The sequence below is a fragment of the Pagrus major genome, chromosome 3 (assembly GCF_040436345.1).
Source record: "Pagrus major chromosome 3, Pma_NU_1.0".
Classification (NCBI taxonomy): Eukaryota; Metazoa; Chordata; class Actinopteri; order Spariformes; family Sparidae; genus Pagrus; species Pagrus major.
In genome coordinates this window covers 2,997,731-3,055,507 of record NC_133217.1, presented here as the reverse complement: position 1 = coordinate 3,055,507, position 57,777 = coordinate 2,997,731, and the positions used below count along the sequence as shown (strand labels likewise).

The following is a 57,777-nucleotide window of genomic DNA, read 5'->3' as shown; positions in this document are numbered from 1 at the left end:
AGGTATGCACTCTACTGGGTGCCACTACAGTTTTATAGGCTGTAGGTTATTTTATGACATTATGAACGTGTGATGTGGAAACCAGGAGTGAAAGAGCATCTTTACACTGATACAAAGTCGACAAACCAACCAATCAACCAATCAGGAGACTTTGAGGAAACTCAAAACCTCGTATAATGACCCTTGTATTATAATATGTGGCGGACCCTGCCACCTTGCTAGCTTCAAATAGTCTTCAGTCTTCTATTTTACCTCATTAATATATTAAATATGAAAAATCTGAGTTTGAACGTCCTCTCCAAAACTACACCGCACCCCTTTAAGCCCGATGTTTATTTTATTTACTGTTTTCATGCAAAATATCAACACAAAAACAACAACAACAACAACAACACATGTTTATAGACGTTCATGTGCAAAACACTCCTGGAAGTGAAGCCAACTTGCAAAATCTCAGCTTTTCACTACTCTTTATCTCAACCACACACACACACACACACACACACGCACACACACACACACACACTGTAATGTTATGCAGCACGCGCCGTAATGATATCTTTAATTGACTCATTAACATTTCACACACTTAGTGTGAAAACACACACACACACACACACACTGTCATTAAGCCCCTCAGAGAGAGTGTGTGTGTGTGTGTGTGTAATAGTGTGCAAACATGCATGCCCGCGCGCGCACGTACACACACGCGCACACACAGGGAGCACACACACACACACACGCGCGCTGTTTATTCATTCATGAGCAGCATGCCGGACAGAAAGCATATTTCGCGGGCGCGGGGGCCGAGGCGGCTGTGAGCGGAGCGGCGGCGGCCGGACGGACCGACCTGTGCCGGGCTCTACCCGGAACCATTATGCAGACAGGAAACTACCATTTTAACGCGAGCAGCAGCAGCAGCGTCGACTACTACAGCGGGGGGACACCTGAAACCGACGAGGGCGGAAAACGGCCAGCAGCCGCGGAGAGCAAAGAGGGAAAAACACGACGGAGATAAAAAAAAAAAAAAACAACAAAAAAAAAAACAAAAGGCGCCGTGCGGGCAGGAGACGAGCCTGCGGGGCCGCTCGAGCCTGCGGGACGGAGGCGGCAGACAATGGACGCGGCGGAGCAGCAGGCCAGCGGAAATAGTTTTTGTTAGCGAGTGAAAGGCAGCAGCAGCCCTCCCGGGCCGATGGACAGCCAGGCCTCTCGCAGTGTTTTTCCACGGATGAAGAAAAAAGGCCCCGCCGACGGGCAGTAGGGACCCCGCTCTCCCGGCGCTCTCCCAGCTCCATGTTTTCTCCCTCGTACTTCCACGCGTGTGAGCCGGTCGTCGCGTGCTACAAGGTAAAAAACAAACAAAAAAAACAAACAAAAACAAAAACAAAAGCCGCTCACAGGCAGGTAGCGTGTCGGCTAATTGTGCTAGCTGCCAATGCTAAGCGAAGCTAACGGCGCAGCTAAGCTGCTAGCAGCGCTGGGATACCCCCCCCCCCCCCCTTTATATATCTTTTCACTTGTTGTTATCAGGATTATAAACGATGTGAAACACGTTTTAACTTAATTTAAAACACCTTTCCCTCTGCGAGTGTTTACATTCAGCACTAATTATGCGAGTTCACGACCGTTATGTGCAACATTTTGTTAGCTAGCTGAGCGATGAGGGATGCTAGCAGCGAGTGGTATCAGTCATCTCTACCCGGCTAACACGCTCCCTCATCGGTACATCTTGTTTCAGGCTGCCGACCTGAGGTCACCGGTTGTCGGCGGAGAAAGCGAGCAGTGTCCCCCCCCCCCCCCCCCCCGCAGCTGCGGTCCAGCCGGGGGCTCCGTACCTGTGGATGAGCCGGTAAGATGGAGACAACATGCGATCACACACACCTCCAGATTGTCAAACTCGGCTTGATTAGCTTCAGTTCGTCGCTTGTGCTCCACTCGCAAGCTGTGTGATGTTATCGGCATTAACAGGGAGGTTAATCCAGGTGCACATTACTGTATGTGAGCTGTCATCGCATGCTGCTTGTGTCAGTGTGGACAAAGTTATCTTCAAGTAGGATGAACAGTGTGTCAGCAGGTTACTGACACACCTGGTCACTTCTGCAGGAGCATCAGCTGATCCGAGTACTTACAGGTCACTCGTGTAACTGTCAGCAGCCATGTAAGGATGTTATTAAACTTTAATTACCTGCTTCTCTTGGCTGATGCACAGGATGTGATGAAAACACAGGTGTTACCGACCACGCCAGGCTTGTTAAGTTAGAAAATCTCCAAATTTAAAGCATTTAAGTGGTGAAACATGAGTTCAGCACCGCTATCATCCATCAAAAATGCATCTACAGAGCAAAACAAGTCATTTTTGACGGCGCTTGAGTATGAAATATGTCAGGGAGTAGTTTTTAAACAGTCTGTTGGATTACTGGAACAAGAAGAAACTGTTAGAAGAAGCGTTGATAGGTTATCTTTAAGTATTTATTTAAATCTAACATCCAAAACAAATCCTCCGCCATCATCTTGTCGGTCAGCTCTCCTCGAGGCCTGAACACGCCGGGGACGTGACACAAATACTCGCCTCCCAATATGTCGCATTAAAACTACACGCGCCGAATTTGTGACAGTGTGCCCCACATGTAAACGTGCGACGCAGGTAAATTATCACATCAAAATGATGCTCGCTGAGCTCCAAGAGAGCCCCGAGGGTCTCTGACCGGCTCGCTGACAGGTGTAGAGAGGTCGATTTGATGTGTTAAATCACTGACGTTACAAACAAACTGATAACGAAGGCGGCGGTAGAGCAGCAATTCACACGTTCTACAATTACTGTTATTATCAATGTAGTCTGGTGGATTTGAAGAGAGCACTGATGGATGTAACAGCTTCGGTTCACCGTCAGTATATCCAACATATAGCAGCAATCGAGGTTACTCATCCCAAGCCACCGTTGTCGTATTAAATTTTGTGTCCTGTGTCATCTAACGCGGGGGGATGACGGACGATAACAATCAACAGGGCCGCCATTTTCATGAGTTGTGACGTAATGTTAGTTTCTAAGACCTTTACTGTCATCGCTGTGTAAGACAGGTAACACTGACCACTGTGGCGAGTCGAGCTGATACCAGTAACACAACCGGTAATTTTGTGTTTTTAAAAAGAAGTTCCTGACCTGTAGTTTCTGCACACCTGAGGTTAACAAAGGCTCAAATGTAGCGAGCAAAGATTTAATAATCCACGGCTCTAATAAGATATGTTGTGTGAATGCTCGTGGATCCATCCTCCCTCCTCCTGGATATATTGGCTTTAATTTCACTGACACAGATAATTAGCCGGTAATGCAATTTATTGGCCGATATATCATCAGCATCAGTTAAACCTACTTACAGCAGAGTATCTTTTAAAAACCACCTCCGCTCCAGATCTTCTCTGAAGTGCCGTCAGGGTCACAGGACGTTTTCTGAAACCACAACATTGAAACACATAAAAAAGTAAATGTATAATATCACATCCAGTTTGCGCTCCCTGTGCTCATGAAGATAGAAAACAGCAGCATGTCATACTTCATTTCACATGACAGCTTGACAGCTCTGTAATTGCTTTGGTCGTGAGATTCCCGCGACCTGAAAATGGGAGTCAAGGGCGAGGATAGAAACCCTGCTGCGTTCAGGAGCGCTGCACGCCGACGAGTTGTGCATTTTTTCACATGTTGGAGAAGAGCGACACTTAAACTCTCAGGGAAAGATGTCTCACGGTTGATTTACTGATGAAGACGTACAGTAGTTGTTGATACGAAGCAGTCAAGGTGGTTTCACCTTCTGTGTTTCCGCCGTAATGTTTAAAACGCAAGAAAAAACCTTCGTCGTCCGGCTGAAAGTGCCTCGGTAAGTAGGGCTTTAAAAGATCAAACACAACAGAATTATTTTGTTTGTGGAACAATTTAACAATCGACCGTTCAAACACAACAGAGAAGCTCGTTCAGGCGCCGACGCTCCAGACATTTGGCGTCTTATTACTCAGGAACAGACTCTTACAGTTTTTGGTCCTCGCTGTACTCGACCTGCTCCTTATCGTTGCCGTGTGTGATGTATGACCTCGTTACATCAATATATCGGAATATTACCGTTATTACAATACGATTAGTGCAACGCAGGGGTCGATCGATAAGGATTTTAACGGCTGATACCGAAAAACCACCTATACAAATAATCAAAAATGCTGAATATCGGCCCCGATAATCTGTCTACACGTTGTGCAGTTCGCTTATTGTTTTCCCTTCTTTGGTAAAAAAGGCTGCTGATCATTTAGCTGCTGATTCCTTGGAAATAAACCAACAAGCAGGGACTTTTTTTTGAAGGTTAAAATAGTGTCACGTGAACTCATGACTCATTAACCTACCAGCTAGTTTCTTGCATTCACCTGGATGTAACAGGTGTGAATAGTTACCTCAGCAGCCTCACGTCACCCTGCTACTAACTAAAGAATAATTAACACATCTGTGGAGCTGCAGTTTGTGTCTTCAGGGTGAAGCTTGTGTTTTTCTTTATTACATATTTATTATAAAGTTAAGAAAAGTCTGTGTTGTTTTTAAGTTGTTGTTGTTCATCCCAGTGAGGCAAACTGGTAACTGAGCAGAATTTAGATTGATTTGCTTTTGTGCCGAGTAGTTTGTTTTGTGGTTTGTGTTTGGGGAGCGTGATTGTTGTAAATGTTACGGTTGACAAATGTTTGTTTTTGTCAATTTCAATTTGAAGCTGGCTGCAGCTTCTGGACCGCACGCCCGACCAGAACGCTCAGAGAATCTGATGTCCGGGATTATCTCAGGAAACGGCGTCTATACGTAGCGACGGCGCTTATAGGAGCCAGAGGACGGTTTCACCACTTGTTTAAGTGTTGTGGTTTATCGGCTTTCCAGCTGTTATCTCCTTGTAGCATTCAGGAGTTTTCCACAGACACAAACCAGCTTTAAGTAACAGCAGATTTCAGTATGTTTCAGGAGGAAATCAGCATTTAGTTTGGGTTTTATCAGTCTTATTTCTGCTGTATTTTGAGGACTTCTTAGATGCAGGGTGAGCCTACGTCGTCCCTGATGTCGCTCTGCTGAGCTTCAGACTGTACGCAGATGTGACAGCACACATGAGGATGTTTGGCTTCTCTGGTTTCTGTCTCAGGGGAGAGCCGCTCATGTCGAGCGCTCTGTGGAAGGAAGCCACAGGAAGGTCAGAGTGAAGAGCAGAATTAACCCCGGTTTATTAAAAAGATGTGTCACCCAGGCGAGTCAGACGAACGGGAACATATGTCTGATTTCTGTTTTCGGGGCTTTTATGCTAATGTTCTGGACAGGAAGAAAAGGGCAGGTTATTTCCTACAGTGAAGGAGATACGCGTCTTTTCTTATCGTAACAAAAGGCGTCATTGTAATCAGATTAACGTCATATTTGCTGTCAAGATAGGTGCGTTTTGTCGAAGACCAGTCGCAACCGCTCTGCGTGTCCAGTGCTTCACGACTGAGTTACATCAGACACTAGAAATGACACTACACACATCACTTTCTATATTAATAGCAAAGTGCTGCATTCCTCGATGGCCTAACGGTATCGAGCTACTGCTCCGTGTGGTGACCCACATTTGTATGAATACATTTCCTCCCTAATTGTTTATAAAAAAACCTTGGAGATGGAGACACGGAGCAGGAACATAATCAGGAAAGTTAATGAAAAATGCCAATCAGATTGAATGTTTGACAGAAGGGGATTAACTGAGCTTGAATGTCGAGTCTCAGCAGCACGTTTTCCCTCTCACACACACAAAGACACTGTCCACCAGACCACCTTTTTTTATCTGGCATTTAGCTGTGTGTGTGTGAGTGTGTGTTTGTGCGAGTGTGTGTGTGTGTGTGTGTGTTTGAGCCGACGGGCAGCCATGTTATCCAGCAGGAGCTGGACAGGAGTCGTGTGGCATTTTGAGCCACCGCTCTCTTTTCTTTTCCCTCTCCAGGCTCTGCTTGTCACACTCACTACTGTTGAAATGTATCAGCTGAACGGTATCTCCACAATATAAAGTAATAAAAAAAACAACTATTTTAATAACTGGTTGTTTTGTATATTGCACAAACATTTCAGTTTCATAAATGGAAACCAGTAAATGAAAGTTTGTATGTAGAATTTGCAAATCTTATTTTTGTTGTTAGTGTTTATTTTTCTTGATTACAACAAAACATTTATGTGATTAACACATTTAAAGTTCATTCATCCAGTCTATGTATAATACCACGTTTACACCAAAATTAGCGTGTTTATGCAGGTTTTTTAACCTTGGTGTTTGACTTTTTCATGTTGCTGGAAGACGAGTTTGCCTTCCTGTTTTTATTTCCGCGGGGACGGTAGAGAGAAACAGATCATACAGCTCATCAGACGACATCCAGAAGACGTTAAAACTTGTTTAAAAAGTCGTAATCAATAACAATCTGAGTTAGACGCATCCATCGTCTGTCAGTCTTCATTTTCCCCGAGAGATTTCAGACCCAGTGACGGACAAAACTGCATCGTGAAAGTGATGTTTATAGGGAGCCAGTCACTGTGCAAATGTAATAATACGTTAAAGCAAAAATAACCTTGTGTATTGCCATGTTTTAATATGCAACATTAAAATACAGCCGGGCACAGTTTGCCCATAAAGAAGATTAAAAACTTAAGATAACACTTTTCAAAAGTCAAGTTATACGCTTACAGGCAGCTGTTGTTTTTTTTTAATCTGGTTAAACAAACAATCAAATGTAGAGTTTGTAAAAGAAAATACAAAACAATAGCTGTAACAAGGGGTATTCAGTGTATATAGGGAAAACAGTGACACATTTTGTCTTACCTATAGTCGGACATTGTCAACATGCATGTGCTCTCAGCCAAACCTGAACTGTTTATATTCAGCTGAATCACTGATGTTGTTTATTCAGGAGGCTTCTCCTTTGAGACGTTAAGCATCCTGCATTTTGAGGCACCGAGGGCAAGAAAAGCAGTTCAGTGTTGTTGAACTCTCTGTGCCAAAACTGTTTAGTTTATCTTCTCCGTATCAAGTCACTGAATCACTAAACACTGTTGTCTTTTTTTTTCTTCTTCTCATTTTTCAGGCTGTCCGAAGAACTCCATGAAGGGACAGACGGGCAGTGACGCAGTGGTTCACCCTCCACTGAAGTAACGGACACACTCCACTTCATGGGACTTGCTGACCTTATTTCCAAAATCAGCACACGGTTATGGAACACTTGAAAGAAACACTACAGACTGTTTTTTTTAGTATAGTTTAGCTTATTGCCTATTTATGACCTTTTTTTGTAACGTCCCACAGAAGCACTTGAATGCTTCACTCTTGAATGAAGAGTAAACGCATTAGTGAATCATTTATGTGACAAAAACAAGCATCGGCTTTTGGTGGATTAAAAGTGGCTTGTTGGAAGTTTGAGGGAGTCACACCTGGACTACCTCTGAAAATCACACCTTGTCACGTTGACAAGGGTCGACTGCTGTTTTCAGCAGTTAAAGACTTTGTGTACGTGGCTTTGCGGCACCTTGCTAGATCTGAAGATGTTTCAGTTCAGCAAGTACCCGATGGACATTCTAGAGATGCTAAGTGGACACCAAGCCCACCAGTTCAAAGGGCTTGGATTAGAACGACAACTGAGCCACCAGCAGCAGGTCCAGCTGCAGCATCAGCAGCAGCTCCAACAGCAGCACCAGCCCTCCGCTGACACCTCTGGAAGCCTCCTGTCCGGCCTCGGACTGGGATCCCTCCAGAGTTCTCGGAGTAATGCCTTCGCTGACTCCTCGTCGTTATTCGCCAAAATGAGCGCCCCTCCCCCGCCCATCTCCCACCAGAGCCAGTCGTCCTCTTCGTCCCACAGCTCCAGAAAGTCCAGTAAGATGAGCAGCAGTAGCAGCGGGAGTGGGAGCTCCTCGTCGGGGTACCCCCAGTTCCTGCGGCCTTTTCACCCGGCCGAGGCGGCGCTGGCACAGGAGCAGCTCCACTCCGGGATGGGACGTTTTGACTTTGGTGGGAGCAGCAGCGGGGGAAGCGCAGGGGTCATCGGAGGGGTCGTCACACCTGCGCCTCCGCCTCCCCCACTGCATCCAGGTCTCTCTGTCCCCCAGCCTTCCCCTGGTCCCCCCTCTTCCTCACCCTCTCCTTCCACGTCTTCAGCCTCCAACAACCCCTCTGGCAGCACTGCAGTCCCCTTAGTCGGCCAGTCTGACCCCCGCAGCCTCCACCAGCAGTTCAGCTGCATGCTTGCGGCTAACCAGTACTTCCTGTCCGGCGTCCCCACCAACAGCAGCCTGGAGCAGTTCCTCGTCCAGCAAGGCACTCACAACCACTTGGGTCTGGGTCTGAGCCAAGGGGCCACGGATTCAAACTCGGCCCTGGCCCCTCCTCCAGCCCTCCACTCCTCCCACAGCCACAGCCACACAGCTCCACAGCCTCAGCAGCAACAACAACAGCTGACCCCTCATGCCTTATCTCATCCACACAGCCACACTCACCACCCGCACCCTCTCCACCCGGCCCCCCAGCCTGCCCCACTGGGTGGCTTTGATTTCCAAGGCATTCCAGTCCTTTCCTCTAACCAAATAGCATCACTAATGCAGCAAGAGGCCGGTCTTCCCCTCCCCCTGCCCCTGCACCTGTCGCTCTCTAAAGACGATGCAGGAAAGGCGGGAGACAGCTCGTCTACATCCACGTCAAGTGGAGGGAGCAGGAGGAAAAAAGCGATGGCGGGCTACCTGCCGCAGAGGAAAGCGGAAAGTAGTAGCCACAGTCACAGCCATAGCAGCAGCAGTGTTAGTAACTGCCACAACAGCAGCTCGAGTGGGCACAGTCAAAGCTCCTCGTCAGGCCTCGTGGGGGGAGGATCTGGGATAAGTGGCATCGGAAGCGAGCCACAGCATTCTTCTCTCCTCTCATCCTCATCGCAGTCATCCTCCACTGTCTCCTCCTCTTCGTCTGCCCCTCCTTCCTCTAACTCCACCTCTGTGCTTGTAGCCAACGGTAGCCAACAGTTGTCCAAATCCCGAGAAAGCCACAGTAATAGTTCATCTGGCCAGCCCGAACCAGAACCTCTTTACCACTGTGGTGAATGTGGTAAAACCTTCACTCACCTCTCCAGCCTTCGAAGGCATCTCCGCAGCCACGGCCTGACACCAGAAAGCCAAAGCAGGAAGTCGGACTGTAACTCCCCCAGCCCAGAGAGGATATTCTGCTGTGGTGAGTGTGGGAAAAGATTTAAAAAGAGGGGTCATCTTATCCAACATAGTGTCACCCACTCAGAAAACCGGCCTTTTGTCTGCAACATCTGCCAAAAGTCCTTCAACCGTCGAGAGTCGCTTACAAGACACGAGAAGATTCACGACGAGAAGCCTTTTCGATGCCCGGCCTGCGGGCGTTGCTTCCGTGAGAGCACCTCTCTCCTCAATCATGCTGCTTCGGGTGCCTGTGGAAAACCTCCTCGGAGTTCAAAAAACCGGACTGGCACTGGAAGGAGTGCCTCATCCAACCCCAGCAGCAGTAAGATGGGAAGCAGTGGAGACAGGGTAGGAATTTCAAATGATGCAGCACCAATGGCAAATGACAAGTATGCAACAGATTATTCTAGAAATCGCTACCAGAACCAGTCATCCTACAACAGCGTGGTTGACGACTACAGACGATCACAATCACAATCGTCTCTGTACCCCTCAGACAGTACGCTAGCCAGTGACATGAACAACCAAACTTTACGGAAGGCCCCTTTAGCCCCAACTCTTCATCCCCATCCTCAGAGCCAGCAACATCACCACCACCACCCACCGCAGCAGCAACAACAACAGCCCCACCTCCCCCTCTCCTCCCTATTGGATGATTCGGAGGATGAGGTCACCAGCAGTGCGATGTCGGCCATCGCTGCTGCAGCCGCAGCCTCCTGTGATATAAACACAGAAAGCCGGGAAGGAGAGAGGAGGGATATCATCGGAGGCCTGCTGGGGGGGTTGGGGTTTAACATGGGTGGACCTTCATCAACATCCAGCCTCAACGGTTCCACCATGCCTTTAACCCACCCCAGCCAGCCCCACACGAAGCCCAGGAGGCCGAGGAAGCCCAGAGAGAAAAGGGACCCAAGCAGCATCGTCAGGAGAAGAAGGAGCCCGGCTCCTCCGGGGGACGGCTCAGAACGGCCGTATTGCTGTCAGATCTGTGGCAAACGCTTCCGGAGGGCAGAGACCCTGCGGCGCCACAACCGCGTCCACACAGGGGAGAAGCCCCACGCCTGTGACGTCTGTGGTAAAATGTTCCGTGAGCCTTTCCACCTCACCAAGCACCTCACCGTGCACTCTGGTCAAAAAAACTACAAATGCAACCTGTGTGGGAAGATGTTTGCCTATGCACAGAGTCTGGTGAGACACGGGAAGCTGCATAGAAGAGGAGAGATCGACAACCAGGGGAGGAGAGTCAAAGGTGCTGCTGCTGCTGCCATCAGTCAAGTCGCCAGCTCAGGGACCTCTGACTACTTCTCATCCTGCTCCCAAGGAGAGAAGTCTCCAACACATGGCACCCCCTCTCAGAGGCTTTATACCTGCACCGTGTGCTGGAAATCCTTCCGCCACTACTTCCATTTGACGGCACATCAACAGACTGTCCATGGCGGCGGAGTCGGGCTGGAAAAGTCCTTTCGTTGTGAAGTCTGCGGCAAAGCCTTCGCCTACTCCAACAGCCTAGTACGCCACAAGTTGTCTCAGCATGGCCTCGACCGAAACGGCCAGCGTGTCAACCAGTCCCAACCCACCGGATACTCGCCGCTCTTCTATGATTCTGGATCAGGTCCCAACTATGCTGGGTCATCGCACATGCATCAAGGGGCCTCTGGGCAGCAACAACAACCACAACAACCGCAACAACAACAGCAACCGCAGCAGCAGCAGCAACAACAGCAGCAGCAGCTGCAACACCCTTTTCAGTACCGCTCAAAAAACTTCCAAAAAAGGCATGGGCAAACAAGAAAGCACCGAAAAAAAAAAAGGCGAGTGGTTATCCACAGCATCATGAGAGACGGAAAGCTGGTGGGCGTCCCCCTGAGTAAAGACACCCGCAGGAAGCTGCTGATGCTGAGGAAGAGGAGAGGCAAACTGCAAGCACAGCTCAACAAAAAAAAGATGCTGGCCCAGCTGAGGGTAAAGGGCGGCGTGATGAAGGTGAAGTCGTGGTCTGGAGGTGCGGTCAGAGTCACCGGGCTCACTTCAATGGACATCCCCATCAAGCGATTCCCCTGCCCCATCTGCCCCAGCACCACATACGCCAAGCAGGGTTCTCTGCTGGTCCACTACGCCACCAGGCACCCGCCAAGAAACTCAGGCCGCCACGCCCGTCTGCGGTGCCAGGTGTGTGGGAGACGCACCAGCTCATTACACAAAGCCTTGAAACACAGGGGCCGGCATCTAAAACAAGCTGCATTCCAGTGCCGCAAATGCCGACACCGCTTCTGGAACCCGGTGCTTCTGGCCCGCCACAAGTTCTGCTGTCGGGGGCCAACCACCAGCAGCGGGGGTGGCGCCTGGGGACTGGTGAAGCCGTCACACGACCAGTCAGATAGTGACCATTCACCGGTTCAGCTAACGGTCCCAGTTCTGGTCCAGCCTGAGAGATCAACAGTTCTGACTGAGTACAGTCAGTAAAAAAACAGTTTTCTAGACTAGAATGTTTTTATGTTTATTTTTTTTAAATAATCCAAGAAGCAAGCAAGAGCTAGCAAGTTTTTAACAGAAAAGACGGGAGGATGGGGAGGGTTAGTGTAACTACTGTAATATCCCCACACCCCTCCCGGTCCTAACGTACTACAGCAGAGGTGGTTGATAAATTAACGTGGACTTCAAAAGGCCCAAAATCAGAACCACCCTCAATATCTGCCCGCCCCCCTTCGCCTCAGGTGGAGGAAGTTTAGACCACGTGACGATTTTAGTAGCACCTGTTTGACAAATGCATTAATCCAGCGTCCTTTCCATCATCCTTTTTTTATTTTTAATCTTCCCTTTAGCAGTGTTTGCGCATAAACATGGATTGGATGCCTATTGTAGAAGTGAGGTACCTTTTAGTACCGATTTATTTTTTCAAATTGTTTTCACATTATTCACAGTTAAACAGTATAGTCCGTGTCTCTTGCTCTGTATGTGTTTATTTGTTACCCCAGTGGAGAATCTCTCACCTTTTTTATAAAGAGATCTGCCCTCAAGATAAATTAATCTTTAAAGAAAAAGAAAAATCCTGACCCGACGGTCTAAGAGTGCTTATTAAATCGGTAAAGGGTCTCTCTGTCACAAAAAAGGCAATACCTAGTCGATGTGCTAAAGTGACCGAAGGAGGAGAAAAAAGGAGTTGGGACAAAACAGAAAAGTGTTCGTGAACTTGTTTTTAATGTACACTACTTTTGTCATTGTTTAAAGAGGCGTGGACGGAGAGAAAACACGACTCAAACTGTTAATGTGTTCAGGATTTGAAAAGGACAACAGAAATAACCGGAGTGTACTGTACAATTGGTATTATATTTTATTATATATTGATTATTTGCTGTTTTTTACTCCAAGTATCATTTCTTTTATCATTGTTGGTATTGTACGGGTGGGAGGGATTGAGTCGGGGACTATCTTTGTAAAACAGCGGGGTGAGTATATGTATCGATGTGATATTTTTTTCCCCTTCCTGTACCTCTTTTACCCAACTCCCTAAAAGCCACAGTTATGCCCAATTTTTGTAACAAAAGCGTGTACACATAGTTCATTACTTAGGTTCTGTCCAGACGTGTTTTTTCTTTTTTTTTTTTTCCTGTAAAACTAAAACATGTAATATTATTACTAAATTACTATCCTTTTCTTTGCCTAAAAGTGAGTTGTTGAAAACCCTCAAATCAATAAAAAAAAAAATCTGAAACGTTACGTCCACTGTTGGTTTATGTGAAAAATCTGGAAATTCCACACTAAGAAATAATAATCATGTTTGTACTTCCAAGTATTAAATAGAGGTAATGAAAACGCTGCAAGGTTTTTATTTTATGTCCTTAATTTTCTTGGTTTCCAGGAAAAAAAAAAAATATCTACAACTCCAATTCCTAAAATGTTGAATGTTGTAAATAAAAACAGAAAGCAAACATTTGCAAATTCTTTTTTGACCTATATTTAATGTTCAAACTGATAAACTTTATTGTTTTTGTAAATATACACTCTATGAATTGTATTTCTGCAACACGCAAAGTGATTGAGGGTGTAATTCTCACACCCTTGTACAGTTTCGGTTGTAGCTGGTGTGTTTTTCTTTTTTAATTTGCTCTGCAGCCACTAAAACGGGGATTATTGGGGAGAACACGACGCTGCGAGGTCACTTTTATCTTCTAAAAGTCTGTAAATGGTATATTTTCTCCATCCTAGGGAGAAATTTTATCCAACATCTGTCAGACTTGCTGATGCTGAAATCAAAAGGGCTGTACAGATATTATCAGAGTTTCATTTTTGAACTGAACTTGTTGAACTTGTTTTAATCTGGAGGTTAACCAACAGCGGTGAGTTCAAAGGCGGTCGGTTTAACCAAACCACATGAAAAAACATGCCAACTTCCCCTTTAGTGGTTTGTAAGACAGCTGCGGTTTTATTCATGATATCCGCTTCTCATGTTTCTGCCTAACCACACCAAAACAATGAAGGTGAATGTGATTGAATTTATAATGCTTTAACGCTTCGGAAAACTACAATCTGATTAAACTCGACAGCTTTTTCCTCCCAGAAACATTTTATAGATGTTCAGGATCACTCGCTGACAACTGTTCTCATTATTACTTCATTTTAGAAGAAATAGTCCCTGTTGATAGCATGTATTTCACTTGAGTAGAAGTATTAGAAAATGGAATAACTAAAAATACAAGTAAATATCCTGAGTTACTTTCTACTGTGATCAGTATTAGATCAGAGACGGTTCGTAACGGTATAAAGTTAGAAATGGTCAGTGCTGTAAAAAGTACCTGGAGTCATACTTGAGTAAAAGTAAAGATATCATGTTAAAATATTACTTCGGTAAAAGTGAAAGTCACCCATATGAATAGTACTCGAGTAAAAGTATCTGATATTACATGTAGCTTATATGAAATGAAGTACAAGAACCCTCAAAACGTAACTTCACAATTTTACTTGAGTACTGTGCTTGAGTAGATTTACTAAGTTACATTCCATCACTGCTTTTACTGAAGGAAAAATAAGAATATTACACTGTGGAAATATGAGTAAAACTCTGCATTTAAAACCTGACTGAAGTAAAAGTATGTAAGTAGAAGTATAATGTAGTATGAAATGGAATACCTCAAAATTGTACTTACTTTACTGAAGTAAAAGTAACAATACTACACTGTAAAAATACTCCACTACAAAGTCCTGCATTCAAAAACCTTACTGAAGTAAAATAACAAATAAATGTAATGGAGTAAAAAGTACAATATTTTCTTTATAAAATGTGGTGAGGTGGAAGTATAAAGTAACATAACATGGAAATATCCTTAAAAATAGAATACCTCAAAATTGTGCTTAAGTGTAGTACTTGAGTAGATTTACTTAGTTACATTCCATCTCTGGAAAACTGCTCGTCCGTGTCCGTCGGCCTCGTCAGAAACACGCGACCGTCGTCTCTCCTGCTGTGAAACTCTCGTCTGAGCGCTCGAACACAGTGGAAGCAACAACTTCATCCCCTCGGAGCTCCTTTATCATAATTAATCCACCGAGTATATTTTCCTCCACCCTCTCCTCCTACAGGGACCGTGAAGTGGTTCCTCTCTCTGCCCCCACACACAACACAAAGAGACACAACACAACACAAAGAGACACAACACAACACAACACAAAGAGCCTCTGACAGCGCTGCAGCTCCACACACATGAATGGCGGGAGGTCAGGTGTGGTGCACCTGGAGCTCGAGGGTCAGGTGAGCTGTGAAAGGCTTCAGCACTCAGCAGCTGCCCCCCCGACTCAACTCCAGAGCCTCCTGCACCGACACGTGCTCCACAAATCATACAGGAGAAGAGAAGAAGAGGGCTGATGGAAAGTAACTAAGTACATTTTTATGAGTATTTCCATGTTATGTTACTTTATACTTCTACTCACATACTTTTACTACAGTAAGGTTTTTAATGCAGGACTTTTACTCATATTTCCACAGAATAATATTGTAACTTTTTCTTCAGTAAAAGCAATGATGGAATGTAACTAAGTACATTTACTCAAGTCACAGTACTCAAGTCACAGTACTCAAGTCTTCACTTCAGTATTTCCATTTTCTGCTACTTTATACTTCCACCTCACTACATTTTGAAAGCGAATATTGTACTTTTGACTCCACTACATTTACTTGATAAGTGTAGTAACTAGTTACTTTTCAGATTACATGCGCCAGCAGAGCCAAAAAGCACATTTTTAGGTAATTTGATCTATTGGATAAAAAAAAAAAAATGTTCTGTATTATTATACAGTACATAAATACATTTAGATATATGTATAGATACTTTTACTTCTATTGCGAGAAAATTACTTATGATATCAAATACTTTAAGTATTTTTTTTACTTACTACTTATTTATTTACTACTTACTTTTTTTGTAACATCATATCTTTACTTTTTTATTTTATACAACACTATTCCTTTCTAACTTTACTCCAGTACCCAACCGTCTTACAAGTACAATTTTGAGTATTTCTATTTTCATTTTTCTACTTTGCACTTTGAATCCACTAGAATTTAAAGGCAAATATCAGAAACATACAGCGATGGAATGTAACTAAGTACATTTACACAAGTACTGTACTTAAGTACAATTTTGAGATACTTGTACTTGAGTATCTCAGTATTATACTTCCACTCCACTACATTTTGGAGGCAAATATTGTACTTTTTACTCCACTACATTTACTTGATAACTTTAGTTACTAGTTACTTTTCAGATTACATGGTGCATCAGAGTTGTGCATTTTTTCAGTTATTTATTTGATCAACAATCAGATTTAAAAACACAGATTGCAACAATCAGACTGACCTGATAATCAGTCGATCCAGAGTATACGTGTATAAATACATGTAAATATATGTTTAATTTTACTTTTACTTGTAATTTAAGTTAAAGTTAACACATTTATTGCCAAAAATACACATACATGTATGACTTTTGGGTATTTTTACAACACGGAGTCAAAGATCTGAACACTTCTTCCACCACTTCTCGTGCACGTCCACCTTAAACCAGACTGAACAAGTGTTTTACTTTGGTACCATCTGACTGTGGCGCTCTGCTGCTTTACCCGCATGCGTCCACTAGATGGAGCCATTTTAAAACACTTGGCACTGTGGCTGCCTCCCAAGTCTGCAGCAGAGGAAACAGGGGAAAATGGTTTGAATTGGAAACAGCTCGTGAAACTCGAATCACACATTAGTGGCGTCAAGCTGTTTTTCCTCACTTTCCCTGATGCATGCCAGCGTACACACACTCCTGCCCATGTGTGTGTGTGTGTGTGTGTGTGTGACAGGGTTATTTTGGCCTCTTACTACGAGCACATTCCTGTCATGTGTGTGTGACAGCACTCTGTCACCAGATAGGACCTGCAGGCTTTTTTCCAGGACCTTCCAGGAACTGTTGTTCCCACAGTGCAGCTGCTGCCTCTGATTTATGAATCAGTCCAATCAGGATCAACAGGATGTGGCTTGTTTATGATTTTACTCCATTGTAAGCTGCTATTATTATTAAAAGATATAGAGTTGATATTTCAGCTTCTACTGGGATGATCAAGCACGATGCACAAAAACAGGGTGAAGAAAAATATAAGCGTATGAGAAAATCAGGCAACTCTGAGATGTTTGTTTATTTATTTGGACATTTTTAAGTGCAATATTATTATTTTTTTTATTAATATTATTACCAAAAGGACATTTTTCATCTGTGCTTCCTGGACAAGTAAAAGTAAAGAGATCATGTTAAAATATATTTGGTACAAGTGGAAGTCACTCATGTGATTAGTACTTAAGTCCATTTAATATCAGACACTGTAAGACTTTTACTCAAGTATGAAAAGAACAAGTAAAAGTAAATTACACATATTTACATGTATTTACACACTGTGTTGTGGGTCAACCGATTATCAGATCAGATAATCGATGAGTTAATGTTTAAATGAATCTAAAAATGTGTTACTTTGACTTTGATGTAATCTGAAAAGTAACTAAAGCAATCAAATAAATGTAGTGGAGTACTCTTTCCCTTTCATGCATGGTGTCCACTACAGAGGGCAGAAACTTGGCAGCCATTTTGAACCATTAAAGCTGCAGAACTACGTCCCGGTCACCAGCTGGTGGACCCCAAATCCTCGTCCACAGTTCCAGTTGATTGTTTTGTTTGTGTCGTGTTTGTATGTCTTCCTCATGTTGAGACACACTTTATTGATCCCGGTGGGATATACAGACATCCAGAAGCTTCTTCAGACCGACTCTCCCATCATCCCGAGGCTGCTCCCTGTGATTATGATCTCTGTATGATTTGTGTACATTATAATAGTATATAATAAAAACTGATAAATCCTCTTGTACTCTTGTAGAAAACCAGATGGCAGGTAAAAAAAAAAAAAAATGTATTATTAATACTCAGATTTTATGAAAATGTTTCTTTTAGGCAACATTTGTATCTGACTGTAAACACATGCGTCCACTCCATGAACGTTATGCATCAACGGACATATTCTGCCTTATTTTGCATGTTTTATTGAATAGTTTAATTAAACAGCCTTTAGATTTTATCTACATGAAGCCATGGACAGACGTACCCTCAGTCACAAGACAAAAAAAAATGTACAAGAAAAATATTATTAGGATTTAGATAAAAAGTGGACATTTTATTTAACATTTTTTATTATAATGTTTAATAATTTTTTAATTTTTATAAATTATTTTTTTAAAATAATTTTCTATAAATTAAAATTTTAATTTAATTTGTTATTAAAATGTTTGTTAAATGTAAAATGTATTATTATTATTATTATTATTATTATTATTATTATTTACCTTTATGGCTTCCTGAAGAATACATTTAAAAAAACTTTTTTTTTAAGTTATTGGCAGATTTATTCTGACTTAAAAATAAAAACAAACATTAGGATTGATTTCATAATCGATGCATTCTCGTGTTATTCTGCATTAAGTGTTGGATATTTTTTTATTTTTTTTTTTTCTAATTTTGTCATTTTTGTCTCCTGTTTTGTTTTTTATTTGGCTTCTTTTATCGTCATTCGTGAAAATTTTCCTGCAAAAATGTTCATAAATTTATTGTAAATATTTTGTATTTTGTTTTTTATCGGCTGTCGTTTAAAATAAAGAAATAAATGATGTTTTGTTTCCTCCATCAGAAGTGAAGCACTAATCCTCACATCACCCTCCCTCCCCCCCTCCCTCCTCCTCCCCCCTCCCTCCCTCTGTGCCCCCCCCCCCCTCCTCCTCCCTCCAGCCGGGCTGTCACGCGGCACTGGCATGGGGAAACCTGTGGGCGGAGACTGTGACCTATTTTTGCCCAATGGGAGGCCGAGAGAGGCAGCGAGTGACCTAGATTCAGCCAATCAGGGCGCGGCAGAGTCGCCGGTAGGCAACAGTCGGCGCGTGCCGGAGCCATGTGCTTCTGTGGTGCTGAGAGCGCGAGAGGCAGAACCGGGACACGGAGCAGGGAGACAAACAGACGAGTTACCGACCATTTTACGGGATTAATCACAGTTTAACCTCTTTGAATGTGACGATTTATAACATCCATGACACATAATTGTTGTGTAAATAAAAAATATAATCGACTTAATTAAAAATAAACACGTGTAGGTTCAGTTTCTCTGCTCGTTCTGCTGATAAGACACAAAATGGAGGCTGTGTTTCACATGTTGGCGGCTCCAGCGTTGCCGTCGCTCTGCGGGACACGTTAAGTGTGACCGTCTGCTCCTCACATGTGAGCAGCTGATGTCTGTGTTTGCTTTCTGTCACGTTGTCGGGACAAAGACTCACATTTCACCCACATTTGTCAGGTGAGACCGAGAAGAGCGAAGACGTCCTCGCGTCTCGCATCGCCACGGGTCGTTTTTTAAGGCTTTTTGCTCTGTTGTTTTTGTGTCTTCGTTGTTTGTTTCGGCCTCGGTGTTTTTAAATGACAGCGTGAGAGAAGAAGAGAGGGGCGGGGTGCGTTCACGGACCATCCAGGAAGGAGCTGGGAACGTGTGGGCGTGGCCTGAGCGCGCAACAGTCCCCGGCTGCTGCGCGCCCATTGGAGGAAACCATCGGGAGGCGTTGCGTTATTGGCAAATGTGTGCTGCGTTCACGTTCCAGGAGGCAAAGGAAACGGGGAGAAGCTGTATGTGAAAAATGTGCCTGTTTTGAAAACACAAGAGATATGAAACATTATTATAAAGTCTGTAGTGAAATTAAAGCGCGCTGTGATTAAAGTGTCTTGTTTTGTCCGACCAACCACCCAAATTAAAGAGGTATTGCTTTAAAGGCCTCAAATCCTCATATTTGAGGAACAGGAATCAGTAAAGTTTAATTATTTATTTATTTTTTAATTAAAAAATGACCAAAATCTTTACCTTCTGTCCGGTAAAGATTAGGGAACTTTCCCGTCTTTATTTCCTCTTACATCAGGTCAGTCGGCCCTGTCACGGCCTGCAGCTGGTTCAAAAAGCAGCAGCGAGACTCCTCACTGGAGAAGAGAGCATACCTCACCTGTTGTGGCCTTTCTTTACTTCATTTTAAGATTATTTTATTTGTTCTTGAAACACTGCATGGACCGGCTTCACTTCAGAACTGCTCCTGTGCTTCATCTCCTGACCTCTCAGATCTGCTGACCAATTGCTTCTCTCCACTCAGCACTAAAAACCAAAGGAGCATTTTCAGTTGTTAAACTGTTGAACAGTTTGCCACAAACTATTTAATAATCCCTCCTCCAATGATACATTCAAAACACGTCGGAAAACCCACCTCCAGAACTATCATCATGAGGACTGCCTCATCATTTATTGTCTTTATTATGTTATTTGATGTAATGCTGTTTGTGATATGTTTTTGTGGAGTCTTCCTATTTAAAAAAAAAATTCAACCCAGAAAAAAATCTGTTGGTTTCACAAATGATTTTTTTTCCCCTCAAAATTTTCCATTTGGTTTCCTGAAAAAAAAATATAAAATCTTTCTCACACATGACATTTTTTTTTCCTGTATTTTTTCCCCCTCGAACACATCAAAACTAAAATTCAGTCGGTTTCAGAGATTCATTTTTTCTTTCCATTAAATTTTTTCTTCTTCACTTGGTTTCCAAAAAAAAAGAAAACAGATGGTTTCACATATAAAGAAATGTTTTTCCTGGGAAAATTTGTTTCACACATGAAAAAAAAAATTCTCACAGAAAAAAAACCCCAAAAAAACAACTGTTGGTTTCACAAAAAAAAATCTCTCACACATGAAATTTTTTTTTTCCTGAAAATGTTCTTTTTCCCCTCAAACATGTCAAAACAAAACTTTGGTCGGTTTCACAGATTAATTTTTGATTTTTTTTTCTTATGAAATTTTTTTTCTGTCACTCCCCCCCCCCCCCCCCCAAAAAAAAATCAGTTGGTTTCCCAAAAACAAATCTGTCTCACATGTGAACATTTTTTTCCCTCGAACACGTCAAAAAAAAATTTTTTTTCCTTAATTTGTTTTTCCTTCACTTGGTTTCCCAATAAAAAAAATAAAAAAATGCCGGTTTCACACACAAAAATGCCTCCCCCAAAAAATCAGTTGGTTTCATACGTGAAAAAAAAAAAAAAAATCTGTCCCACACATGAAATTTTTTTTTTCCTGAAAATGTTTTTTACCCCCTCGAAAACATCAAACCAAAAATTCAGTCGGTTTTCACAGATACATTTTTTCTGTTCCTGAAATTTTTTTTCCTTCACTTGGTTTCCCCCCAAAAAAGAACAAATGGTTTCACATATAAAAAAAGTTTTTCCTGGGAAAATATGTTTCATCCGGTTTCACACATGAAAAAAAAAATGTCTGCCCCCCCAAAAATATGTTGGTTTCACACATGAAAAAGATTTTTTGAAAGTTTTTTATTCCTGAACATGTTATTTTTTCCACTTAAACACCTAAAAGAAAAAAAATCTGTCTCTCACATGAATTTTTTTTAACCTAAAAATGTTTTTTACTCTCGAACACATCAATACAAAAATTCAGTCGTTTTTCACAGATTAATTTTTTCTTTTCCTGAAACTTTTTTTCTTCACTTGGTTTCCCGAAAACAAACAAACAAAAAAAATTAGCCGGTTTCACATATAAATTTGTTTATATTCTCCTGAAAAAATCTGTCTCACATATGAAAGTTTTTTTTTTCCCCCTCGAACACTTAAACACAAAAAACACACACATGGGAAAAAAAATTCTCCCAAAAAAACAAAAATTTCAGTCAGTTTCACACATGAATTTTTTTTCCCTGAAAATTTTTTTTATCACTCGGTTTCCTCCCCCCAAAAATCAGCCAGTTTCACGTGAGAATTTTTGTCTTCCTCGGAAAATTTTGTTTTCCGCCCAGTTTCAAAGATGGAAAAAAAAAATCTTCACTTGCCCCTCAGGGCTTCCGTACATCGGTCTATCGGATGACTACACATCTGCATCAATCTTGTTGTCTTTTGTCTGTTACAATATTTGTGGCTCTGAGCAGCCCAGTCACCAGAAAGAAATGCATTATACAGTTTTGCAAACCACGATACATTGAATGTCTGCGTTTATAATCAACATTTCTACAACACAGGTAAAGTGACATTAATATGAGCCTTTTTATTTGGAGGTGTTGGGGGTGGACGATGGTAAATATTGTGTTGTTTTTACCATTCTTGTGTCTGTTTTACAGTGTGTTATTGCGATTGTATGTGAATTGCTACTATGAGAGTGAAATTCCCCTTGTGGATGAATAAACTTATCTTTTGTCCTCCCTCTTTTCTCTTCCCGTGTGTTGTTATTATTATTGTAATTTTTGGGAGTTGTATTTTCCCACGTGGAAGCTCATATTTCCCAGCTTTCCCATGGGCCGTGAACGCACTCCGGTGGAATCAAGCGAAGCGAGGGGGGGGGGGCGTCGCCGAGGGGGCGTGGCCTGTGTATGCAAACGATCCACGCCCCCAAGCGCCTTTCCCCCGTGAGCGGTGACGTCACGCGAGCGGCCCGTGTTGGTTCCAGCTGACTGGCAGAGAGAGAGAGAGAGAGAGAGAGAGAGAGAGAGAGAGAGAGGGGGAGAGAGAAAGGGAGGGAGAGAGAGGAAAGCAGGAGCCATCAGTCCCATCTATCTGACTCTCATACTACTGGATATTATTATTTTTTGGGGGGCTTCTTCTTTATTTCCTTCATCTTTCATATTTTTCGCTCTGATTTCAGCTCGACTCGTCTTCGGCCTCATTTTCTCCGCCGGAGACGCGACTCGACTCTTTTTGTGCTCCTCTCTCATTGCACGGGACGACACAACATCCGCATCTCTCTCTGCTTTTTATTTTTCATTTTTCCTCACAAGATCTCCGGTGGGTCGACCGACGGACCGGGACCGGACCGGGACCGTGTAATCCCAAACTCAAAGGAGGACTTCACTCGTTTCGTCTTCCTGTGTCGCTCGTTACTGCGGAGTTAGTTTGAAAGGTTTGACAGCAGCAGCAGCAGCTCAGCCAGTCTGAGAGGATGAGCTACACCAACATGCTGCCATCTCGGAGATAAACCCTCTTTTTGTTTGTTTTTTTCCTCCACTTCGTTTTCTTTTGCACGTTTGTCTTCATGGGACGGGCGGAAAAGCGGGACATCAGGTGGAGATCTTGAGCGCACCTCACCTGTCCGTCCGCGCCACCTTTTGACGGCGCGCCTGTCAATCAATCAGCACCCCTAATTGGATTATTTCGATCTTGAACTTAAACGGTCTGCGGGTCCAGCTTCTCCTCCCCCGCACCACCTCCCCCCTCCACCTCCTCCTCCTTCCTCCTCCTTGCCTTGGAAGTTATGTCAAGGCCTCTAACTCAGCTCCTGCCGCCGGATCTGCCCGCCGGGGCCACCAGCCCCCAGTTCGGGGCCAGCAACCCGGCCGGAAGTGGCCCCCAAGGCGGACACCTGACCTCCATGACCAACCTGAAGTCGCTGCTGCAGCTGCCGATCAAGGCCGACCAGAGAGGCCCCAAGGACTGCTGCGAGATGAAAGGTGAGTGCGTGCACGTGCGCACGTGCGTGTGTTTGGGAGAGAGAGAGAGAGGGAGGGAGAGCGAGGTCTTATCTGCACGAAAACTTCTTAAAGGGACAGTGAGGAAAATACCAACAAGTCTCTGCAGGAGGATCGTGGAGAAATGTACTTTTACTGTAAATCAAGCGTGTTTACATGAATGACGACAGATTTTAATGAAGTTTAAGTGTCCAACTCGACTGATACTTGTTTTCTGGGGCCGATACTGATCAATATTTGGTCGATACACATTTTTTATGATCCCTCAGATTGTGGTTATTAAACACCTGTGGCAAAGATTCGTAACGGTAACAGGACATCTGGAAAGAAAACAATCAGAGCCAGACTGATACTGGATTTCTGGGGCCGATACCGATAATAGGACGTATAAAATAAAAAATTGATATATCGACTTTATTGTCCAAAATGATGTCACTGTAAATAAATAATTAGAAGTGATCCCAAGCATCTCTTTCTGCAATGTGCTCAATAAAAAAAATAAAAAAATGTCGTAGCGATGAAACAAAACACAAGTTTATCGTCTAAAATGAAATCAGCTCACTGAAACAGGAAACTTTACTGTGAAGTTTTCAGAGACAACATGTATGTCGATACCGATATATCTGTGATAGGCTGATATCGGCCAATAGTATCGCCCAACCGGTATATCAGTGGGGCTAGAAAACATAACATAAACTTTAACTATAAATTCACATTAGAGACTTTTGAAGCGTCCATCAGCCAACATACACACCAATACTGATACATCTGTGATGGGCCAATATCGGCCGACAGATATATCAGTCGAGCTCTAAAAACAATAAACGTTACTGTCTAAAATCACATCAGTTCACTGAAACAGTCAAGTTAATAATTGACCCGAGCGTCATCTGTGGCCATATGATCTCTAAAAACAGAAGTTTTCATATCAGACAACATGTAGACAGGAAGTATCCGTCCAATATTGGCTAACTGATATCGGTCGGGCTCTAAATGACAAACTATAAATGCATCTTAGAGACATTTGAAGGCTCTATCAGCCAACATATACACCGATACTGATGTGTCTGTAAGGGGCCAATATCGGCCGACTGATAAATATATCGGTCGAGCTCTAAAGACAATAACATCTATTGTCCAAAATGACTGAAACTGTCAACTTAACTGTCAATTTGATAATTAAAATTACCTCGAGCTTCTTTTTTCTGCATTTACAAGAAAAGTAAACATCATATATATCGACATGAGTATATCTGTGATCGGCCAAAAATATCGGCCAGCCGATATATCGGTCGAGCTCTCGAAGACACCTTAACATTGAAATGGACCTTAGAGGAAACTATTTGGGATTTCTGTCAAGTAAAAACACCACAAATTCTTTCATAAAGCTCCTTAAATGTCATGATACGATATGAAACTGTATATATTTGGATTTAAGACTGTCGGTTCGGATAACAAACAACCAATTTCAGGTATTTTTTTGACATTTTAATCAAGAAAATGAACAGCAGATTAATCAAGAACGTAAATCTTAAGTATACGTTACAGAGCATCTGCTCAATATGCAGAAATCACAGGAATATCACACTGATTATTCACTGGTGTGTGTGTGTGTGTGTGTGTGCATGTGACTGAGTGGGTAGGTGTGATTGTAAAAGACAGAGCTCGTGCTTATCCAACACACACACACTCACATGCACACACACACACACACACACTGTTTTCACTTCAGCCTTCCTCCTTCTGGCCCCGCTGCATTTACAAAAAAAAAAAAAATTAAATGTTTCCTTTTTGCATTTGGTGGTGAAATGAAGTGATCAGGAGGAGGACGAGGACGAGGAGGAGGAGGAGGAGGGTTAAAAAAAGAAACACAATCTGGAGTGGATGCCATCAGAATACAGCCGGAGCGGCAGCAGCAGCAGCAGCAGCAGTCGTTTGTGTTGAATTTTGATTCTGCGGTCTGTTTAAATAAAGGTTTCTGAGTGAGACCGAATTGTTTCCCATCCACCAGCTGCCATGACAAATATTAACCAGGCTGCCTTCTCCTTCCTCCCTCGCTGTGGGGATGTCATAACTCCCAGTCAGCTGCTCTCTCTCTCACACACACACACACACACACTGGTTTTTGTTTGGTTTTAGATTCATTCAACACAATATATGAAGTCTGACTCTATTAAAACCCTAAAATAAGCCTCTTGTCACAGTGATGACATGCTGAAATACACAAAGATGAATAAATTGAACACACAAGAGGGAGAAAAACAAAGCACTCCCTGCTTTTTTAGTTGTTTTTGGCGACCCCTGGTGGCCTCTCGGTGTATCTGCGCCTCCTTCCTGTAGAGGGTTTTTTGTGTTGCTTTGCATGAGGAGGAGGCGGTGATGGTGAGCGCGGCTGACAGCCTCTCCATGGAGTCAGAAAGCAGCTCAGAGGCCTCGGCCGGCCTCATTGTCAGCGGCCACAGAGCGAACAGTCTCCCAATGATAGGTGAAGCGTTCAGGGGTGCAAAGATGGTGGTGGGTTTTTTTTTTTTGGCTTTTCTCGCTGCAGAGTTTCACTCGTTCATCCTCCTGCTTTTTTTTTTTTTTTTCTCTCCCTGGCTGGCTTTGTTTGACGCCTTCACAAACACCCACTCCATCTCGCACATCTCTCTGTCTGTCGTTGAGTTTTTCCTCTCGCTCGTTCCTGTCTTGCTCTCCTGCTCGTCCCTCTGCTGATTTGCATTTTCTCAGGCTTCGTGTCATCTTTTTTTACAGTAGACGCTCGGCTCTCAGCTCCTCTTTTCATTCTCAAACTTCTTGTTTCCCCGTTTATTTTGACGACCTTTCATATTTTTGTCTTGCACAGAAATGTAAAATAGTGGAATATCTCCTGACACCTGCAGGAAGCCTGCAGGTGTCAGGAGATATTCCACTATTTTACATTTCTGTGCAAGATTTTGTCATTTGTGCATCTGAATAAATAACTTGTGCACACAAATCTGATTAGATTAGTTTCAACTTTGCATTTCTTTCCTCAGTACTTGTAGCATCTAGCGATTAATGCTAATAGCAGCCATTTACCGAATAAACAGCTGAATATGAATATGGTGCAAAATAGTAAGTTACGCTCCTGAGGAGGAACTTAAAGATATAATATGTAAGACTTGGTCATATGGGTTGCCGGTTAGCTCAGTTGGTAGAGCGGACGTCCCCTGTACAGAGGCTTTGTCCTCGCTGCAGCAGCCCTGGGTTCGAGTCCCGACCTGGGGTCCTTTGCTGCATGTCTCTCCAGCTGTACTGTCAATAAAGGCCAAAAAAATAATAATGAATAGTCCTATTATATTGGTACGGAAGCTCTGAGGGGCCAATGAAGGTTTTTTTTTCTGGGGATTTATTTTCTAAATCCGATCTAAATTATTTTTGACTTGAAAACTGGTGGAAAAAAAAAAGTTTTGCCAGGATAATTAATTTTTTATTTTCTCTTCCGTCTGTGAAAACAAAACAAAAAAACTTTTCCAGAGAATTTCATGTGTGAATCCAGATGAATTTATTTTTTCCAGGAGAAAAAAAAAATTTGTGAAACAAAGTGGACATTTTTTTTCCAGGAGAAAAACAAAAATTCTGGAGAAAGATTGCGGAAAAAATTTCGGCCAAAAAAGATTTTTTTTTTCTGAAAAAAAAAAGAAACGTTTTTTCATGTGTGAAACTGGTTTTGTACGGCTCATTCTTCATGTTCCTTATATTTTTCGATTGGGGAAAAAAACATTTTTTTGGAGAGTTTTTTTTCATGTGTGAACGGGGTGATTTCCCCTGGAGAAAATACAAATTCTGGAGAAAGATTGTGAAAAAAATTTCATCCAAAGAATATTTTTTTTGAAATATTTTCCCTAAAATTTTCATCTTCACAAAGTTTTCATACATGAAAAAAATCCCCCCCCCCCCCAAAAAAAAAAATCAGTTGTTTTTTTCCTCTAATTTTTTGACTTGGTTTCCTGAAAATGTTTTTTTTCCTGAAAATGATTTTTTTTTTACCATTTGAACAAAACAAAAATTCAATCAGTTTCTCATATAGAAAAAGTTTTTTTTCCTGTGAAAATATCTTTCATCCGGTTTCACACAAATTCAACACAGAAAAAAAAAGTTTTTTCCTGAAATGTTTTTTCCCCTAAAAATTTTTCATTTGGTTTCCAGAAAAAAAAAATGTGTGTCACACATGAAATTTTTTTGTAAGGCTCATTTTTCAAGTTCCTTATTTTTTATATTATCTGCGGAAAAATACATTTTTTTTTGTGAAACTAAGTGGACATTTTTTTCCACAGGAAAAAAAAAAATCCGGAGAAAGACAAGAAACAAAGAAATTTCACCCCAAAAATATTTTTTTTCCTGAAAATTTTTCCCCCCTAAAATTTTCATCTTCACACATGAACAAAGATTCTCCCGATTTTTTTGTGCCGAAATTGTTTTTTTCCTTAAATTTTTTGACTTGGTTTCCCGAAAAAAAATCACACGACTTTTTTTTTCCTGAGAATGTTTTTTTCCCCCTCGAACACGTCAAAACAAAAATTTGATGTGTTCAAATTTTTGTTTCAGTTTGTCAGTTTCACAGATGATTTTTTTCTTTTCCCCCCAAAAAATCAGTTGGTTCCACACGTGAAAAAAAAAATGTTTCACTTGGTTTCCCCAAAAAATCTGTCTCACACATGAAATTTTGTTTTCCTGAAAATGTTATTTTTTCCCTCGAACACGTCAAAACAAAAAATATTTTTTTCTTTTCCTGAAAAAAACAAAACACAAAATTAGCTGGTTTCACATATAAAAAAATATTTTTCCTGGGAAAGTTTCTTTCATCCAGTTTCACACATGAAAAAAAAATTGCCAAACGACAGAGCACTGATTGAGTCCACCGATAGGAGCCATTCTACAATGCCAACCTTTATTCTGGTGATCGGATTGCTCTGAAAGGAAAATTATTATTCCTACAAACCTCTGATTGGTTGGTTGTTTTTCCGATTGGACAAACATCCATCGGTGAACACGACACCAGATCATCTGACTTACATGTCAGCAGAGATTTAGAGGTCTGGCTGCAGGCTGAGTGCATCACACACCTTTTAAATTAATACTCTTCTTCTGTTGACACCACTCGTTTTATTCTGTCACTTCTTTTTAAATTTCTCTCCTGACTTTGGAAATGAACTCGCAGTAATTTAGAAGAATCTGGCAGGCAGCTGAGGACGATGACGAGGATGAGGATGATAGCGGAGAGATTATGACGGACATGGCCTTGACTCTCTGCTCTTCCTCTCCCTCCCTCCCTCCCTCCCTCCTCCGCTGTTTTCACGTTGTAATCTCTCTTGTCTTTATGTCCTTTAATCCCTTTAAATTTAAATTTCCGGCCTTTTCCTGATGCTCTCTCTCAGCCTCTCCGGCTTTCTCATTACTCTCTCTGCTCTCTCTCTCCCAGCGCCAGTTAAAAATGCTCTTTTATTACTATTTTATTGGGTTTTTATTATTCAGCGTGCCATTTATTCAATATGCACTTTTGGAGGCATAATTCTGTAGAATAATATTATGAGAGGATCATCGACGTACTAAACAATCGCTCTCGTTCTTTCCATACGGTCCAGTTAAATTAGGTTCCCGGTTTACTTTCAGGGTTTTCATTTATTTTTTCTGCTGATGGTTTATTGATGCCTGATGTCTATATCTATCTTTCCATCAGACCCCCTCCCTCCCTTCGCTCCTCTCCGGGAGGTCGGAGTGCAGGGTCAGTCAAGTCAACTTTATTTATAGATGCCTTTTAATGATCGCAACTAAGTGCTTGACAGAAAGCAAAGGACACAGAAGCACAAACCTCAGCCGCTGTTGATCAGACGACAACAACAACAGCCTCTGGAGCTGTTGTTGTTGATCGTCAGACAGACAACAAAGAACATTGACACGATTGTTGTGCAGCTCTGAGTTTCGGCAGGAGTCTCGTCAGTTGGACGTTAATGCGAGGAGACCTCACAGATCTGGATCACGTCCAGAAATCTGCCCATCAAATAACAATCTGAGAACAAGGCTGAGGTCCAAGAAAAGAGTCAGATCTTGTGGAACAAAATGTCCATTATGTGCCTTGCTCAAGGGCTGACAGATGGCAGCGACATCTCTTTGTGGCCACATCTTGTAGTCACAATCGACGCACATCAGTTGATGCTTTTAAAGATGTGATATGTAGGATTTCTGCATTGAAACGTCGAACTTCTTCTCAGAGTTTCCAACAATGTTCAAATCCAGAGAAATCCACGAGTTGACTCAAGGTTACGGAGCGTTTATCTGGTCACCTGTCGCTAAAAGTCCTGGCAGAGAGTGAGGAGATGGGTGTTTTGATGAGCATCATACTCCACCAGCGTGTGATTTACCCTTCAAAACCTGGGACCATCTGGCCATCAGACGTATCTTTAAGCACTTGATCTAATACTGCTGGAATATTTCCCTTAATAATTTGGGCACATGAAAGTTTCCAGGCAAATTGATTTGACATCATCATCGTACACTTTTTTCCAACATGGACACAAAGCATGAAAAGTGCTTTGTTGGGTTTCATTCAAGCATCAATAAATCATTTGTACATTAGTTCGAGGACGGTTTAATAACGGTAAACAAATGAGACCAGTGAAAATGAGATCATCAGCCTCTTTCTCTGCAGTAAGAGTCGATCTGCTGGATTGTCAGCGTGAATATCGGCTCTCATCTACGAACCAAAGGAAGGAGACGAAGATTTAATTAGCGTCTGTGGTCAGAAAGAGTTTGAAAATGAAATAATCTAACAGACTTCTTGTACCTTCTTCTCTCCAGACAAAGACAACAAGCCCGTGGACTCTGACGAAGACTCGTTGGGCCCCAATGGCGGCGGCCCCGGCGGGGTGACGGGAACCATCGGGTCCAGCGCTGTGCGGCCGCTCTCCCAGTCAGCCTTCCTGGGCCCGCTGCTGTGGGAGAGGACCCTGCCATGTGACGGAGGCTTGTTCCAGCTTCAGTACATGGACCTGGAGGAGTTCTTGACCGAGAACGGGATGGGGATGCACAGCAACGGGCCCAGCTCCACCAGTGCCCAGATCCCCTCCCAGGTAAGACTGGTCAACTTCACTTAAACCGCACCAAGCTGTGAGACACAAATGATACTAACTAGCTTGACTTTTCACAAATTACTTTATTAGCTAACGTTACGAAGCAACTAACGACAGATCCATGCCACGTAGCTAAGTTAAAGCTAGCTCGCCAACCTTAGATTAGGTTTAAGTAAGCTAGTTTGCCGTCCCTACCTTGCATCGCTCTTTCCTTGCGGCTCTGATGCAGTGCTGTCTGAGCTGTAGTCTCTCCAGGAAACACAGCGACCTGTTCGGCCACCCTCCCGGTCCCCTGCTGCTCTGATCAGACCTTTGTCCATTTTCTCACCTTCTCCCATCAAAAACTTGTTGGGTTTATTTAGCACGAATGATAACGATAGATAACCTCACATATTTCTCCCTCTCCTCCCAGAGCTCCCAGTCGGCGGTGCCCAACCAGAGCTCCCAGTGTCCTCCGACCTCCCCTCCGCCCTGCTCCTCCTCGTCCTCCTCCATGTCCTCTTCATCCTCCTCTTCCTCGCTGCTGGGGCTGGAGACCGTCCAGCCGCAACCACCGCCGCCGCCACCGCCTCAGCAGGGGCAGCAGCAGCAGCAGCAGCAGCAGCAGCAGCAGCAGCAGCAAGGCATGATGGGAGGACCCGAGTGTCTACATGGTGAGTGAACGTGAACGTCGACATTCTCCATCAAAAGTTTTAATATTTATCACTTTTCTTCTCGTAGCTTCTGAGAAAGGCGACAGAGATTAAAATTGACATCTTCGTGTGAGAAGGCGACATTTTCTGCACCAGCTAATACAGTCAGACGTATATGAAGCTGTACATGCAGAGGCCTTAATGTGTTCTGGCAGTAATGATGACACAGACTCACGATACGTTACATTAACTAACCCTCTTCAGCAATAACCACAGTGAGATCTTCTCTAATTATATCTCCTGATAAATGGCTGACACCCTGTTCTCCGGCCCGTCCTCGGCTCCCTCCGACAGCCTGTTTTCATCCGTTATATATTCATAATTTATTGTTTCTTCTCTCTGCTGCCGCTTTTGATGTGAACCAGAACTGCCAGAACATCAGAGGAGCTTTTCTGTCCGTCTTTCTTTTATATTTTTTCCGTCCTCCTCTTGGAGATTTCACAAGTCTGACAACTTCCAATTCTAATTGAAACCCTGCGAAGCCCGTCCTTTATCACGCTGACGGTCATGTTCATCCTGTGAGCCATCGAATGAATCATGGCAGCTAATTTCATGATTTATTGATGACAGATTGCCAGAGGTCTTTGTTAACGTTCGGCGGTTGTATAGACACTTAAAAAGGGAGGATGAGACAATGAGTGATGGAGCGTGTGAAGTTCTGTCAATGTTTGGACTGAGACGAGGAGACAAAAGTTTTTTGTAACTGTTATCATTGTGACGGAGAATCTTTGGGTTGAACCAACTGATTTTTACACATTTAAGCGAAGCAGAGCTGTGATGCTGCTTCGCTGCAGGGATACGCTGTTGACAAACCACCGGACAGGAGGATTTAAAGATGCAGATCACTGTAACGGGAAATGCTGCACAATGGTTAATTGTTCCCTGACTTCAGCCTTAAGGCAGTGTCTCCTCCAGAAGTGCTAGATTAAAGGGAAGTTTAAGAAACGCGAGCCTTTCCCCGGCTGTTGTTGTAGCCTGAAATGCACGTTTTTGCGAGAGTAGACGAACCACTATAGAAGTCTATAACGCTGGAGATGTCGGGTGTATGGCAGATATATCCAAGTCCTTTTCTTCCTAAAGCCAGTCGTCTGCTTTATAAAAGAGACAGACCAGGAAACATCGAGCCAATCCCTGCACAAGATCCCTGAATTAGAAGTTGGTGTCTTTAAAACTGTGTACATGCGTAGTAGAAATATAACCTGTGGAAAAAAAACACATTTTAAACCTTATTTTTGGTCAAAGTCATCAAACCTTTTAAGCTGTTTTTATTAGATTTTTATGTCTCTTTGCTCCCTCAAACTGTAGTTTCCTGTTGCGGCTTGAAACACCACAGGTGATAGCTGGAAGAGTGAACCAAAACAATCGGCTGAAAGACGCTAAAAGAGCTGCAGAGTTGTGTAATGATTCTCTGCGGGATTTAGCAGCTTAGCTACGACACTACACTCGCTAACTGGCCGCTAACTTTGGAGCCGTACGAGCAGAAGCATTATTGCTGAAATGTGTTTGCTTACGCCACAGACTGAACCAAAACAATGGGCTGAAAGACGCTAAAAGGGCAGCAGAGTTGGGTAGTTATTCTCTGTGGGCTCATCTTCACAAGCGACGCCTTTCACGTTACTGTTGGCCGCTCGATCCTTTGTTAGCATAAGAAAATCCTGATCCGTGCAGCTTTAAAACTAGTTTTAAAAAGCTTACAACTGCAAATATGAGGAAACATCCGAACAATGAAACTGAAGAGTTACAACTGACAGTGAGACGGCATCCTTTTTCAAAAAGCAGACATCAACGTTTAACGACTGCTTCTCGCTTTGTTGTTTGACATATTGCTTAGAAAATGTTGCCTGACTGGCTCGACGGCAAAAAGCGATGCTTTTATCACGCAGTGATAATCAGCGCGAACCTCATATTTGTATGCACGGCGCCTCGTATCTGTGCTTTTTACAACTCGTGGTTTTCACAAACATTTGCATACCTCTAATACAGTATGTAGTTATCTGAAGGCCGCTGCAGGCGGAGAGGAGACATCAGAAAAGAGAAACACAAAAGTGCCCAGCAGGATACGATTCTGAAGAAATCTGACTGGAACATTGTGTTTGTGTTTTTTTTATTTTTATTGTGAGTCATAAACAATGAGAGAGGAGACGTTTCAGTGTGATAAAGAGCTGCAGAGTAAATAAATAAAATCAGAAAATTAAATAAAAGCTGTTGTGAAATGAGACAGATGTGAGAAGGAAAGACAGAAAGCAGGATCGAGCTGCTTCAGAGGAGTGAATACAAGTGGATACTGCTGCAAGGCTGTGTGTGTGTGTGTGTGTGTGTGTGTGTGTGTGTGTGCATATCTGCCTGAGTGCCTCTGCAAATGTCTATGAATATACCTCGTGAGTGTGTGTTTGTGTGCATGCCTTCACGTGCACATGCTTTTTTTTGTGTGCGTCTGTGCAGCACGCTGAACTTCGAACATGCATATGAGTGTCCTCTTTATTTCAGCCATTTGCATGCAACTGTTTGGGCTTTAATGTGAACATGCTCGTGTGTTTGTGTGTCTGTGTGTGTGTGTGTGTGTGTGTGTGCGCTCTTTATTCTGAATTATAAACACGTGACTGGGTTGAGCATGATGCATCCAGCCAGAAATCCCTCAGGTCGTTGTGGAGCTGAAGTGTTACTACAGAGCTGCAGAGAGATGGAAAATAGACCGGTTAGAGAATAATCCCGTCCACATGCACGTTTGAGGTTGATTTTAATTTATTCTGGGCAGAATGGATGAACAGCTCAGAGGGAGGGAAACAGAAATATGGATGCAGCTGTGGTTTTTATAAGGCGCTTTGATATCATCATTTTTTGTTTGTTTGTTCCCTAAAAATGCAATAAATCTGAAATATCGACATCAGCGAGGATTAAACTGAGGTCTTTAGTTGAGAGTGGACAAAAATGGAGACGAGTGGATTAATGCTGCGAGATCAAACTACGACTGAACTAGCTGTGGTCACGTAGCTGGACACAGTTTACAGCCGGCCGCGACTCACAATTATTTTCATTGTTGATTAATCTGTAATCGATCATTCGTCGATATAAAATGTCTCACCAACAGTCCAAAACCCAAAGACTCGTCATCATACGACAGAATAAAGCAGCAGATCCTCACATTTAAGAAGCTGGAAGCAGCTAATTTTAAGTATGTGTGCTTCAAACATGACTGAAACGATAAATCGATTATCAAAATAGTTGGTGTTTAATTTTGTTTTGATCGATCATTACAGCTGCAGTTTACTGTAAGTATAGTACGCTTGTGGCAGCTATTGTAAGCTTGGCTAACGCTGGTATTTAAAGGGAAAATTCACCCAAAAATAAAGATTCAGTAATGATCTCATCAGCCGCTGATGGAGCTTCACAGCAGAACAGCGTTGCTCAACAACTGAAGCAGCTGGAGACTCGTTTTAAAACATAATCCAAGTCTCTGAAAGCCTGAATGGATCTGAAGAGATGTTTTTTACACCCAAAGTCTTCACTGTAGCCGCTAAGCTAAAAGCATCAGCGCTCACTCCGCGCCCGAAGTGGAGGCACCAGCTCGACTGTGTGTCGAGGGGGTGACACACAGTGTATTCCTCACATCAGAACTAGAGCTGAGATTAATTTTGCTTGATCATTTGGAAATTTGACATTTCCACAAAAAAGTTTAAAAACCAACAGAGAGCCCGGTGTTGATATTTTAGATGGTATCTGCATTATCATCATCACTACTGATGCTCTTTAACACCCACTGAGCTGCAACCAGTGAGGTGACATTTTTTTCCATCTTTGTGATCGAAGAGGAGGAAATCTGCTCCTCAGAATTCGTTAGAAGTTAAAGAAAGGCGCTCACTGTGACTTTAAGATCGTGTTTCTTTCCTTATAAAGAAACAGCCCTTTGTTTTCTGCGGAAAGGAAACCTGAATCACTTTTACTTGTAGTTCAGATCAGCTGTTATCTGCTGCATCTTCAACACTTCCAGGTCACTTCACTCAGTCACAAACCCTCCGAATCAAAAAACATTTTTTTTTTAAAAAAAAACCTCAGATTCCCACGAGTGTGTTCATGCACGCCGGAGGACACATGAACTCATTGACCTGCGATGTGTTTGGAAGGAAGCATCTGCTGCACGAATGTTTCACTGCTATTACAAAAGGCGGTCCTTAATGGTGATCACTTATTAAACCGGCGATAACAAAGAAGAACGCTGCATGTGAAATAACACACGAGCCACAGTGAATAATGAATAAACAAGAGATCCAACAGCAGACAGTTTGACACGGGATAAAAATAAAACAAGTCACCTGGAGAGAAATCCAAAAATCTGACTAACAGCCAAGATCGTAATCAGCTGCTCCTTCGCCTCGAGGCTGATCTGTGCACCAAACTTCATGGGAATATGTTCAGTTTGCTTATCCTGGTGACTGACTGACACGTAAAAGCAGAAGTGGCGAGGCTTCAGCGGGAACTACGGATAAAAAACAAACAAGCTTGATAAACGTCTACACATCTATAGAAACCTGAAGCCAGAAGTTTACACGCAGCAGCTACGTCTGGGACTTTTATCAGACGTTTACATTTTGATCATCAACTCCTGAGGGAGGTTTTTTTAGTCGTGTGTCCACTACTTCGACCTTCTCACAGTCTTTTGTGACACATGACTCATTTTCCAGTATCTGAATTCACTCTTGTGTCTCAAAATGTGCAAAAAAATCTGAACAGATATGGTCACAGTGCTTCAGACAGATGCTGAGGACAGAGTTTAAAGTGCTGGAGGTAAAACGTCTGGACATTATCATGTAATTTTTTAGCTTCTGTTAGCTGTCTAGGATATATTAACGTCATATCACGGGGCATTTACAGCTGTTTTAGTCTCCTACAATCTACTTACAGTCTGGTAAGGTTAGCATCGTCGGCTAGTTGAACGCAAATGAAAAGTCTAAATTACATCAACACCTGACAAATATAAGTTGGAAACTGTTGCGCCCCTTCTGGGAGCTATTGAGCAGCTCAACGATCTGCAATCGCGACTCTCTACTCAAGGGCTCTGAACCTCACTAACCAAACTAACCAAACAAAGGGCAAGGAGTACGAGCCAATCAAAGGCAGAGCAGGCCGGGTCATGACTTCACCGTCCAAGGAGAAGATGTTTACAGGACAGTAGCTAGCTGTTATTTTTCATTATAAATATACATACTTGTTTCTTGTGATCGTTTGCATTTATTCGTTGCTAGGCTGCAAACACAACACATCAAACTACATATATGTCGAAAAAAAGCTCAGCTCAGCCTCGATCGCTGCAGACAAACAACCTCAGCTCTGATCAGACCGCCCTCGGCCTGAGGAACGACGTATATATGACTTCCCCCAGCTGAGCTGTTTTCTCCTTTAACCTCACAACTGCTTTACCTCAAACACACACCAAAAATACCAGCTCAGATAAAACGTTTAATGCCATCATACAGTTATTAAAGGATGAATCTGTGCAATTGATTAAAAGAGTGAGAAATGACTCGCTGTCTCTTTAAAAAAGACGAGAGAGCAGGATAATGCCACGCTGAGGCGGTGAGTGGTTTAACATTCAGCGCTGTGATTAATCCCGGTGAGCGAAGGGTTAAACGAGACTCTGACTCTGCACTCTGCACAGAGAGAGAGAGAGAGCAGCGCTGGAGGGGGGGAGAGCGAGTCAAGAGTGTGTGTTCGCTTTGCATGTTTTGAAATCTCTCTCGCCGTCTCTCACACGCTCGGGCCATGTGCGGCCGCCACGTCACGTGCCGCTGCAGAAAGCATCAGAGCGAGAGGGGAAGGGAGGGGAAGGGAAGGGAGGAGGAAAGAGAGAGCGAGGCAAGAGGAAAGTGGAGGGAGATAAAGAGAGAGAGAGAGAGAGAGAGGAAACAGTGAAGATTACAGAGAATAAACAGCGAGGACGAAGCACAAGAGAGAGAGAGCAGGGAGTTAGGAACAGGAGAGAGGGGTTTAATTGGATTTTAAAGCAGATCTGGATGAAGTATATTAACAAAGACTTCTGATTAATGTCTAATAACTGCACAAATTCACATGTTTACCATGTCAAGATCTGCAGGAACAAGTTCCTCCTCTGCCACAGAAATACAAAGAGTAACTACAAACCATTCAGGACCTTGAATTCAACAAGTCAGATAAAATAAATCCCTTACTTTTGTAGTCTCGTCGCCATTTTAGACGTTATCACAATCTCAAATTTAGTGCAGATATTCATAGTTCCCAGAGGATAATCACTAATGACTATTCGTCTAACGTCAACACGATCACCTGAAACTAAGAATCATGTTTTCATTACCTTTAAAAGAGCCTCTTATATCTACAGAGGGAACTGGTCTGCAAAACCGCTATATGCTGATGATGTCATGACATTTGTGCAACCATCGAAACGTTAAAGACAAAAACTGTATCGCCAGTTTAACTTACGTACACAAGCTACCCAAACCGTGTCTGGTACCTTGTTATTGGTTAATCTGGCGCATGCACAGTCGTGTTATTTGCACACACAGCAATGACAGAATGAGTCATGTGACCTTTTTTAGTTTGGATCTGCCACCTTTACAGTTGAAAGCAGGACAAACCGGTGGCATGTGTCGTGCATCGTCTTGTAGGAACACCGCTGTCCTTTCCACCCGGCAGCAACATGCATTAACTCTTCAAAAGACAAGCTATTTTTAACTTATTTGTCACAACACAGCCACTGTAAGCTGATTCTATACAGACTGACTGGACCCAGACGCACGTCTACGCATTAAGTGTCTGTTTATTACCGCCGCTAATGTGCATTGCACTTAAAAGGTCGAGTCCAGACTGAGACTGAGTGACTGAAATGAAGCCTCCACATTCATTAAGTGAAGAAAACACATGTTTGTCCAGCAGAAAAGCTCGACCTGACTCAACTATTGCCGTGTGTGTTCTCATCCTGCAAGACACTGCAAGTGTTGGGCCTTCAGTGAGAAACAATGTTAAAGAAAAGTGAGAAAAAGTTACTCTTGGTGCAGAGTTGCATGAAAACGTAATGGGGGTCTATTCTTGGCAGAACCCATCCGCCATCCAAGTAATGAGGAAATCCCCCCAGCAGTTCCCCTCACCAACCAACCAAGAAACAAACAAGCAGACAGACACAGGTAAAAACATCACCTGTTCGGAGGAGGTAAATCAATCTGGATACAATCTGGATATGCCGAAAATACAGATTTGTCAGTCTGAACAAGGGTCCAGTAGCCTACATCTTTTAAAAGATATACGTGTCACTCCATACAAAAAGCACTGTAGGATAAAACATAAACAATATACATGTTAAAACTGGCCGGAGGAGAGCTAGTTAGCTCTTAGCTGTTAGCAGCCAGCATGCAGCAGAGTCCTACGGTGTGTTTGGCTAACGGAGCTAACAGCTAAACACACAGCAGGACTGAGAGTTTCTGCAGTTTAATGTGACAAAACCAGAAGTTTACAGTAATTAAACATACTGAAGTACTTCAGCTGAGTACAGTCTGGAGGTAAAACTACTTTGAATGCTTTTTAACTAAAAACTATGCACGACTTTCCTCGTGGAAGTTACTGAGGAGGTTACTGGGAGGCTAGCGTTAAGTAAACACAGCATGATAATAACTGACAGTCCCTCATGGCTTTAGAAGCGTTAGCTAAGTTGGCTAGGCAATAATAACAGTGTTGATAGTTCACTGGACGAAGTAGCTAACCTAAATCTTCACAAATAAATCATGTGTCGGACCAAACGCTCTAAAAACGAGGATGAGCGCAAGTTTTCGGTTAAGTGACCGGACGCATCGGAAGTCGTGCAAAATCATAATAAAGTAACAAGACAACATTTTGACTTTTTGGGTGGTTTACATTCATTTCGGGACATTTCTGCGATGGTAGTCACGAGCCCTGAAAGAAACCACTGATGGAGACAAACATTAGTCAAAGTCAGACGCTCCTTGAGAGGTTTTGCGGTGCCGACATGTCGTTTGTTGCAGACACACGAAAACCGCGACGTCGTAAAACATCTGAGTAAAACAATCAGTGCTGTTGTTGTTCTGGTGAGGAGCGCAGACGGATCTCCCGTTTGAATCTGTCATCACATTTGTTGGAAAGTCAAAGAGTTCAGTCCTGATGAGACAGAACATCTGTACAGTGGTGCGGTCGGCTGCAGAAGAGTTGCAGCCTTGTCTTCATCTAGAGATTCAACTACCTGCAAAGCGTCAGACTATGTGGTGGTTCTGGTTCTGTCATGTGACCGGGTCTCATAATGTGATCAGAGCGTGAGCAGAGGGAGGAGGAGGAGGAGGAGGTCACTACTATCTCCACACTGTGATGACATAACTCTCAGTCAGCGTGTTGACAGAAGGAACAAGACTCCCGGGGTGTGTCACCTGGACTCGATTGTTTCTGCTGTGTATGTGTTTGTGTGTGTGTGTGTGTGTGTGGGTGTGTGTCCACTGGTGTTCTTGCACACTCATGTGAAGGTGCACGTGCCGACTGTATGTTTGTGTGCAGAGGCGAGTCCGAGCCTGCCCGGGGTGTGTGTGTGTGTGTGTGTGTGTGAGTGGACGTCCATGTGTGTGTTCAGTGTCTGACAGTGTAACCGTGACTTGAACTGAAATTACAGCCAGACTGAAACCAGATGTGAGAGACGCTGCAGAGTGGGAAGAAAACAAGTCACGTGATGCAATTAAACACAACGCTCGGGGCGAGAAAACTTTATATTTAAACACCAAGTAGATTTATTTTTAATTCTTGCAATTTAAATGTGAAAGCACTGATAGCAGAGGTCGTACGCTAGTGTTAACTACTACTACTAGCACTGCTGTTAGCCTGCTGCTAACTGTCCTGCTATTCATGCCACGACTGAAGCTCTAGAAATGGAGACTTATCTCCTGCATCGCTCTGCTGGTAGCGTCATCTGCTCTGAGGCGCCTCCGTGACTCTGGGTTTCACATCATCGTCGTGTTGTGACACTTTAAACCACCTCCACGTGTGGTTGGATCCGATTTGCAAATATCGCTTTTCATGTGTTTTTTTTTTTTTTCCTGTCCAGACATCCCCAAAAAAAAATCAATCTGGGTGTGCAAAAAAACAGATTTGTCTGAACAAGACTGTAGCTACGAGTCACTCCAATACAAAAGTGCTGTAGAATAAAACACAATCAATAGTTTATAAGAGCCAAATTAAACATTGAACATTCAGCACGTCATGTTCTTCTACCCGACAACCTTTTTCAAGCTGTTTTTGAAGCAGCCGCGCCTGTAGCGACACGTTTCTGTCTGATTAAATCAGTTTCCAGTTCAAAATTCAACAAAAAAGTCAGTGTTTATGTTAAAGTGTGTGAGTGTAACTTTGTTCTCAAGTTTAAACATTTGTTCCGTCTAAGTTCTTGACACGTGTGAATACGTTTCTTTTCTCCGTTTCATATTTTGACTGTTTGTATGAGAAAACAAGCCATTTTTTTGCTGTATAAAAACTATATAGACCAATTAATAAAACTCATAATCGACGGATCGATCAATAATCCATGAAGGAGTATGTCTTCCAGCTGTTTCTTGCCCGTATAGTTAGAGGGAAAGCTCACAGTTGGTCGTATAGCTGCTGTTTGTGGAGGAAAAGGCTCTGATGTGTTTAAGGTCGCAGAGGAAGAAGCTAAACACGGCAGCAGACGGTTCACGGCCGTGTTTACGTTTCAGGGAGGGGAGCTCCTCTTTACGTAACGCACTTCCTATATCACATTCCACGTCTGTATTGTGTTTCCACTCATGTTGTTTTTTTTCTGCTTGGCACAAACAGCTGCTGGCAGAGCTCACACTTCATCTCCATGTTGTCCAGCGAGAAACAAACTGTACAGGAAATGAAACGCTGCTCTGACTCTTTATCTGATTACTGCTGCTGATGGGAGAAACCCACTGCTGCTGCTGCCGCTGCTGTTATATAACACACCGCTCTAATACTGAGTGCTGGGTCTGATCCCGCCCCGCCAACACTGCACAGCACTGTTTCAACACACTCCACACTCTTTGATTTGAACAGCTTTGAAGCACACTTTTCACATATTTCTAATTTATATACAAGAATTCGACTTTTTCTTTTCTCCAGCTGTTTTTTTGTGACTTTTTATGCTCCCTAAAATACCAACGGGGCTTTTTCTTTCCACTGGCACTTATGGCCACGCTGAGTCAAACCATTTCCATCACCAGTTTTTTTTTTTTTCCCATGCCAAGTTGGGCCAAGACATGACGATGTTAAAAAATGACTGCTGGTGAAAACCCAACTTTTCCTCCAGTTTTCACTACGAAGAATTTATGGAAAGCTTTGTAAGCTGCCTCTGTTGACAGTGCTGCAGGGAAGAGGAGTGTTTTTACAGCCGCTTGTCCGACCACGATGCAAGACGAGCTCATCATCAGTTACACATGTGACTCGAGTCCCAAGCAAAGTCACAAGTCATTTTTTTCTCTTCAGCAAGTTAAGTCACAGGTTGTGTCAAGCGGTGTTGTGAAAAAGTACCATGAAGTCATAGTTGTGGGAAAGTAAAACTACTGTGTTAAAGTATTACGTGAAAATCATTAATCTGAATAGTACTTGAGTAAAAGTATGTGCAAATTCAGCTTTAAACTCAACCAATTACATAATTCACACTAAACAACACCGCCTGTGGAGAAAGTCCCCAGACTCCCTTAAGAAATTGCCTAATTTTATGAGTTTTTGAGTCAGAAGAAACTTTATAAATGTTGTGAAACACCATCTCTGACAAATTCTTAACTACTTGTGCCTTCTTGTAAATTCGGCAAATATTCTGCATGAAGTTTTTCCTTTCTTAGTGTAAAAATGTCCATTTCGACACAGCGGCGTGCATGTTTTTTTGCATATAGAGCGGCAGAGTGAGTTAATGGCAGGTATGAAGCTCAGGGTGGATGTTCATTCCTCCTCTGACTTCTCACGGACGTTTTTTACAGATTAAACTAAGTGTGAGTCAGTGTATTTTCCCACAATTCAACAGTAAAGTTACATGACACCAACAGTCATGTAACGTACCCATTATGTTGTGTTTGATGACTAAACATTTCGGCGTGTCATCGTGTTTGTTCTCCCGTTGTTGCACCTGCTCTGATGTCTAAATCTACTTGTGTCCATTTTTTTCCTGTTCTATTATTAAAAGTTGAGCGAACGAGATAATTTAAAATATCGAAATGACAGTTCAAACGTGCCTTTTGTAGGCATTTTGGTTTCTTTTGACGGTTGACGGTGGAGATTTAATAAGTCATCTTTCTCTTGAAAAGCAAAAAGTCCAATTATCGTCACAGCGAAGCATCAAATGAAGCGATTCAGTCACAATGAAGTGGAAGTGGAGTCGCTAATTGAAGCTTAAATAGCAGTTAAGTACTTAACTTTGATGAAAACTCAACTGCAGCTGACTTGGAAAAAGTACAAGAACACAAAGATCGTCTCAATTACGAGAGAAGTTAACCGTTACCGCCTTCCTCGTATAATTAGCATAATGATCATTGTTCCAGTAATTGCATTGTTTCTCTTAATTAAATAAGAGCCCACTGAAACAGGAAAAAGGCTTCAACAGATTTAAAAGGGAGACGCTCAGAAGCAGAGGATGATCCGCCGACGTCCACTTAAGTTGTTCCTACATTTCCCAAAATGCCTTTCCCCCTGACCCCCCTCCCCAGAAAGCAGCAGTGAGTTGTGTTGTAGCGTTCAGCTGTTGGTTTTTCTGTGTAGGTGGGATCCAGTGGAAGTATAGTTAGATCAAGTGAGCGATTAGTCAAGAGGAAGAGTTGCTCACCTGACTCTCAAAACCTCAACCTGTCTATTTTCAGCCGCCGTGGGCGTCTCTGCCCACAGCGGCCGCTTCCTCCTGCATCGCTTTGTGAAAACACTCCAGCAAAATGGCGGCTCGAGAGACAAGCCCGTTTGATTCTGAAGGACGGAAAACAAACGTGCCGTTTTCTTCTTTTAAACTCTGTTGGACCTCGAAAAGACTTTTTTAAATAAAGTTTCCAAAACGTTCTCCAGGTTTTTAAAGTTACAATATGGCACCCGGCTTCATCAGTATGCCTCCGTATGCTCCGTCTGAGGATCGGCTCCTCACATCCTGAGGCGAACGCTGTGATGGAGATTTTAAAAATGATACAGCAGCCGTTTTAAAAATGAAGGATTTCTCGACTTGACACAAATATGAATAAGAAATGAAGGCTCTAATTCGAAAACGGTGCAGTCCCTGAGATTCACCAAACGAGACCTTGAAAAGTCTGGAAGAAAGTCAAAGTTAATGGACTAAATTTAGAGTCGCAGTTCTGGCAGAAGCACCGGACTCGATGTGATGTTTTATGGCAGGAAAATGGTTTATTTTTAAATATCACAAGTGTAAATTGCTTTAATCCAACACGAGGCAGACTGTAGGTTGATGTTGAGAGAGACGGGGAGAAGCAGAGATTGACGGGCCGAAAGAGAAAAACATAATCTGAGATAAATTAATGAAAGCAGAGAGAGAATCCGAGCGTCAGCGGCTGCTTTCGTCCAAATGGCTCCCGCTCACACACAGGAAATGAAGCCTGGCGAAAGCAGCGCTTGGCGGCCGTCTACCCGAGCAGCAGCGGGATCCGTGTTCTTGGATCGGTTTCAACTTTTTGCCCAAAATGGTTGTTATTAGGGACGCAGACTTATCCAGGATCAGCCCCGTCCAGCTGCCAGAGAGTCAGATCAAACCAGCAGCAGCTGATCTGGTGGAGTCGCTGCTCCACGGACAAAAACAGATGGACCAGAGGATGTATGGACGGATAAAAGAGGGGGGATATATGGTGCGTTGCATCATGGGAGATGCATGGTGATTGTATGGATGTGTGCATAAACATGTGGAATGTTTTTTTATCCGGCCACTTTTTTGATTATTTGATCAATTAACTAAAACTGGATCATTAATCCAAAAGCCAAAGATTCTTAATTTACCGTATTTCCCATATTAAAGAGATGGGAGCTAAAATGTGTTGCAGCAATGAACCATGGGAAAAACGAAAAGTGGTTTTTGAACCATACAGCATGTAAACATTTTCTAGCAGACAAAAACTAAAAATATGAATCTGAAAATGAGCGTAATGAGACCTTTAAGTTAATATTTCTGTCCATCAGTTTGTTTGTTTTTGGTCGTCCTGGAGGAAAATATCTGCCTCATTAGCTGCTAAATGCACCGCTTTGTTCACCAGCTAGTTGCTAACTGTATCTGTTCGCCGTGGGTAGGTTGCTCTTTTGCCGTCTGCTGGAAACAAGACCGATAACAGCGGTGAGACTGAACCAAAACTGTAAAAAGTTGCAGTCGTAAAACCAAAACACTGAGCTGAAAGATGCTAAAATGGTCCTTGGAGCAGCAGAGACAACCTGCATAAAATGGTAATAATTCCCTGTGTTTGTTCAGCAACACATACAAAGACACCATATCAAGAGGACAAGTTTGCAAAAATAACTAACCAAAACCACGGGAGTCTGGAGGCCGGGCCAAAGTGAACAAAAGCCTCGGGGAAAGTCCGGGCCAGCCGGGCAGCGAGCTGCAGGACCCAGAACTTCCCTCCCTAAACTGAGAAACGTCATAAAATAAACAAACAAACCCGCGAAAACAGGACTACCAGGCCTCCGTCCTCACAAGAAAAGAATCGACTGGAGGAAAAGGAAACACTCAAACGGGCCGGACCTGCTCGGTCTGTTGAACAGAGCTCCTTGTCCTCCGATCAGTGCTGCTGCTCCTTTCACAGACGGCTATTATTATTATTATCAATACAGCAGCTTACATTGTGGGATGTCTTTAAATGGCTGTCAGGATTCAGGTTGGAGAGATTTATTAAAACAGCGAACACGACAAATAAAAGCTCCACGACGGACGGATTATTTACAGGACAGAAATTAAAAACGGGCCGCTGAGTTCACTGCAACAAAAGAGCCTTCTGTAGCTAAAAACTCTGATAGTTTGGGGAACTTTTGATTTAATTTCCACAACAGAAACATTCAGAATAAGAAACATGTGATCCATGTTCTTAATAATAATTTCAAACGGCAACTTTCCTACTGGAGTTTTGTACACATTCCTGCTTTATCCCCTTTTTTTTGTAGAAACGTTGGCCCGTTAGAGACATCACATGCGAGTTCGGAGCGGTTTTATTTGCAGGTTGTTGGAGCTCGAGTCATTTAATTCATTTGTTTAGTAGCAAAACTGGCATCTGAACGCCGGTGGCTCCTGGTAATGACACCAAGATGCCTGGAAACCGAAGCTTCTGCGAAGAGAAAAGAGGAATCAGATTTCTGACTCTTTCTGCCAAAATGTCAAACTCTGCAGGACTCCAGCCAATCGTCGGGCTACTGTACCAGTCAAGTCCATGTGACTTTTGTTTACAAGCCCTGATTACAACCGGGAGCCCAAAATAACCAAAAACACACACAAATAAAAGTCAACTTTTCCACTCTTGGCTTGGACCAAAGAAAAAAAATCATGTGTAAAGGATAATGACTGGAGGGCAGGATGATGCGTTCACGCCACACTGGAGCGTCTGTAAATGCGAGCTCTAAAAAAAACTTTCAGATAGTGGTGCACACGAGTAGGAAACGTGTATATATTTTTATGTTGTCAAGTTTGGCAGCCATTTTGGGTGGAAGAGGTGGATCGTGGGTGGAGCTGAAGCGAGACTAGTTAGCTAAACCTCGTAACTTGCGACTCGCTTTCGGAGCCGGACTCAAGTGGCCGTTGGAGGAAATGCAGTTTTTGTACTTTGGTTTAGGATCGTCAGCGGTCCAAGTTTGCTACGCTGCGAGCTGGAACCAGTGGATTAGCTTCTCTAATGCCGTTTTGGATGACGATGTTTGCATGTACGGTGGCTCTGTGCAGTCAAACAACCCTCTGAAGGCTTTTTGACGGATGCAGGAAACAGAAGCTGAAACATTAATGAAGGATGAAAGTTTCAGAGTCAGCGTGAAGTTGAACATGATTAAAACAAGATGAGGTCGTCGTTAAACAGCCGAATGCTGGTTTCCTTGAGAATTTCCACGAAGAGGAGTCAAGATTTTTTCCATTCCTACGATCAGACGTTTTATCTCAGATCTGTTTGAACTCAAAAACCACCATTCACTTCAGGTTTCACACTCGCTGCTCCCTCTCTTGTACCAACACTGCACGCTCAGTGTGTCGTCAAGTGTTTTCAGCTGGATTTCGGGGGGGGAACGCGGGGGTATATCTCGTTCCCACCTCCCCGCCTGCCACGGAGCATGAGCCACTTTTTTTCTCAGAGCCTGTGGAGGATTTCGGTTTGCGGTCTTTGTCGTCGACGTGCATAATAAAACGACTTGACAGCTCACAGCAGCACGTCGAGTAGCGAAAAAAATCAGTGACGGTCGTCGCCGCTCTGACTGACATTTCCAGGTTTTACAAAACGCTCCGGTCCCTGGCGGCTGAGGGCGTATTTGTGTGCTTCACACTTAAAAATCCGTCATTAATGAGACGAACGAGAAGGGATTTTTTATCTGTGAACAAGCCAACCATCGTTTCCTCTCATCTCACGCTGGTATAAATAACTCACGAGTCGAACTACGTGCCGTAAACACGGCTTGTTTTTTGCTCAAGTATCTGAAAATCTCCTCCACTAGTGTTTTCACTCGATATTGGTCACCCAGCTCTGCAGTTATTTATAATCTGTGGCTCAGAGCCCAGAGCCGTCTTACAAACGCTGCCACAATAGAGTTCAGACTGGTGCTGGGTGATTGCTCAACTAACACTGGTGTTTCAAAGAGGAATCGTTTGGAAGAAAAATCAAGTTGTTTTTCTTCAGATATCAGAAATGTAAAAAATTGAATTCTGTGTGGAGAAACAGCCAAAAATAGATCCACTGATTTTTTTTTTAAGGAAAGAAAAGGAGCACTAATGTATTTAGCTTCAGGGTGAAAGCACATTCACTGCCACACAATCTACCAGCAGCGTTGAAGGATGGGTTGAACTGATTTGGCTCCAAGATCTTGTTTTTTTCTTCCTGTTTATTCTATTTCACTCTCTGACACTGATTTATTTTACATGTTGTGGTTTAGCCTGCTGGAGTCCAACTAGAGGGGAAAATAATGCTTTTATTTGAGCATTATTAAACCTCAACATGCACAAAATTCCTGATTTCTGATCTGGTCTTCGTTTATTTCCTCGCTGCGGTTCAGATGTCATCATTCTGTGTCTGCGTTCAGCTGATTTTCTCTCACACGAGGCACCACAAGGGGTTAAACACAAACCTGATCTCTCCTGCACGTTGTAAATCCAACATGATGTGAACTCGCTGCCCCGCTCGCCGTGTTTCTGGCTCGACGTTGCCACCTGGTGGTGAATCTGCGTCACGGCAGGCGAGTGCAGACGAGAAGATGCTGTTTTGTTTTGAAGAGTTTCAGCCTCCACCTGTCAGAAAACGTGCAAGACAACAGTTGATAAGATAGAAGTGGGTGGACAAACATCCTCCTCCTCCTCCTCCTCCTCGTCCTCCTCCTCCTCCATTTTGAATTACTTTCTCAACACATTGTGTGCTGTCTATAGGGGTAATCCTCTTTAGGGTCAACTCATCTACACTGGGCCTCATTCTTGGCTCGAATGTACAGAACATGTGACTCTGGATCTGAATCCTGCAGCCTGTAGATGAGTTCAGCACCAGAACCTCAGAGCCTCATGTTACTGCAGCGTTTGAATAGAGTAGTGACGGACGATCAGTGAGATTGATTCATTAATTAATAAAAACAAGATGTGACCACAAATACGTTTAATTACAAATACAAGGTTGTATCCAATATCGGCTTTTCTGCTGTTGCACCAAAGGCAGGTCTTAGAAAGGCACTCAGTAGAGCGCATACCTCCGCCAAAGCCCAACCGTCCCCCTTTTGTACTCACTCACAGATACCAGCCATCTAAATACGCCTGATTTTTTCAACGGGATCCCTGAGAAATTAAGAAAAATGTTGGAAAAAGTGAGAAGATATTCAAGGATCCGTCTCTTTATTGCGATCAGCACCAAAAAGTTAACGGGCTTTATTCTGTGCTGAGACAAATCCTGCAGCCAAGCTTAGTGTTCAGTAGTTTTTGTGCAATCCTGCATGATGGAGACACTAAAAATATGTAACTAAACTACAAATGCTGAGCTACAAAGTGACAACATTGATCTTTTAACCTGAAATGTCGTCTTGCTGGAGGTAAAATGCCTCTCAGAGCATCAGAACCAGACTAACTGAGCCTCCTGTTTATGTTCCTCTCCGTCCGCTGGGATCAACGTTTAGTTTCACGATGTAAAGGATTCAAAGGTTTTATTTAGCACATGCTCGACAATATGTGCAGCGAGATGCAGGATGGCAATCTGCGCTAAAAGACGACAGAAGAGCACGACAGCAACGTGCACAGCTCGGCTTCTGTCATCTGGCAACTTATAAGTCAAAAAACAACTTAAAGTCGACAACACGAGTCAAATGTTTGATGTTATTTTAAAATAAAATCTGGTTCTGGAGGTGTTTAAAGACAGGAACACGAGGGAGACACTGAAAGCTACATCACAACAATGTCGTCATCATGCTCTGCTCCTCTGCCGGACGACCCGTCACGTGATCCCGTCCAGAGGTCACGTTCGATGTGATCAGACCTCCGTCGGGGATTGTCTCGTCATTATCTTTAACGTGTGAGCTCGGCCCGTGCTCTCTGACATGTGATCTCTCTCTGTGAGGGCAGATGGACTCTAATCTGCAGATGAAACCAGATGACGATGATTGGACAGCTAAATGAGTAATTAAGCCAGTCCTGCTGATTCTGTTTGAACGGACCGTCGAGCAGATTATTCTTCACTGGAAATGTACGAACCAGCAATTAACCTCAGCCGGACGTCCTCTCTGTGACGTTTTACTGACACGACTGTCACTAATCACCAGTTTCAAGTATCCTGCGTAAAATAACAACAAAACAAAGATGGTTAGCTGAAAATCTCTCTCCTTCTCCTCCCTCAGGTGGTCAGGCGGTGCCTCAGGACCCGTCACCTTCTTCTACCTGCCCTCCGGGACCCCCCGGACCTCCCGCAGGTGCCAACGGCAGCAGCGACGTCATGGTGAACTTTGACCCCGACCCGGCAGACCTGGCGCTGTCCAGCGTTCCGGGCCAGGAGGCGTTCGATCCGCGGCGGCACCGCTTCTCCGACGAGGAGCTGAAACCCCAGCCGATGATCAAGAAGGCCCGCAAGATGCTGGTCCCCAACGAGCAGAAGGTACTACATCTCCCACAATTCTTTGCTGCCTTACAAAAGCAACGCAAGCTTGCAAACTGCTCAGTGTCGGTTAGTCATTAAGTGTGTTAGCTAACTTCTCTCACTTATATTTATCAATGACTCGTGAAAAACAACTTCTTACTTTTACTTTAATTAGTTTTTAGGATGTTTTTATCTTAAATCTGCAAAAATATTCATCATCAAGTCATTTTTATCTGTAATTTAAGTCCTGAAAGTCTTATTTTCTTAGAATAAGAGAATAAATCTGCCAGTAAAACAAAGACGTTTCAACCTTAACGACACTAACTTCCAGAAAAATGTGTGGATTATAAAAATAGGCTGAAATATTCTTCCTGTACTGACAGGAAATAAAGCTTTTGGGACAGAAATCAATTCACAACATCAGATTTTTACAGAAATAAAAGCACAGAACAAAATCAATCACTGTTAAAGTAAGATACAAGTAAAAAATAGAAAATTAAACCATTAGTTAAATTAAATGACATTAAAAAAGAGCCACTCGAGTCTCTAAATGTTTCCGCTGCAGATGAAACGCGGTCAGGTTTTCAGTTCAGCAGCGTTTATTTAATTTAGTTTATTTAGTTTATTTATTTAAACCCTGAACTTCATCACGACGGAGGCTGCAGCTCTCTGACATCCTGCTCCGATGTGGAAAAAGCTTGAAGAGCACGACGCCCACTCGTATCGATGCCTCATGACGAGAATCCCTAAAATATTTGGTCCTCAGTTCAGCGCACAACAGGAGAAGCTCTGATCGATGGCTGGCGTTTTCACAGTTCAGAGCCGAGCAGCTGCAGCTCCTCAGGCGTTTGTAATTTATAGAGAGATGAAGGCGCTTCACCTCGTCGCCTTCAGCCCGAGCCGCTTTGTATAAATCATTTGTGTGCAGGTTTTTGGGAAAAATGATCTCAGGCCAAAGTTAAAGAGATGAAGCTGCGATCGCTCGGCAGCTCCTCGTGAATGAGATTCAACAGTTTAACACCGGCTCTGCGCCGAAACGTCTCAAACTAATCTCAAAGCAACGATCAGAGCTTTGAGATTAGTAAGAAATGACTTTAATGGAGGAATAATGTTAACTCTGTCAGATGTAAACAGATCCTGTAAAAGGTCCTCTGAGGGAAACGCTGAGCTGTTTGGGCGGGCTGCGATTCCAGTGGCATAAATCTTTCAGATTGAGATCTCTACATGGTTTTACTTTCAATCTGGACCTCTGTTTTGGCTCTTTAGGTCCAGAAGTTTAACACAACAATCCAATCTTTCTCTCACGAGACCTTCATCTGCCAACAAACTGCTTTCATGCCCCAAAAATACAAATGCTGCAGACTTCTGTGAGGCTGCAGGGTATTTGTGTCTCCAGCGTCGAGTATTTATTCATTCAGCTGAGCAGCTCAGCACGAAACAAGATGTGTTTTCACGAGTCACTTTTATTCTCTATATCAGCTTTGATCCCCATCGTAGATATAACAAGATAGAAAGCTCTGCACTGTGTCTATATGTGTCCGTCTGTTAACGCTGCTGACGCCAACATGTGCTTCAAGCAATAAAACATGAGGAGGTTTTCTGATACGAGAGAATAATGAACGAGGACGAGTTCATTATTCTCTCGATGGGAACATCCTGGAGTGTGTTATTGCTTTTTATACCTTTTTATACCACGGCCAACAACTACATGCACAAAGAAGAAGTTATTTTGACACATGATTATGTTCAAAACATGCACAAAATCTATATTAAAGGTGCAATACGTAAGAATAACTCCCAGCAAATAGGGGCAGCATATCACCAGAGGACCTGCCAACTGCTGCCAACTGTATTATGTTTATATATCCATGACTGTTAGCTTTGTTAGCTCAGTTAGCAGTGCAGCTAGCCGCACAACCAGGGGAGTGTTGATGTTTAGACCATGAGCACAGGAGCTTTGGACCAGCGCCAGGAGAGAGAGGTTTTCAGTCCTAGGGTTAGCTGGTTAGCATGCTAACATCAGCACGGTGGTTTCTTCACATTCTGTTTGATAGTTTTAGTTAATTTTTAAATGTTTTGAACTAAAATTGTTACATACTGCACCTTTAATACTAAAATTGATTAAAACCTTTATACATTTATATTCTTATTCAGATGAAGCCTGACATGAAAGAAGTAGCTCATTTGGCTACGTTGACATTTTTTTTGGTGAGACTACAAAATTAGCAATTAGCGTGCTCTTCTTTCCGTCCCTGCTAGCCAATCAGAAGTGAGTATTCTCCTCGGCCGTGGTATAAATGACGTGTTCAGTCTTTTCTTGCTGTCCAGTAAATGCTGTTGTGGCTTCTGTGTTCTGTAGTTGCGGCTGTTGATCTTCTGCTTCCTTTCCTCCTTCCCTTCTTCTTCTTCTTCTTCTTCCATCTTCTCCTCCTCTCATCACATAACTGACCCTTCTCACTCCGCTCTCCTCTGTTTTGTTTTCCCTCTCTCTCTCCTCCCCCTACCTTTTTCCTTCCCACACACCCCAACATACCACACCGCCGCGGACGATGCAGGATGAGAAGTACTGGAGCCGGCGCGTCAAGAACAACGAGGCGGCGAAGCGCTCGCGGGACGCCCGGCGGCTGAAGGAGAACCAGATCTCGGTGCGCGCCGCCTTCCTGGAGCGGGAGAACGCCGCCCTTCGCCTGGAGGTGGCCGACATGAGGAAAGAGCTGGGCCGCTGCAGGAACGTCATCAACAAGTACGAGAGTCGACACGGAGACTTGTGAGGAGGAGGAAGGCGACGACGACGACGACGACGGAGAAGATGAAGGAGGAAAGGGGCGGGAAGAGAGGGAGGAGGAAATGAGAAAAAGGGTACAAGGCAACCCAACAACAGCAGCACTTTAGTTGAAGTGGCGAGGCGGGAGGCCGGCGTAGATCTGCAGTAAGCGCTGTGCGACACCGGGCGTAAACATTAACGTGTTTTTAAGCGTGCTCGCTGTGTTTCAGGATGTCACAGGAAAGCACAGCGGCGCCACCCCCCCTCCCTCCCCCCCAGTTTGACTCTTTGTACATGCTGCTTAGTTGAACCCACACGACGTACTGTATCACCTTGTGTCACCTCGGCAGCTTACGTCACCCCCCGCCCCGCCCCGCCCCCGGTGCTGTGTGCTTACGGCCGGTGTCGCACGGCGTTTTTTGCAGGTAGTGCGTTCGCGGCCGCCGCTCCGGCCAGTTCAAACAGGGTGTTGAATTCACAATATGCCAGTGAAATCTCACTTTTTAAGCTCAAGGCACGGATTCAAGCCAGGAGAGGTCAGATGTGTCATTTTTTTCTATAAATAGGACAAAAAAAAAACATGTATATTTTTGAACTGGGCAGGAAGGCGAGACTAGTCCAGCAAAGAGGAAGAGGAGGAGGAGGAGGAGGAGGAGGAGGAAGAGGTGCAGGGTTTTACGTCCATAACGCAAAGAGATTTTGACATAGGATTATTGTATATTTTTCTATTAGCAGAGATAGTCGGGAGGAGGATTTTGGAGATAATCTTTTGTATATTTTATATATGGGGCGGGGAGGGGCTGTTAGCTGGACAGTCACGGGGCCACACAAAGCGCTTTTCCTCCCAGCTGTTTATTGCTAAACAACAAATAATCTATTTTCGATTTCACAGGGGGCTGGTTAGTCGGAGGCGAAACAGAGAATGTATCACGGTTGAATCAGGTATTTCACATGGTGCGAGACGAGGGGCAAGGTAATCTTAGTAACGATTGTTTTGGGCACGGGTGGCGTTAAAGGAGGAGGAGGAGGAGGAGGAGGAGGAGGACGGTGAAACAAAAATTGTATAGTTTTATGAAATTTTTGTGTTTCGTTTTTTTTTTTTCTTTTCTTTGTGGGCTCGTTCAAAGCACTTGATTTTTTTGTTATCTTCTCTTTGATTCCGTGTCTGATTTTTTTGGAAATAATAAAAATCGCAGGGCTTTTTATTTTTTATTTTTTTTGTGTGTGAAGGCGAAGGAGAAAAAGAGAGAGAGAGAGAGAGAGGGGGAAACTAAACAGGAAGTCATTAGCCATCAGAGCATCTGGATGTGAGCAGATGCTTGAAAAATAAACACGGTGGAGGATTTCGCTGGCAGGTTTTTTTGCATTCAAAGTTTTTTCGGTGTCTCGCTCACACACACACACACGCGCGCTCGAACACACACTTAACGACGAGACGCGCAATTTTTTTTTTGTTTTTTTGACGACAACACGACGACACGGTTGCGGTCTTTCTCTCTCGATTTGCTCCTCGATTTTGTCCAGGAAGTGCAAAAATGAAACACTAAACTGGTTCAGGGTCGATTCGCCCGGATTGAACAGTGACTGAAAAAAACCTTCAGCATGCAGACACACAACAAACACGGACACACACACACACACACACACACGGTCCTCACCCAGGTTTTTAACCCCTTATCGTTGTTGTTGATGTTGTTATGGACTTCTATGGTGCTGATTCTGATCCTTCACCTGACACACACACACACACACACTGACAGAAATCCTTAACACACACACACACGCAAACACTTCCACCATCTCAAACACACAGTACTGAACTGCCTATACCCTTTCTTTGTCTTTTATTCCTTCTTTTTAGTTTATTTTTTTCTTTTCTTTTGTTGCATATTGTATCGATAAATCGTATTATAGATTTACACACCGACACTTGTCTATACCTCTCCTTTTAAAACTTTTACCCAATGAGAAACGAGAAATGCACCCTACTGCTACTGTACCATACAAACTGTACTATTGAATATTAAACTATTCTCTCACTAGATATATATATGTATATGATATATGCTTGAATTATGTGATTATAGTTGTAATATACATAATTGAATATATTACAGAGAAACCCATCTGAATCATTTTGTCAGTTTTTTCTCAGGTGTTTTTGTCTGAGGTATTAAATACACGTATTAAAAAAAAAAAAGAAAACACAAAAAAGATTTGGTCACAGAGTTTGTGGTTTGGTTTTTTATGTTTTGTTGGGGAGTTATATATTTTATTTTTAGAGCTGTTGGGTTTTATTGTTCTGGTTCTGTTTGTTACTAGCTCACTACGGGAGGGAAGACTTTCCCCCCGTTCACTAAACCCCGCGCCGTCAGTCGCTGTCGTTAATCTTTACATTGTAGATCTTTACGTGTACGTTTTACTGTCGACAGCGGCAATTCTGCTATTTTCTTAAACAATGGGTCCTTAACACATACACCTGATTTATGGCAGGTCGCTCAAGTGATCGTGATGATGCCGACACCACCGCCATCGTTTTAACTGGTGTCAGGAGGAAAGTGTCTGCTCACTGCGGAGGTGACTTGAGTAAGAAATGAGCACCTTCACATAAATCAGGGTTTTTTTCTTAGTCCACTGGCTGAAAAACAATTTAATTACTGGGTCCGTAATCACTCCTTTCATAGTCCATTGTTCCGAAAAGGTGTCTCACTGGATCGAAACGCCCACTGCTCTGAAGGCCCGTTGTTATCGAAAATATGTACAGTTGACCTCAATATGTTGGTGTCAGATGACCTTTTTTGTCACCGTAACTTTAATAAATATGTGGTTATTAATGTGAAATGGTCGCAGCTTGGTCAGGTGTAGAGAAAGACAATGGTTTGGGTATAAATAAGTATGTTAGCTATGCTAAGTTAGCAGTGGCGTACGGTCCAGTGGCACATTTTTCTGACATTTGGGTTTTTTTAGAAATATGGACAGTAAATTAAATGTCAGGTATAAACCACTCTTTTTTGAGTGCAACATAAATAGTGTAAAATTCACAATCGGACTCTGGATGCTAAACACAGTGCACTGTGTTGGCAGATTATATTCGCCAGGCTAGCTAACGACTTCAGTGCAAACCGAGACTGAGAAGAAAACCTGCAAAACTGTTTTATTTGACATATTACATCATGCAGATGAAGCAGAAAACACAAGAGGCAAATGCCGACGAGGCTACAGCTGTTAGATTTGATCGGTTGTGGCTAGCTAGCTAATCAGGCTAACACCATCCTGTGAAAAATCTGTCTCCGGCTGACATTTTGTTTCCAGCTCGCTCGTTTTAAAACAAGATGTCTGTAAAAGGTCACACAGGCTGTCACAGTCTGAAGCAAAATGTCAGCACGCTCACTAATCGATATCTTGATCGGTATTGTTCTGTTGCAGCTGTTTGCTTTATTGTATTTTCATGTTTTTTTCTTTGCAGAAGAGGACGACCACTTTGCTCATATTGTGTAAACCCTCCCAAATTCATGACAGCTCAGTCTGAGCTGCTGGTGTTCGCCTGAACAGATAAAACAGTTCGTATCGTCCAAGGATACAGCAGCTGCTCCTCAGTGGACGTGTCGAATCAGAATGAGGCTTCAGAAAAACCAATAAGTTACTTATTTCTCTTGTTCGTTACTTTTGCTTTCGTGTTTTCAGATTTGGAAACGGATGATTGGCTACCTGCTGTTTGGGGGGGCGGGGTTTAGTGAACGGTTCATTCAGAGCTGTCTTGTCCTTATTCAGAGATGGTACCTAAACCTTATTTTAAAAGGAAAATAAAGTTATTGTCACCTTCTCTACAGACAGAGTTGCTGGTATAATAAAAATGTTGTTGTTGATATAAAACTCGTCTCATGAAAAGCTTGAATCTGTGATCAGATCTCACGTAAATCACTTTTTGATGCCCAAGAACAACTTTGACTTGATTTCTCGACACCATCCAGAGACTAACATGAACCCCAGGTGTATCATGGGAGCTGTAGTTCTATCCTTGATATATGTGTTATTTCCCCTTTCCTCGTCTTCTTTTTTTGTTTTTTTGGGATTATGTTTAAACCTGATACACAGACACAAACTTTTGAATCGAAATCCCCGGAAGAAGAGACGTCTCAGAGCTTCTTACGTTTCCGTCTGTCGGTGGAAGAAGAAAGCCATGTGTTGTTTTTCTGTTTTGATACCTGGGATTTTTTGGATTTTCTTCACAGACGTTTCAGAAACTTTTTTGCTATTTTTCTATGTAACTGTGTTGTTGAGCGTGGTGCAACTTTTTCCTTGGCGGGCGTTCGAGGCTCGTCTTCACCTGGCGGCAGCGAACATCGCTGCTATATCGATCACACAGCATTGCGGGTAATAATGACAATAATAACGATGAAACAATAATGTACACAGCCGTGTTCTTTCTCCTTCAATTTTGTGGATTCTCAGCTAACTATCTCCATGTTGTGACTGACTGTTATGAACTACAAGTCCCAAGAGCGCGACACTTCCCCCCGACTCCTCACCAGTGTTGTGTGCTGTCCACGGGGACGATGGCATAATGTGGTCTGGCTTTTTTCCCTCCAAACACCAATAAAGGCTTATACTTACTCACAGACTGGACTGTTCTGGTGTCTTGCTGTCAGATCTGAAACTACAAACTCAAAAACAAATGTGTCGTTTCCTCTGCTCGGCCACTCGAAGCTGTTTCCACAGACGAAAAGGACGATAATAATAAGGTCAGTGATTAAACTTCCAAAGTAAACTTCGCCTGAATTAAATGTTGGACATATTACCGCTGAGTGAGACTGCTGTTTAACGTCTGTATGTGTGAAACCACTGGATATCTTTAACAAGATGCCAGGAAATCTCCCAGGCACGTCTGTGGGGACAGAACTGGGATAGTTTTGACAAGACTTTGGAAAATCTTCAGCCGTTTTTGAGGCGTCAAAACCGGACGTTTCCAACGAGATGTCAAGATATTTTCAACCATGTTTGTGGCGACAAAAGTAGGATCCATCGACACATTTTCCAGCTACGTTTGTGGCGATTAAACCAGTTATTTCAGCCAGAACAAGATCTTTTCCTAACCCTAACCAGGTGGTTTCTCTGCCTGAACTTAACCAGACAATAAGCACACCGCTGTCACGACATAAAATTAAAAAAATTAGCTTAAGAAATGAACATTGCCAACATTTATCCTGGTGATTGTGCTCCAGCAGCACACAAGAAGAAAGAAAAGACTCAAATAATACGAATAAAAAATGTAAGAGGTTCATCTCACTTTCTTTTTCTGATGGTTTAAAAAATGTATTACACCCCGAAGATATTATGGCTTAAAGAAAAAGCACTTAAAAAAAGATGGAGGCTGGTTTCTCGTCAATAAAGTAAAAAAAAAAAAAAAGCCCCAAAACCAACAAAGTCTCGATGCTGCTATCAAATATCTTGTGTCTTTCCCCCACAGACGCCATCCTGCTGCCTCAAACGCTCACTGGGGCAGCAGATGTGTATTAATCCACCGCTAAAAATAGTCCCCAGCAAAGTCCCTGTTTCCTTCTGTTTGAGGAACTTTTACTAAAAACAACAAAGCCTCGTTGTTTCAGGAAATTACTGAGCCTTCTTTAAAAACGAACCTTTCAACGTGTTTTTAAAGATGTACGTCTTGAGCGTCAGCCCGTGTTTTGCTTTGATCGGTGTCTTGG

The 57,777-nt window shown here is 43.1% G+C and overlaps 2 protein-coding genes across 4 annotated transcripts; both read left to right on the top strand.

The window, feature by feature from the left end:
* Nucleotides 1-798: 798 nt before the first annotated feature.
* Nucleotides 799-12,937, top strand: LOC140993660 (uncharacterized). Of its 3 annotated transcripts, none has more exons than XR_012178676.1 (2): nucleotides 799-1,350; nucleotides 1,742-1,800. XR_012178676.1 is itself a non-coding variant. In XM_073463167.1 (2 exons), exon 2 carries the CDS (start codon nucleotides 7,571-7,573, stop codon nucleotides 11,681-11,683), a length of 4,113 nt encoding a protein of 1,370 aa, XP_073319268.1. In that variant the 5' UTR covers nucleotides 799-1,350; nucleotides 7,117-7,570; the 3' UTR covers nucleotides 11,684-12,937. The 3 variants fall into 3 exon arrangements, 2 of the variants coding, with proteins under 2 accessions (XP_073319268.1, XP_073319267.1); XM_073463167.1 differs by lacking the exon at nucleotides 1,742-1,800 and adding an exon at nucleotides 7,117-12,937; XM_073463166.1 differs by lacking the exon at nucleotides 799-1,350 and adding an exon at nucleotides 7,117-12,937 and having other exon boundaries at nucleotides 1,798-1,852.
* A 9,351-nt stretch (nucleotides 12,938-22,288) lies between these two features.
* dbpa (D site albumin promoter binding protein a) lies at nucleotides 22,289-54,198 on the top strand. Its single transcript, XM_073462998.1, has 5 exons — nucleotides 22,289-23,253; nucleotides 30,091-30,362; nucleotides 30,775-31,015; nucleotides 49,073-49,326; nucleotides 51,864-54,198. The coding sequence occupies exons 1-5, from the start codon at nucleotides 23,058-23,060 to the stop codon at nucleotides 52,077-52,079; spliced, it is 1,179 nt and encodes a 392-aa protein (XP_073319099.1). The 5' UTR covers nucleotides 22,289-23,057; the 3' UTR covers nucleotides 52,080-54,198.
* Nucleotides 54,199-57,777: the final 3,579 nt, after the last annotated feature.

Excerpts from the sequence above, each read along its gene's own strand:
- LOC140993660 (XM_073463167.1), top strand. The coding sequence starts at position 7,571 with ATGTTTCAGTTCAGCAAGTACCCGATGGACATTCTAGAGATGCTAAGT.
- dbpa (XM_073462998.1), top strand. The coding sequence starts at position 23,058 with ATGTCAAGGCCTCTAACTCAGCTCCTGCCGCCGGATCTGCCCGCCGGG. Across the intron at positions 23,254-30,090 it reads GGACTGCTGCGAGATGAAAG|ACAAAGACAACAAGCCCGTG; the intron begins GTGAGTGCGTGC and ends TCTTCTCTCCAG. Across the intron at positions 31,016-49,072 it reads AGGACCCGAGTGTCTACATG|GTGGTCAGGCGGTGCCTCAG; the intron begins GTGAGTGAACGT and ends CTCCTCCCTCAG.